Source organism: Mus caroli, unplaced genomic scaffold (genome assembly GCF_978045245.1).
Source record: "Mus caroli unplaced genomic scaffold, Mus_caroli_1 scaffold_16, whole genome shotgun sequence".
In the NCBI taxonomy this organism is placed as follows: Eukaryota; Metazoa; Chordata; class Mammalia; order Rodentia; family Muridae; genus Mus; species Mus caroli.
In genome coordinates, this window is record NW_028227271.1 from 25,825,670 (window position 1) to 25,883,558 (window position 57,889).

The 57,889-nt window shown below is 47.6% G+C and overlaps 1 protein-coding gene across 1 annotated transcript; it reads right to left on the minus strand.

Annotated features, from left to right (window-relative positions):
• Positions 1-15,471: 15,471 nt before the first annotated feature.
• On the minus strand, positions 15,472-38,819 carry LOC110310481 (cytokine receptor common subunit beta). The gene is made up of 14 exons (XM_021183474.3): positions 38,742-38,819; positions 30,190-30,426; positions 29,019-29,142; positions 27,311-27,498; positions 25,678-25,835; positions 25,431-25,599; positions 24,799-24,934; positions 24,519-24,676; positions 21,699-21,838; positions 20,766-20,925; positions 19,846-19,936; positions 19,585-19,642; positions 18,832-18,935; positions 15,472-18,235 (listed from the first exon to the last, which is right to left on the minus strand). Exons 2-14 carry the CDS (start codon positions 30,275-30,277, stop codon positions 17,119-17,121), a joined length of 2,691 nt encoding a protein of 896 aa, XP_021039133.2. The 5' UTR covers positions 30,278-30,426; positions 38,742-38,819; the 3' UTR covers positions 15,472-17,118.
• Between the last annotated feature and the right edge of the window lie 19,070 nt (positions 38,820-57,889).

The following is a 57,889-nucleotide window of genomic DNA, read 5'->3' on the forward strand; positions in this document are numbered from 1 at the left end:
TTTATGTGTGTGGGTGCTTCTCCTGCATGCGTGTCTGTGTGCTCTCAAGTGTTCTCTTTCCCTGTCTCTCCAAATGGCAGATCTGTTTCCTCCTGTCCCCTAGCTCACCACACCACCTCTAGCTTTGTGGGGCACCTAGAACCAATGGGTTTTACTGGGGGTCAGCCCTGGCTGTTCTTCTTTCTTGTTCTCTCTTGAAGGTAGCCAAGGGGGAAGAGCATTGGTGGGGGCAAGACTTGGTCTTGTGAGATATTGAGGGTTGCTATTTAATAATAATAAAAAATGTTTTCCTGTCTTAAATCTAAGTCAGTTTGCTGTGGTAGCTGACCTGGCTGTCTGTGTTCCTCTGAGGCCAGAAACCTGCCAGTCTCTGGCACTTAGTGCCTCACAGTGAAGCAGAAGGAGATTAAGTGAGGTAGCCGTGTTCTATCTCCACAGGAACTGTGAGGCTCTAATTCCCAGCCTACTACTTGAAGTCTCAAGAAGAAAAAGGGACACTTTGAGAAAGTGATTTTAATCCTTATTTCTAGAGACTATATGTGACAAGTTCTCCAAGGAAGTTCTCTAAGAAAAGATTCTCTCTTTAAAAAAAAAAAATCTCCCCTTTCTTTTCCCTCAGCACTTACAGGTCTTTCAGGAAACATGATCACATGGTAAAAAGCTACCACAAGTTTACATATAAAGTCAAATCATCGATTGAATAAGAAGTTTACAACAGGGAATGTTGACATGCATATCCATTTAGAGTAATTATCTGGCTGAACATTCATTATTTGTCACAAGCTCAACAGGTTTATGGAGCGTTAAAGACCAGAACTAAGTTATCATTGAAGTTTGTACAGATAAACTCAGTCAATATCTTATCATCTCTCCTTGCACCTATAGTAAATCATTAGTTCCCTTTTCATGACTTTTGGTGAATTGTTTTATAACCTCTTGGAACGTGCTCTGAGTTGTAGATGCTTGCTTGCTATCTCAGGGACAATAAACTCATGACACTAAAGACTGGCAGGGTTCTCAGTGTGGTTTTGACCTCATAAAGGGCATGATAGCAGTCCTATTATAAAAGATCTTAATAATTACTAATACAATTTTAGGAATTCTTATAGGATCATCATTAAGAATTAAGAAGCCATCAATTTGTCTATATGGCATCACTCCAAGACAGACATCTTTGTTGTTCAGCAAAGATCTGCTCAGAAGGGTGGGCTAATACCTAGTGACACACACACACACACACACACACACACACACCCCTTGCCTAGAGCAGCGAAACCATCAGAGATTTACAGTCCATGGCAGAACCATCTCAGGAAGATCACCTGCTCCTTTTCAGCTTCTCCCAGACGGCTCCTGGCAGGGTTTCATGGTCTGTTTCTGCTGATTGTCATGGCACAGTGTAGGCGACCACATCCCTCTGTATCCTGGTCTTGCCTCCTTGTTGGCCTCCTCCTCCTCCTCACTTGCTGTTTCTTTAATTCCTCTTCCTCTAGCACCTCCTAGGACTCTGTTCCCATGATGTCTAACAGACCTTGGTGGTGTGGTTGGGGCTGGAGAGCTCACCCCACACCACTATTGTGCGAGAAGTGGAGGGGTGACCAGCTCAGATACCTCTCAGGCCCAGATCCAAAGCTTTGACCTGGACAGTCCCTACATCTACCCCACTGGGGAACTGCAGGAGTGCATGAAGGGGCCAGTTCTGCAGATCCAAAACTACAGGATCTCCATGACACAGGCCAGCAACAGGATATCCAAGACGTGTCCCAGAGAGGTGCAGTATTGACAGTGTAGCAGGATCTGTTGCTGCCGGCCAGCAGCTCACATGTCTGGGTTCTAGTCTGGAAAGGCATCTTGGAATCTGGAAGAGAAGGGGGGTGGCTAGGTGGCACGATAAAGATGGAACCAAGACAACCAGTCTGATCAAGGTTCGATTTTACTATTTCTGATACTCGGTTATGAAGCAGGGGAAGGGGCCCTTTCCCACCAAATCATCCTGGAGTAAAGTTGCAGGTGACCACGTGTTTGACTCTGGGAAAAGCAAGGCGGCAGGCAGCGGCAGTGGGAGTAGCAGAACGATAGGGCGGCAAGCTCTACCCCATGCTCTCTTCTTGCTAACACTGAAACCTAAGCAAACTGGTTTCAGGCTGGGGAGGTTACAGAAGCCAGAGGCCTTGAACCAGATCAATGAGTCTTTGCGGTGAACATTTGTAAGGGAGGAAGGGTGGACAAAGGGATGACTGTGGGACACACGGACACGGTGAGACACACTGTGACACACTACAGATTCTTTTATGTGGTCTCTCTTTCTTATTTTCTTTTGGGGAGGAGGTGCAAGGGTAGAAGGTGGGTATGAGGGGATGGGAGATCAGTGGGATTGGGGTATATGATGTGAAATTCATAAAGAACACATACAAAGTAAAAAGAAAAAAGGTCAACTATGGTTCTCAGCTTCTTCCGTGGACAACTCAGCCATCTCTTAGCTTTGCTGTCCTGTAAGCAGAAAGCAAGTGTGAGACATCTGGTTAAACTGAGTTGCAGATGACGGACAGCCTTGAAGTACCAGTATGGTCCCTTTTTGGATGTTCTCAGAAGCTTGCCTGTTTCTCAACCTGTGGGCCATAGCCAGGCTCTCTCCACTGTACCCGGTTCCTATGCCACCCACGTTCACTGAAACTATCCCCTTATTAGCTACAGTATCTCAAAGACATAGAGACTTGGGATAAGGGAGGTACCCAAGCACCCATTGGGGTGTCCTTAGCTTTGATTCACAGCATTGGGAACATGGAGCCTGGGGAGGCTGCCTCCTGTAGCCAGGCAGGAACCCCAGTTGTGCAATAGGATCACCAACCCACCCACAAAATTTTCAACCCAAAATTTATCTTGTCTACAAGAAATGCAGGGATTGGGGATGGGGCAGAGACTGAGAGAATGACCAACCAGTAACTGGCCCAACTTGAGACCAACATGGGCAAGCACCAATCCCTGACACTATTAATGATATTCTGTTGTGTTTGTCCTTTGAGAGGCTCCACCTGCCAACTGACTTAGACAGATTCAGATACCTGGAGCCAAATAGTGGATGGAGCTTGAGGACTCTTATAGGAGAATGGGAGGAAGGATTGCAGCCCCTAGAGATAGGAAGACCAACGGACTCAACTAGCTGCAGGAACCTGGGAAAGGGCCACCTTTTTGAGAACAGATATCCTGGGTGGAAGAAAGGCACACAGGTGGTGCCTCCTGGCTCAGGCCATCAAGACTGGATGGTCATTTACAGAGTTATGCACACCTGGGCTTTTTGTGGTGTTTACCAAATCCTTCCTTATTCAGGTCTTCTTGATTGATCAGGTCCTGTTGATTGACAAGGAGGTAGGGCAAAGCCAGACTCACAAGTGGGTAGGCTGAGAAGAACAAGAAAAGATTTGTTCTGATCCCAGGAGCACCCAGAACCTTATCCTGGCCCCTTGTTGAGGGAGATCACTATCTGAGGCAGCTTGGAGAGCTTCCTCACTGGGGACAGTTCTGCTCTGTCCTGGCAGGAGCCAAGTGATCAGGATTAGATGCTTCTCAAGTCCCCTCCATCCCCACCTCCACTGCTGTGTGCATGGGGCAAGGAGAGTCGTCTGGTGTTACTGACATCTCAGTCACCTTGGCATGGACACCACTTCCCCAGAATGGAGCCTCAAGAGAGACTGCCATCTGCAAGAGCCAGACACACAGAACACTGACAGTCACTTTGGGGGGCTCTTTATGTTGCCATTACCCACAGCAGGGACATCATCTGATACCAGCAGAACTGAACCATTTTCAATGGACCCAGAGTTTGAAAGCTGAGTGGTTTTAGGCATCATGTGGCTGGGTAATGATCACCTGTCCAGGATGTGGACAGAGAGCTGGGCATCGCTCTGTGCCTTTAGAAGTGTTAGGAAGCACACAGGAGTGTGCTTAGAAGTGTGGCAACACACAGGAACCTGGAATAAGTGTCTGTGTTTCCAATACAAAAGTGATTATTCTATTTCAAAATACATTCTATTTTTTATTGTCCACTTCAGCTGCCATACGCCATCATGATTTCTTGATACATCATCTCATCGTACCATTTCCCCAGGTGACCAGAACCTGACTAAGTCACAATAATCCACCATTATTGTTTGTGTGCAGCACATCTCTGACTTCTTCCTGCAACAGAATGGCTCATTTCCATACTTCAGCCAACATCTCCCAATCATTTTTGCATCTCGATTTATGTTCCTCTATTCAATATTTCCCTCCTTTTGTGGCTCCCTTTGCTCAGCATATTACCTTCCCGTTTGACCCATCCTGACAGAAATGCAGGATCTCTTGCTTCATATCTGAATCACGCTGCCATTGTGAAGCACAGGTTGGCCAGCGGTAACTCACCATCTTTTCCTGCATCCTGGGTGCTGTGGTGACAGGTTTGCACCTCTTGCAATTTCTGGCCTAATTTCTAAAATTCCTCCTACACATGTGGGTGTCTTGAGCAGGCATTTCATGGATTTCAACCCTTATCATAAACACAGGCGTTGACTCCTTCATAAACATTTACCATGACTGGAGTTTTCCTCTTCTTGTTTTTTACATACTGGATGTCTTTAGTACCTTAAAGAGTTGATGGCTTGAATTACAAGTCAGGTATGGCCTTGGTAGCGGTGGAATGAGATGGTTCCTGCTGCTGAGGCAGGGCCAGCAGGCATGAGCCTCCCTGAGTGCCAATGCCTGCTGTGGGAATAAGGCTTGTTTGTATAATAATGTACATATTTTCATGCTCCTTCCTTGAGAAATGTCCCCCCTGTTAACTTCCGTGATAATCAGAGATAGCATGAGACTGAGAGATGAAGGTGTGGCTAATGTCTTAGGAAAATGATAAATTCTGGGACAGTCAGGATAGCCCACAAGGCTGTGAGAAACAACTCTGAAAACATGAGTTCAAAAATGTATAATATCTCAACTATGAAAAATATAAGGTTGTGATATGAATTACATGAGGGGGGCTTTATGAATCTAAAAAGATCAAAAGCAGGTGTGCTGTGAGCCCACTTGTCAGAAAAATATTAAGAAACGAAACAAAGAGATTTAGGGAGTGATGATTTCAGGAGATTCCACCCAGCTGAGACTTTATTTATTTATTTATTTATTTAACAAAGGCAGACGGATTCCGGAGTTCATGGACAGAGGGAATTTAGGTCTAGGCTCAGTTGAGGTAGAAATTGTAATTTTAAGGTAGGGTCCTACCCAGCTAGCTTATTGTCTGTGTTTGACAAAGGCAGATAGGTCTGTGGGTTCTTTTGTAATGGTCATGGGATGCTGATTCAAAAGGGATCCTTGAGTAAATGACTGGAGTGATATGGTGATATGTAAAATAAAAGACTGTGCTTATGATCTGCAAGAGATGAGCTATCCAGATTTTAGAATAGAAAAAGAGAACTACTTGGAGGAGGAGGGAGGGAGGGAGGGAGGTAGAGAGAGAGAGAGAGAGAGAGAGAGAGAGAGAGAGAGAGAAGAATGAGCTGTCTGGAGATCTCCAGAAAAAGCAAAACAGAAGAAAACAATCTGAAAAGCTGTCAAAGCAGAACATAGGTCCGTCAGCTTGGACCCATGATTTGATCTTGAGTAGTTTGTTTCTGCTCCTTCTACATACTCCTTCTCTCAGAACCCCTCTCCAAGTTGAGGCTGGTCCTTGCCACTTGAATGATGCAGTCTCTGTCTCATAACCCAGTTTATGTGTCTCCCTCTGGAACAATAGTCAGGGACTCTAGTGTGCACATCCCCCAGAGTGACCTCAACAAGCCTGACACTTTTATTCAGAGGTCCTTCTATATACTTCAGTTAAGGGTGTACAGCCTGGGGGTGGTGGATGGAATGTTAATTCGTTCATGAGATGACAGTGCTATGAAGGTCTTAGGTGAATATGGTTTGTTCATGCAGGGAATCTTTCCATGGCATGGACAAATAATTGTACATTCTAGACATAGGTTTAGATAGAAAAAAAACAAAGGCTGCAGGCAGAGAGGTGGACTACTGTTGTATGTGTGTGTGGAATATATGGTACAACAATAAACTGAAACTTTATTTGAACAGACAAACAGTCCCCATAGGGTCCTGGAAGGGGCTGCAGACAGAAGTGAGAGTCCTGTTTTCCTCCCATCAGGTCTTTTATATGCTGCATATGACAATGACCCTCGGTACCGAACCTTCCCTAAAGGGGAGAAATTTGAGCTCCCTGGATATTACTGTTGCCATATGACATCATTGATGCACTTGCATGTCCACCTTGACATAAGGCCTGACCTTTGGTCATGATGTAGTTGACACCCAGGTTACCAAACCTGTCCTTGGAGGGGGGCGGTGTGGGCCTTCTGGGTAATCATAAACAGTTGTAAATGTGATAGTGCCTCATAGGTAATGATGTGCCTTGGTCACGGCCTAAGATCCAGCCCCATGGTATTGTGCCTTCTCTGAGGTCAGTTAGGGAATAGGCTCTGGGTACATTTCCACCATGGAGGTACAATATGGTGGTCCCAGCTAGTGTTCCTTTCTGGAAGGTGTCGTTTCTTTGGTCCCCCTGGGTGCTGTCCTGTCATGATGACACTCTGCAGTCCCTACCCTTGAAGAACAGTGTGTGGCTGCTTGGGCATTAGCCCTGCCTCTTAATGAAAATGCACTGGGTCCCCAGGGCACTGAACTCTCAGAGGTCATTGTTTGCATGGTCTCCTGGCTACCGAGATTAAAAAGTGGTCAGTAATTGATCCCAGAGGACACTTGACCTGAGGCAATGTATGTCCTCTACCCTGTGAGTTTTGGCCCGGCAGTGGAAGATAGTATGCAAGTCGACCACCAGAGACTTGACTTGCTCTGAGGGCCAGCATGCATTTAAACTTTAAGATACCAAGCAGCTGTGTGTGTGGCATTTACTCAGCATTTACATGTTGGGACTGTCCTATGGTCTGCCTTCAGTGGTCTTCTGGATACTAGGCTTCCCCTAGTAGCAGCATGCAGGAAAACTGGGTCCTGAGACTACCCTGAAGCCAACTGGGTAGGGGCACTCAGATCTGGGCTTGTTTAAAGTCAGAAGGCAATCATTCTATGGTTCTGGGTTTGCCTGTGGAACTGTATGCAAGGTGTTCCCTTGTGTACTGGAGATCTCTCTCTGTTTGTGTTTACATTCTTTTGTTTTTTGTTGGTGTGTAATGTTTTTATTTCCTATGTTTCCTTGGGCTTAGTTAATCTGTTTGGACTGGAGTTTTCCTTTTTGTATCTTCTGTAGGGCTGGATTTGTGGATAGATATTGTTTAAATTTGTTTTTCCAAGAAATATCTTGTTTTTTCCATCTCTGGAGATTGAGAGTTTTGCTGGGTATAATAATCTGGCATGACATCTGCCATCTCTTGGGGTTTGCAAGATACCATTCCAGGTCTTTCTGGACTATCCATTGAGAATCCTGGTCTCAAAAACTACTTTCCCCTTTTCTTGTAGCTTTAAATAGTTTTCTTTCTTTTATCTATTTAGTGGTTTGATACTTATGTGGTGGGAGGTCTTTTCTGGCCCAATTTATTTGGCATTCTGTAAGCTTCCTGTACATTTATAGATATCTATTTAGGGGAATTTTCTTCTACAATTTCATTAAAAATATTTTCTGGTCCTTCAACCTGGGAATCTTTTCCTTAGTCCATTCCTATTATTCTTAGGCTTGGCCTTCTCATAGCATTCCAGACACCCTGTGTGTTTTGTGTGAGGAACTTTTTAGCATTAACACTTTCTCTGAATGATGTATCAACTTCTTTTCTTGTACCTTCTATGCCTGAGATTCTCTCTTCCATCTCATGTATTTTATTGATTATGCTTGTGCCTGTAGTTTCTGTTTGCTTACTTAGATTTTCTATCTTTTGGCTTCCCTTAGTTTCTGTTTTCTTTATTGCTTCTATGTCCATATTCAGGATCTGAACAGTTTATATTGATTTTCTTTACCTGTTTGTCTGTATTTTCCAGTATTTCTTTAAGGCATTTGATTGTTCAGGCCTTTGACAATATTGTGCTGTATTTCCCTGGCTGCTGTTGAGTTTGTCCTGGCTTCTAGTTATCAGGGTTAAGGGTTATTATGGGCTTAGGTGCTGACTTCTGAGTTTATCTTTGTTAGATCGCTGAGTCTTTTTGACTGATACTTCCTTGATTCTGTTTCTTCTCTGGTCTTCTGGCCTGGGTTGCCTGCAGTTCTGGTGACCAGCCAGAGTTCAGGTCCAGTAGGGCATCTCTACTGGGGTTTTTGTGACCTGGGTGACCTCTGGGATTTTGGGAACCAATATTGCCTCTGAGGTTCCTAGAACCAGCATGGCCTCTGAGAAAGCAGAGATCTACCAAAGCTGTGATGTCTAATATGATGTCTAATCTGGTGCCCAGGAAATGGGGTATAGTTTAAGGCTGTTGGGTATGTTTTAAAGGAGTTAGTGTGCAGATGACCATGTCTAACCTGGGGTCCCTAATGCCCACATGGCTTCTGGGAAAGCTGCTAGAGTGGTGGACAAGAATATAGAGAATTGGGGATGTAGGGTCCACTTTTAAGGGATGTTGTGGACAGGGGATAGGGTGTTACCTCAGGACCCTGGTGCTTGCATGGAGCAGTCAGGAACTCAGCAGGTCTTCTGAAGAAAAATATTTAATTGGTGTCAGCTTACAGTTCAGAGTTATAGTCCATTATCATGTTGGGAAGCATGGAATGCAGGCAGACATAGTGTTGGAGAGATAGCTAAGAGTTTTACATCTGAATTGATAGTCAGTAGGAAGAGAAAGGGACATTGGACCTGACCTGAGCATTTGAAACTCAAGGTTCATCCTCGCTGACACACTTTCTCCAAAAAAGCCACACCTATTCCAACAAAGCCATACATCCTAATAATGTCACTCCCTGTGACACTATCAGGGTCATTTTCACTCAAACGATTACATTCCACCCCACTCTGACCATAGTCTTGCAGTCATATCACAATGCAAAATCCATTGAGTCTTCCTTTGAAAGTTCCCATAGTTTATCACAGCACCAGCACTGTTTTAAAGCCTAAAGTTCAAAGTCTCTTCTGAGACTCACCCAGTCTCTTAACTGTAACCCCCCTGTAAAGTCGAAACAAAGAAGCAGGTCACATACTTCCAACAAATAATGGCACAGGATATATATTACCATTCCCAAAGGGTATACATAGAGCATAGTGAGAAAATGCTGGACCAAAGCAAGGCTGAAAGCCAGATGGACAAACTCTGAACTCTGCATCTTCATGTCAAAACACTCTTCAGATCTCCAGCTCCTTTCAGCCTTGTTGACTGTATCACACTTCTTTTTCTTGGGCTGATCCAACCCAGTGTTAGCAGGCTTCTTCAGCAGGTATGCTAAAGAGGCTTTGGCATCTTCAGGATCTCAGGGTCTCCAAGGCAATCCAGGCTTCATCTTCACAGATTCATGCAATGGCTTCTTTAGGCCTCCATTCAGGGACACCCCTAATGTAAGTCTGGCTTCAGGGACTTTTCTTTGACGTGGAGGGAGATTCCACAACTCCTTTCTTATATCCTTGTCTCTGAACTCATAACCACATAGCTGAAGCTGCCAAGTTCCATTACTCGCTGGGGTTGGAACATGGCCTCTTTATTAAAATACATTGCCTTCTCTTTCAAATACATTTTCACCAGCTTTCTGGTTTCAATGGTTTTCTTCACTGCCTAAGCTTGGATGTCCTGGAAATTGCTCTAAAAACCAGGGTGGTCTTGAACTTTGAGATCTGCTTGTCTCTGCCTCCCCACTTCAGGTATTAAGGCATGTGCCAGGCCCTAAGCTTTGCTTAAATTCCTTTCCATGAGTTGGAAGCTTGGCTGGGTGTCATCTTACCTTAACATCAACCATTCCCTATATTCCTTCTAGCATCAAGCATTTCTTTAATCTTTTTATGTCCTGAACACAGGATTGAACTCCATTGAACTTCCTGGTGCTCCCTTTCGCAAACTACATTTTGTATTTTTCCTAGTTCAGCGTGTTCCTTTTCATTATAGAACTGCGTAAGACAGGCCAGCAAGAGCCATATGACACAGCCCATGCTAGGCAGCTTCTCACTGTCCTCTGCCAAAGCTTTTAATGCACAACTCTTTAGTTTAGCCTCAGGTTGGCTTTTTACATAATGGCAGACGCAGCCATGTTCTTAGCCAAAACATCACAAGAATTGTTTCTGGGCCCCATACAAATATCTCCCTCTGAATCCTCCCGAACTGTGTCCTCACAGTTTAAATAACCCTTAGCACCGTTGTGTTCCACGTTCCTGCTAGTATGACCCAGTAAACCTTGCTTGAATTGCCCAATTGCTCTTCTAGTTCAAAGCCCCGAGGGGTTCCAAATTCCTCCAAAGGAAAGCATTGTCTGGCCTGCCATGGCAGTTCCCCCGGCCCCGCTACCAACTTCCATCTTAGAGTTTTATTGCTGTGAAGAGAAACCATGATCACAGACACTGGGCCTGGCTTGAGCATTGAAGCCTAAATGCCCACCCCCAGTGAAACAGGTCCTTCAATAGGTCCATGTCTGCTCCAGCAAAGCTACAGCACTTAATAATGCCACTCTTTATGAGCCTATGGGGGCCATTTGCATTTAATCCACCACAGTCCTATTTCAGAAAAGAGTGATGCTTCTCCTCTTCCTCCTCCTCCTCCCTGCCCTCCTCCTCCTCCTTGCCCTCCTCCTTCTTGCTCTCCTCCTCCCTGTCCTCCTTCTCCTTGTCCTCCTTCTCCTCTTCCTCCTTCTTCATGGTCTTTGTAGTCATCGGTCTTTGTCTTCTTCTACCTCCTCCTCTTCCTCTTCCTCCTCTTCCTCCTTCTATTTTTCCAGTGCCATCCAAAGATGACGACTGCATTTCTGCATTGCTGTACACTCTGGACTTTCTCACGTTCTATCTTGATCATTTGCACATTTTTCCTAAACATGGCTGCTTGGCAATGTCCATTACAACGGGAATGGCTTTCTTCCATCTTTGTCATTCAATCTTGTTTGCAGATCCTGAGGCTTCCAGCTAGCTTGTCTTGTTTCTCTTAAAGCACTTGAATAAAATTGTTCATGAGCTTCTTTCAAGAGTCTTACTAAATTATTCATCCATGAGATTAAAACCACAAGGGGAAAATAACCCCTGATATTCCTAGCAACACCATCAAAGCATGAGCCTGGCTGAGCCTTGATTTGTGCATCCTTGATTTCTATCAAAAGAATCCTTGAGATGTACTAAGCCTGAATCACACAGGTAAGCATTCCTTCCCCCACCCATCTTCCCTGCTTGCTGAGTCCTCTGGAGCAAACCAAGCTGCCCTGAGCAGCCTGCTATCCCAGCAGGACCTCCATTCTCACCCACATCTCCTTCCACTTTCATCTGACCTGTTGAGCCTGGACCATACAGTTGAGCTTCCCTTCCCCCTTGCCCCTGCTTGCTGAGTCTTCTGGGCATGACGAGCTGCCCTGAGCAGGAACTTCCTCTGTGCCCCTTAGAGTGTGCCATTGCGCCAGGGCAACTTCTTTCTCCTGTGTGAAATTCCTTCAGAATTGACATCATAGTCACGAGCTCCACAATAATTGATTACTGTTCTGTCATTTCAATCACAAATATACTTTCTTTACAAATACACTTATACAAGAATGCTATCTATCCTATTGATAAGCACAGCAACACCTGAAAGTCAAGTAGCATGGAGCAGAAACCGTTCGCACTCAGGTAGACCTGTGTTAAAATGTCTTCCTGAACTTTCATTTCCTAGTTGGCTTGTGACGGACGGCTATGAATGTGATCCGACTACATGGAGGTGGGAATGAAGGAAAGGGGACCTTTGACATATAATTGGCGAATCTCTTTTTACTATTTGTAGATTAGCTGAAAAGTAAATTATTTGTTAGAATTTTTATTGTTTTTGTTTATGAAATTAGTGAATCCAGGGCTGGAGAGATGGCTCAGCGGTTAAGAGCATCAACTGCACTCCAGAGGTCCTGAGTTCAATCCCTAGCAACCACATGGTAGCTCACAACCATCTGATGCCCTCTTCTGGCATGTCTGGAGACAGCAACTGTGTACTCACATACATAAAATAAATAAATCTTAAGAAAAGAAAAGGAAAGGAAAGGAAAGAAAAGAAAAGAAAAGAAAAGAAAAGAAGAGAAATTCGTGAATACAGTTGCTCAATATATGCTGATCTGATTACTAAAGTATCAGAAGAAGGAGAAGATTTTGTACAGAAATTTAATCAGGTGGGTACTCAGAAGGCTGAGCAGGTGTAGACACCTGCCACGAAGCCTGATGCTGTGAGTTCAGTCTCTGGAACACACTTGTTGGGAGGATGGAAGTGGCTCCTTCAAGTTGTCTTCTGACCACCACATGTGAACCGTGGCTGGTGTACACCCATAAACAAACATATATACACATTTAAATAAGGAGGGAATGAATAGGAAAATCTGATTAGGATAACCACTTCTCTTGCTTACTTCAATGCTACTGGCCTCTTTCTGAACCACTCAATGATGTAGTCACACAGAACAATAGAAATATCATTTATAGCCAGGCGTGGTGGCGCACGCCTTTAATCCCAGCACTTGGGAGGCAGAGGCAGGCGGATTTCTGAGTTCGAGGCCAGCCTGATCTACAAAGTGAGTTCCAGGACAGCCAGGGCTATACAGAGAAACCCTGTCTCGAAAAAACCTAAAAAAAAAAAAAAGAAATATCATTTATAATCTGAAAACGAAATCTGTAAACAAATAAGGCCAGGCAAGCCCCTCATTACAAACTGACAAGTGTTCAGTATGGTCTTATTGAAAGGGACCAATTAATCTAGCAATGCCTTCTACACAGAGAACCTGGTATCAAATTCCATCAAATTGAACTGATGGTCCTGTGATTTCTCCCACAGGAGAAGTCCCTGTGTGGCGTGCTGCCAAGTCCTGTGGCATGAAATAAAGCTAAGGAGGTGAACAGCAAGAGATGGAATGTTCTGGAAGAAGACCAAGCTCTTGAAGGTTCCCAGAGGGTTCCCAGGTTGGGGGACTTCATCTTGTGATTTATAGCCCCATATACATGTCTCAGCACAGTTGACATCTGCAGTAGTATTGATTAATACAGAGAAATGAGTGGGGAGGGGGGCTTCTGAGGCAAGGAGGTATGAGCCCACACGGGCCTTCTCTTACAGAGTCACACAGGATAGGAAGGTAGGAGTCCACACGATAAAAGACTGAATCTCCAACCATGGATACCATTGTCATAGGAACCACAGATGTAGCATGCTGCTTGTCCTGCTCTGTGCCAATTCCAGTCAAGGTTCCCTGTACTCTCGTGTCTACTGTAACAACAATCAATTCTATATAATTATATCTTCATTATTCTTTCATACGTGTATAAGATACAGATTGGTTGTCCCCCCCATTGTCTCTCATCACCCTTCCAATACCTGCTAAACCTCCAGTTCTTCTTGGTGAGTAGCCCTCCTGTTTTCAAATCTTTGCTTTGTGAGTTTGAGGAACCGTGTTTAAATAGGGCTGCTTATGTGAGTGTGAGTGGAATTTCTTTGTGGGAACGTGAAAACATCACTGCAGAAGAACATAGCATTCCTCCTCTTGGCAATCACTGAAAGTTAAAGATTTATAGAAACGTGACAAGGGACACATTATCCTTATAACCGGAGTGTAATATGAGTGTAATGGCCATGTTATATCAAGAAGTCAGTGCTTCACTGCTGTGAAGTTACTCCCATCACCCGGCCCTTGCACAAACTCTCCTTCTCTCTTCCATGGAGTTTCCTTAGCCTTGGAGGGTAGATATCCCTGCTCTGCTTAGGGCTGGGCACACATTGGTTGCTTGTTCCCAGCACTTTAATCAGGCATGAGTCTGTGCCTAAGTTTTTTCTGTTTGTCTCCTTTTTCCTTTCCCTGAAATTCAACAATCACCCATGTGAAGAGGAAAGGGAAGGCATGAGAAATGATCCTGCCCATCTCCAGGGTTCTCCTCACAGAGACATTTCAGAGCCTTTGGCATTGGTGGGACCACATGACCCAACATCAGATACCTCTCATGTGACCCAGCATGAGCTCTGTGAGAATCCCAGCAACCCTCTAAAGGAACTCCATTCTGACTTCAGCCCTTGCTTGATTTAGAACTCTCAAGTTGAGTGTTAGAATTGTGATGTTATTTCCTCTAAATCTAATTGGGGAACTCTGGGAGGGGATGGACCAGTCCTTCCTCTTAAAAACATGCTTGCCCAAATGAGCCTAGGCTTTTTATGAGTCTGAGCACTAGCACTCCCTTGGCTGATTCCTAGGCCTTACTAGATTCCTTTGTGCTCCTGAAGTCATTGTCCTGCCACACTGGGAGGGCAACTCTCCCAGGGATCAGTGGGTCTTCTGGGACCATGTGAGGTGGTCACCACTCCTAGAGTCTGGGAGTTTGACATTCTTGCAACAGAGAAGGTGAATCTCAACTATGAACCTCCCCCCAACCCCAAATTAGGTGAGATACTTTTAGAACCAGGACACCAAGGCTTTCAGCCAGAAAACAGTGTTTATCAATGCTAGCACTGACCAGCAGGTCCACACTGAAACTGCCCAAGGAGTTCTGGACTCAGAATGTCTTGTATTGCTACAGAAGCCCTTCCCCTTTGCCCCAGTGTTCCATAGCTTGGCCAAATCAAAGTCAGTTTCACTTTTCCTTGCACATCTGTTATCCTGTTCCCAAGTCTGAAGATTCCGTAAGCAATGCCAGTGGTGTGCAAATGATTTTGGTAAGAATTAAATTCTTCAAGACTGTCTGAGCCTCTTCTGCTTCAGATACCCAAATTTCATAATGCTCTCACCAGCTCTTCCCCAATGGTGCATTCCACAATGACACACACACACCATGCTAGGTGTTCTTAACCTTGAAGGATGGTGTAATATTTGTGTCTCCCCAAGTCATCATGATCCCAAATCAGATACAGCGAGGGTGGCGTTCATCAGCCCTCAGAATTGATATAATTAGAATTTATTGTGTATGAAGTGGAAGGTCTGAATTGAATTCCATCCTTCTGCATGAAGAGTGGTGTTGTGCTAGAACCATTAGTCTTTCTTCCAATGTAGACCTTTGCCTTTTCTGTAGGAAGCTAAGTGATTATTATTTCCTTTTTAAGCCTTCAATAGTATTTATATTTCTATTTTTCCATTAGTTAATTTATTTATGCACTTTACATTCTGATTGCTGTTCTCCCTCTGGTTCCTCCTCCACAAGTCCCCACCCCCACCCCATGTCCCATCCTATTCGCCTCTAAGAGGGTGCAGGGGTCTTGGGTATCAAGTGCCCTGTCTTATGGAACCCAGTTACTTGACAAGGCACTCATGGGTTGGAACTGTCCCCACCCCCAACCTTCCAACACACACATAAACACACACACACACACGCATACACACACAAACACACACAAACTGCCTTGTTTTGCTGTTTTATTGTATGTAAACATTTTTATTACAATATTTCCTCTTATGCAAGGCATTTTGGCATTCATATCTTAACATGGAGGCCACTCCTGTTTGTTTCTCTAGAGTGGTCACTTTGGAAAGTATTGAAAGGCTGATGTTGAACATTGCCACTGCAACACACTCAAGATGTTAGTGGTTTTCTTTGCTGCAATGAACAGAGACCAAGGGACATTTGAGCTGCCGCATTCTATGTCTGCCATCATGTGAGTGAGGCCAGGGGATAGGACAGACCAGATCCAGTTCATGACTTGGTGGATCATGGAGTGCCCGACAGAGCACAAATAGGTGAAGAAATGATACAATGTCCACTGACTCCAGGTCATAGAACACATAAAGACTGAACTCTGTAGAGTGAGCATGTGTTCTAGAAAAGTTCAAGTCTCCCACTCAAGGCTTTAGACACAGAAGGAACCGAAAGAACATAAACAAGGGCACATGTACACTTACAGCAAAGGCCACTGCAAACAGGGCCCCAAAGACAGGTGTGGCTCGGCAACCCATCTCACAGCAATGCAGACACGCAATGGCTGACAGAGCTGGTGTGCCTCCTGCACAAAATTAGGACACTGGGGAGACACATGTGGCCCACAAGAGGCCACGTGGAAAGAGCTATTCAGTTTCATCCAAAAAAGACACTCTGAAGCACAAAACTGTTCATGAGCTCTCCAACTCTACTTCCTGGCTGCCACCCAAAAAGCCTATGCTCGAGACACACACAAAGGCCACGTGCAAACGTGACCATGAACCAACAACTCCAGTGAGAACAGAATGAGGTAATGGCATTGTGCCTGGATTGTCAAGAGGGTGGTGATGGCCAAGGGCCACAGTCAAACAGCAGACCCTCATCTGAGGCCAGTGGGAGCACAGGTATCCGGGATTTGCTCTGGAGGGAGAACGAACGAACAGCTCAGCTGTCTAGACTTAGTCTCGGGGTGTGCTGTCCGGGATCCACAACTAAGCTCGTCTGCAGTTGACACCATGAGTTCTAGACGCCCAGCTCTCTCCATTGCTTCTCATCCCTCCAGCCTGGCCATAGCTGTGTCCAGCTTTGTCCACATTAGTGATTTCTGTATATAAGGAGGGTACCAAATACCCTCTACAAGGTTCCCCAGGTCTCCCCAGGAGCTTCAGACAACCATAGAGGATCATGTCTATTCTTGGAGTGACAAGAGCCTGCCCAATTTTACAGTCTGACCTCCCAAGGGGCTCACCTGAGCCTCCCACCTTTCACACAGAGGCAGAAATGTGCTGTGTTATCATCAATGACTGTGGTGGACAAGCCGACCTTAGCAGTTCTTCAACCCTAAACAGACCATGCAGAGCTCACCCTCACAGGCCTCATCCCCACTCCAACAGGTCAGAGGGACAGGAAGGAAGTTCCCATAGAAGGCAGAAAACTGGAGAGAGAGAGAGAGAGAGAGATTGGGGGGGTAGAGGGAGGGGAAGAGGGACAGAGGGGGAAGAGAAAAGCACAGGCGGGGTATTGCTGGGTCAGGGCTGGGAGCAAGAAGGAGTGTGAACTCAGTGAGGCTTCTGTGATGATGCTCAGGCTGAGGACCACAGGCTGAGGTGCCGGGCTGCTGGTGATTTTGGAGGGGACAGACTCAGCACACCTTCCCAGACTGGCTATTGTCCCAAGGGGGCAGAGACAGGTAGTCCTGATGCTTTAGGGACTTGAAAAACTGAATGGCTGGCGCCTGGGGCATGGGCTGATAGGGAAACTTTTTCACAGACAAGTCCTGGTCTAGGTCCTCAGTCTTAGAACACAGACCTGGAGAGGGTGGCTTGCTGTGTGGTGAGAGGGAGCCAGGTCCCAGACCAGGGAGGAAGCAGTAGTCCCCAACCTGCTGAAGAACAAGGAGGCCTTCGGGATGTGGGGATGCTGGGCCCACTTCCTCCCTGGGCTCTCCTGGGATCTCTGTGGGGCTGCTTGCCACAGAAGGAGCAGGATGGCCTGGAGGGGACTTGGCAGCCTGGCTCACACTTGGAGGCAGCTCCACATAGTCCTCAAACCCTGGTGGCCCTAGAGCAGGGCTTCCAGAGGGGACCCCGGGCAGCTTAAGACAGAGACTGGGACTTTGGGCTGAGGGCAACCCTAGAGAGGGGCCCAGAGAGGTAGACAGGGGCCCTGTGGGCAGAGTGAGCACCGGATCTCCAGGAGTGACATAATCAGAGGCCATCATACTGTCCTCAGGGCCCCCAGAGCTTATGGGCAGAGTCACTGGGTTGTCCCTTGCCTCCTGTTCCTCCACACTCAGCTCAACTGGAGGGTTCTCCTTTGGCTCCACAGAAGGGCTCCCTGAGGTCTCCAGGCTGGACCCACACTGCACATCCACAGCCTGTCCCTGCCCCATTACCTGGGACAATGGGACCAGTTGCACTTGACCTCCAGGGGGCAGACACATGTACTCCAAGGAGCCTGGCAGTGCTGGCTTCAGGCTCCCACCCACCTGGGGGGAACCCAGCTGGTCTGGGAGATCAGGCAGGGAGTGGGATTGGGGAGGCCCCAGGTAGGGCCCATTGAAGTCAAAGCTGGGTAATTGCTTCCTAGGTCTGCTAGAAGGAGTTGGTCCCTCTAGTTGAACATTGGGAAGTTGCTCTGTGGATTCAGATGAGGCAGCTGGGGTTGTATCAGGACCAGGTGGTGGATCTCGATTTATGTTAGGGTCCTCTATAGTGAGAGGTGACAGGTCGTTGTCTTCCAAATGTGCATATGACACCCTGTCGGGACAATAGAGGCAGAGATGTTGAACCTAGGCACTTAGTGTATAGAAAGAGCAGGTGAGCTCTAGGAAGGCCTGAATCCCCTCTGGGCCTCACAGTAAGCACTGAGGCATGAGGTCCTGTGACTGACATGGTGTATGTCCAGTGTCCCAAAGTATCACGTGCTCAGGGCTCAGTTCACACCACCATCCTAATGTTTGCTCTCTTCTGCTCCTTGTAGCAAGTGTGAACCTTCAGGGCTGGGTTCACACCTGCCCATATGGGGCTGCTGACTCCCTGACACGTGGGCTTAGCAGACTGAAGTCCCACAGTGTGCACTCTCAGTCACCCATGAGGCCATTGTAGTGCAGGGTTTACATAGGGCACCTGGCAAGGAGAGGCTTCCTGCTCCGGGATGCTGCCTCTGGTCCCTTGTCTGTTTCATGCCAACCTGGGAGTCAGAAAAAGTCTTCCTCATGCCTACCTGGAGTGCTGCTTGCTACAGTGGGCAGCCTCTCCTCTTGTCTATTCAGAGACTAACAGGCTACCGTGATATGCACCATGGACAGGTTCCCTCCCACAGGATCCCCAAGGGTCAGAGCCCAACCACTCACCCCTGTTGCTCAGCAAGAAGCCTGCTCTGTGGCCCCTGGGGAGGGGGGTTCTTAGTGGCGAAGGCTGCCATGCTGCCAGGAGCCCAGAGACCTTTACCTCCACCCTAGAAAGGAAAGGTCATTTGTGTCTGTGAAAGTGGTACCTCAAGAAGGAAGGAACAGTGAAGGAATCATGTGCATATGGTGTCTTCCATAAGCTCCAGACATGGGAAGAATGCCCCATGGTAGGGCCCATCTCAGGCCTCTGACTCCAAGAAATTAAGAGGCTTCCTAGGGGTTGTGTTTCCTTAGCCCTAAAGCTCCTGAGGTAAGCAGCCATGCTGTTCCCTATAGCTTTTCTCATGGCACTGGTGTCTCCCCATAACCATTGTTCTGTGAGACATGGACAGCCATGTCCTTTCATTTCCATTCCTGTCTCAGGAGCTGACCCCCTGGAGACACCCTGGCTGTAGTCAGCTCTCCTACCAGCTCTAAGGCATCTTGCTGTGCAGTGCTCAAGTCCTGTCCTGGAGACACTCAGCCCTGTCTCTACCTCCAGGAGCCGACTCTTCTGAGCCATTTTGGGCAGGAGAAGGCTCTGAGTTCTGTCTGTGGCTCCAGAGAGAACGCAGGCCAATTTGTGAGACTCCTCCTTCGAGCACCCAGGCAATACCAGCTACTCACCTCCTGCTGGCCTAGCCTTCCAACTTTCCCACACTTTCCCATGAGGACAAGAATGGAACCGGGAGCCAGCAGCAGGGCCTGCCTTCCTACCTGGAACAGGAGGCTCTTGCTGGGGTTGGGGATCTTCTCCTTCCACTTCCTGTACGTCCTGGAAGACAGCAGGAGGGTGGGGACATGTGTATGCGAGGTTCCATAGACCTCTGTGCCAGCTACTTCTGTGCCCATGTATAGAAGGAAAACTGAAACCAGGGGAGTGAATGGTAGGCTGGGAATGAGAGTGTGCCCAACTGTGTCATCTCTGTGACCCCGGAGCCCAGTTTCCACTTTCCTCTGCGCACAGAGTGCACTTACCTGTACCCATAGACACAGCCAAAGCGAAGGACCAGGAGCAAGATGAGGATGAGAAAGACGAGGATGAGGACTATCCACAGCGTGGGCATCACTTGGTCAACAAGGAGAAGCAGCATTAGATGGGAGGCACAAGCTGCAAGCTAATGGAGGAGGCTAGTGTCTCCCATACCTTCTGTGAGAAAGGCCAGGTACCTGGGAAGAAACCCTGGGTCCATACCCTGTCTTCAATATGGGAAGTTCTGCCCTAAGCAGCAGCAAGTACCCTGCGCGGGGGATGACTGAGCTTGGCAACTGGGGGGACTTCTTGAAATAAAGAGCATGGGCTATGGCTTTCTGATCCAGGGAGGGTCAAGGAGATGGGAAGGTTTCCAGCAGAAGGTCCCCTAGCCTTCTTGATTGGAGCTGTGTAAGTTCCCTCCCCATCTCCGGAGTTCATGGCTCTAGCCCTCTTTCTTCCAGAATGACTCTCACTCTGAGATCCCCCCTTCTGACAGGGCTGACTATGTGGAATGCTTCATTACAATCCCCCACCCCACATCCACCTTGCACACTGTGTGTCAGGCAGTCACTATGGGACGCACCAGCATTGAATGCAGGTTTCAAGGGAAGGGAAATCAGCAGGACGAATGGGTCCCACCAACCTTTCAACTTCTCTGTGTACATAGACTAGCTGGCAGCCATTGTAACAAGAAACCCACCTTGGCTCATCATGGCTGCCACAAAGGCTAAGAAAATTAAGAGCCCTATATAAATAGAGGCCTGGGCTCTAGCTCCTCTCTCTCCCTAAGTCCCCACTTACAGTGTGTGTAATATACCAAGTGCATTCTGCAGTGATGGACACAGGGTAGAGTGGCTCTCTGCCTCCCTTGCCCTATGCAGTGGGGCTGTCCCAGGAGTGTGGTGGTGGCTGAGGGACATACCCCAGTCAGTCGTCCAAGTGTACTCATTGCTCCACTCGCTCCAGATCCCATCGTAGTTAGAGATGGGCTTGACCCTCACCCTGGCACAGTATGTGGTGTCTGGCACCAGCTGGGGCAGGTCCATGCTATGGGCTCGATCTAGGTTCTCTGTCTTGCTGTCCTGCAGAGGCAGATGTGCTGAAGCTGAGCTATCAGCCAGGTACAGGGGCTCAGCTGCCTTCCTGGCAATTACCCCCAGATCCATTGTTTCTTTAGTCCAGCCCAGGATGCCATTCCAGAGCCTACTATAACCAGCCACTGTGGTGGCCCCAGATATCAGCCCTTCCAGCCCTGACAGCTGCATCCAGGCCCAAGACCAGGCTATCTCCACCTCCCAATTTGTTGCTGTGCCTTGGCCTTTTTGTCTGGTCCAGGAATACCATGCTAGTTTGCTGGGTCCTAGCTTAGGAGTTGGGGTTAGGACCACCTTTCTCCTGACTCTCTGCTTGCCTCAGTTTCCCACTTCCTGTCTGAAGTTAGAATCCTAGCTGAGTGGTCCTGCTTTAGTCTCTGTGGAGCCCCAGGGTCTGAATCTAGCTGGCAGGCCTTTGCATGTGTGGTGCATGCTGGCCAGGACTTGCCCTCAGCTTAACCCACAGCAGCTGTCCCACTGGTCAGATATGCTTCCATGGAGGAAATACACCCAGGCCTTGGTGATCTTTGAACCCTTCATTCCATTCCTCTGCCAGTCTGGCTCAAGGGCAGCACTGGTCATGTGACCGTGTCATGTCACCTCTCCGAGCCTGAATCGCTCATCAAGAAATTGGACTGTCTCCTGTTGACCATGTGGGTGCCAAGGTACAGGGGTCACCCCCTTTGCAAGTAGGGCTCCCTAGAATGTCCTTTCTTTCCTCTACTCCCTGTCTGTAACATCCCATGGGTCCTGGAACTTACCTCCCAGCTGTCCGATTTCTTCTTGTACTGGACCTGGAATGTGTGCTCAATGAATGAGTAAGCCATCTTCTGAGTTTCCCAATGCAGGCTGTAGCTGTCTCTGTTCTTGGTCAGGTTGAGGGTTGGAGGCTCCATCTGGACTGGAGGGAGGATCATTTCAGGGAATGTCATCATGCCCTTCCCCCAGCAGGATGTTCCCCATTATCCAAGCTTGTCTAATGAATTCTTCACGCTGGTCCCATATCCCTAACCCCAGCCATTCTGACTGTTTTGAACTCTATGGTTGTTTGAATGAGAATGGTCCCATAGGCTTATGTGTTTGAGTCCTTGGTCTGGTCCCCAGTTGGGACTGTTTGGGAAGGTTGAGGAGGTGTGGTCTTATTGGAGGAGATGTGTCAGTGGGTCATGGCGCTGGGGCTTTTATTTGTACTTTGTTTTTGGGTTGTGGTTCAAGATGTGAGCATGATGGACCATGACTTTAGTTCTAGCACTTAGGAGACAGTCAGGACGATGTACACGGGTGTGAGGTCAGCCTGGTCTGCAAGGTGAATTCCAGGACATCCAGACCTACAGAGAGAAACTCTGTCTTGAGAAATCAACTAGCCAACCAACCAACCAACTAACCAACCAACCAACCAACCAACCAACCAACAACCAAGCAGTCAATCAAGCAAGCAAGTAACGAAAGACATGAACTCTCAGCCCTTTCTCCAGCTTCCTGCCCCTGTTCCCTGCTTTGACTGCTCTGCACCATGAACTCTCACCCACTGGAATCGTAATCCCAAAGTAAACATTCTTCTATAAGTTACCTCGGTAATGATGTCATAGCAATAAAAAAGTAACCAAGGCAAATGCCCATCATTACTGCATCACAGTGTTACCCCATGTTGGGCCACGAGGGAGGGGAGCACCTGAGGTAAGTCAGGGTGGCCCAAAGCTTGTTGGTGCTTCCCTGCTAGTGTTTAAATACAAAAAAATAAAAACAGAAAGAACCCATGTCTTTCTACCTTGGTCCATTGACTATTCCACCCCTGGGCAACATACTCAGTTTGTGGGAACTCCTGCACTCTGTTCTCCCCTTCCCCCATGAGGTCCTTTCATTTCCCCATTTTACACAGGGAAAACTGAGTCTGGAGAAGATAAAACTGGGCAGTGGAGAGCCCTGTCTCTATTTTTCTGTGTTAGCTGGGGCCCTCTGCTGCTTCAGTGACCCTGGGAGTTGCCTGACATCAGTACGGGCTGGCAAGTCCTTGCTGTTCTGAAAGTGTCCCCTACATGGCTGTGTCACACACCCGAATCACCATCTCACCATCGCACTGTGGACAAACAGAAAACTGGGGACTTTGGGTGACAGCCCTGTCCAGTGAAAGAGTAGACAACAAAATGAGACTTGGGCACACATTCAGGCTTCCTCATGTTGCCTGTTGTGCCTTCTCAGAGAGGTGGGCACTTTAAAGTAAGGCACTCAGTCACCTTTTATCTCTCCATCAAAACAAAAGAGTCATAGCTTGTGACATCAGAGGGCTTTCACAAAAATAATTCAGATGGCTCTAAAACATGGAGGGGTCCCTTGAATCAAGGACCTCCTTTTCCTGGAGCAAGGCCCCCAGGAAGAAAATGATAGATATGAGCTCAGGTGACAAAAAGATTGCCTACCAAAGAGGACAAGCATTACTGGTTGGCTGGGAAGTCTCCCTTGTGTCAGGGTCCTTGCCCTGTGACAGGAAGGTGGCACATAGGTCTGTAGGGACACAATCTGTGGGCATCTACTCCTTCCAGGCAGGAAAGTAAAACAGAGAGCCAAATGGGAGAAATGGGAACATTAGCTGTAGGAGGAGTTGGAAATCTCAGAGGCAAAAGAGGTAGAGAAGGACGATGGTCCAGGCAAGAGGCAGGCATGAAACTGGGTGGAAGCTGTGGGGAAGGAGAGCAGAGACTCTTGAGGGCAGACAGTATGGTCTGCAGGAGGGCTTGCCTGTAGCTTCCCTGTCCTTGAAGACAGTAGAAACATATTAGAATAAATTTTCTTTCAATCTCTCTTTCCATCTCTCTGTCTCTATCTCTCACTCTGTTGCACATGCCTCCATGGGGGTATGGGAGACTGTGATGGTGTGTATATGCTTACACTAGGGAGTGGCACTATTAGGTGTGGCCTTGCTGGAGTAGTTGTGTCACTCTAGGTGTGGGCTTTCAGAACCTCATCCTAGCTGCCTGGAACTCAGTGTTCTGCTAGCAGCCTTTAGATGAATCTGTGGAACTCTAGGCTTTGCCTGAACCATGCCAGCCTGGATGCTGCCATGCTCCCACCTTGATGATAATAGACTGAACCTCTGAACCTGTAAGCCATCCCCAATTAAATGTTGTTTTTTTATAAGATTTGCCTTGGTCATGATGTCTGTTCGCAGCAGTAAAACCCTAAGACAGGATCTATATATAGGCATGCAGAAGCCAGAGAAGGATGGCTTTTGTCTTCTTTCTGTGTTCTTAAGACTGGATCTTGCACTGAACCCAGATCTGGTGAGCAGCCAGAAAGCCCCAACTATCCCCCTGTCTCTTGACAGGAGGATATGATCATGCTCAAATTTTTATGTGGGTGCTGGAATTTGAACACACGTCCTCAAGCCTGTTCATCAATTGCTTTCACCCATTGGGACATATGCTTAATCCAAAAATAGTTATTTTTTATCACTTTGAGTGAAAAATCTGCAATTGTCTGAAAGTGGCAAAAGCAAAGATGCCAAAGAAGCTCTTGTGTTTATTGGCATAACCTAATGGACCCCTATAGTACTGGGAACTCAGACAGAGGTAGGGCACACTCACTGTGGTCATAGCTCAGGATTAACTTCCCTTGTTCCAGGTGCTTAACAGAGACTGTGTACTGGCTGTGTGCCCTGGGCTCAGGCACAGGTAGACTGCAGCGGTAGCGGGTGTAGACGTTGGCCTGCAGCTCCTTCACCACCGGAGAGCATTTCTCCTCCCTGGGGGAAATACAGTTGAGCTGAGAGCAGGGTTGGGGGAATGTCAGATCCAGCTAAGACCTCAAAGAGGTATGGTCCTGGGGGTAAGAAGAAGCAAGGCAAGATGGACAGGGGACACTCACGGAGCTGCAGGGCTGGGGCGATAGAAGAGCCCAAAGGTAACAGAGCCAGTCGTCTGGGTCCACACCTCCCAGGAGCAGTGGAGGGACTGGATCCCATCAAAGAAGCATTGAAGGTTCTGTGGCTGGGCCTTGTCCCCTGTGGGAATATACCCTCATTCAGTCAGTCCACCCTCCCTCACTAATTGAGACCTGAGGTTAATCACACAGAGGAGATCCTTGAAATCAGCAGAACCTGGCTGTGAACATCAGCCCAACTCTGCTCTGAGCCTGTCTGCTGTGTGTCCCCAGCTAGGGAAGAATCCAGTACATCTGCTCCATCTTGTGAGAGGTGGCCCAGCTCTAAATATTGAGTGTTTAAATGAACTCAGGGACACAGGTGACCCTACACACAGCCCAGCACTTGTAAACACATGGGCCTATGCTGCTGCTATTGAGGTCATTAACAACATGTATGCTGCCATAGAGCCAAGAGTGTGTGACACAGAGTGGCCCAGAGAGACTACTGGGGACATAGGGCTGGTGGGAGGCTCCAATGATGAGGCGAGGTAGGGCAGATCCTGGAGCCTCACTCGGACCTAGACTGTCCCCACTTCTAGTCTCCTAAAAGGGGCACATCCTCCCAGCTCCATTACCTGGCTGGGAGTCCCATTGAACCTCTGGGCTCCATCTGCTGGGTCTCCCAGACAAGCTTGAACCCGGGGACAGCCAAGTGCGCACACGGGCAGCATAGATGCTGTTGGGTAGGAATAGCTTTGGCTCGAAATTCACCTGAAAGTTGGTAGTGTGGAGGCTGGAGGCATCCTGTGGAGATATGGGAGCTGAAGGAGGAACCTGACATGCTGTCACCCAAGGGAGGGCACAGACATCTCAGCATCCTACCTCCCAGGAGTCCTGAAGCCGCTTATAAGCCACTTCAAACTCTATGTCCTTTGATGAAAGCCAGGAGACCTGGGCATCCCCAAGGGACACACTCCACTCCAGCAGGAAACGATCCTCAGAGGAGCTGATGCTGACGTTCTTGGGAGGGGGTGGCTGCACTACAGGGAGGGAAGCAGAGGGTTAATCGGGTTGCACACCGAGGGAGCTGCGGGTAGCCTGGTGGTCTGGGTGCCAGTTTGGCTGACCCCCTTCAGCTTCAGGCCTGAAACCTGCAAACTGCAGATTTGACAGTAATTCTGCCCTACATCCTCTTCAGTGGGGCCTCCTCCTGCCCTGCTGTGCACTGATGCTTTCTGACCAGCAGACGGTGCTGTGAGCCAGGGAGCCTCCTCTCTTGCTACACAGCCTCCTCACAGTTCAAGTGTCTACCACTGACTGTCCTTGCCTTGCATAAGTGTAGGACTGCCCTGATGACTTTCTTGGACTCCTGTCCCCAGACAGAAGCCCTTTTCCCTCTTCTTGTCCCACTGCAGCTCATTGTAAGCCCCATGTCTGTCTTGTCAAACCAGGCTAAGGGTTTCTTTTCCCTGTCCCCCTTTCCCTAGTTCAAGGCTAGAGATGCAGCTGTCTGTACCCATGATTTCCCTGCCATTGTCCAGCCTTTGGAACTTGATGCTTCCTAGAACACAGTGCACATGCCTGGTGTACCCATCATGCCCCACTCCCTCAGATCTCCCCCTTGCAAGCCCCCTTTGCACATGTGGTTTCCTGGCTAAGAATTGCTTCTGGCTCTGTGATCCTCCCAGAGCAAGGACTTGGCTGCAGAGCTCCTTCCTTCCTTATGGGAAGCCCTTCCTGATTGCCAGAGCCCTTTGCTTTCCATCCCTGGATGTGGCAGCTGGCACCTAACCCTTCAGTCTGCACCTCTGAGCCCCAGGGGCAGGGACTCTTTCAGACACCAGCAGCAATGATGTGATGAGAGCATTCTACCTAGCATTGTTGGTGGGCAAAGAGGACTCACAGTGTCCCCCTGAGAGTCTGACATCTAAGCTGGGGCTTAGAAGAACAATACAAGCCAAGGTTTCCCCATTATTCTGCAGTGTGGGTGACATGTCGGCTACAGTCCCCAAGAGAACCACACAGATGATTTTTGGCCCCACTTAAGGTCATGCCGTGACAACGGGCCTTGTGGGCCTGCTGCCTGCACACTCTGTGGTCCAGAGAGGGTGGCGCAGACCCTGGCTCTGGGTCAGAAGCATGGAAAGAGCCTGACAATGTGACCTATCGTGGTCATCTCTGCTCCACAGTCTAATCGGAGAACCTCTGTGGATCTCAGAGCCTCTGCAATAGGGCAAGGTGTTGCAGCCATGGGCCAAAGCAACAGAGAGCAGAGTTCTGTCACCTGGAAAGTCCTATAGGAGGCACAGGCACAGCTCTTCCTGTGGAGGAAGCTTTGTGGCTTGATAGGTGGCAGAAGCAGCTGGAACAGGATTATCCTCGAGCAGAGGCCCCACATCATATCTCTTCCAACCCCAAGACATGGTCCCTAATTCTGGGAGACCCTCACTCTAGCCCATCCCAGTATCCTGCCCGTTCTTGCACCCACTGCCTAGGCAGGACCCCTGATCCTCACCATGCTGGGCAAGTGGGACCATGAGCTGGATGCCCAGATCACGATCTGGCTGGAAGGAGTAGTAGTCTTCGTTTGTGATGGAAAATCGTGTATAGGGGATGACACATCTTCTGGGCACACAGCGGTGGGATGACGGGCACTCTGACCACATGAGTTCCTCACTGAGCTCACAGGACACTGGCTGTTTCCTGTTAGGGAGCATTCATTAGTTTCTACTATATATGTCAGATAACCAGGTCAAGGTCATTCTCTAGGGGAAGTTTGTCTGCTCTCCTCCCCTCTTCTGTATCTTCACCTGTATCACGTTACCTGTATCAAGGTTACTACTATTCCTGAGAAAAGAAACTGAAGAGACAAGGTCATAAGGCTTGCAGATTAGTAATTTCTCTGTAGTTGTGTAGCACCTAGAACAGCCAGTGACCTTCATATAACCGTAGCACTGTGTCCCAGGTCACTCTGAACCTTAGGATCACTTGGTAACTGCCTCAAAGCCCTGAGACCAAAAGGACCCTCTCCTCAAGTCCCCACTGGATTCCTACACTTGTGACATCAGAGCATGGTGCTCTTGGGCAACTCCCTTGCTGGCATCTTCTTTAGTTTGTATGCTTGTCAGTCTGTCCTATCTGTGGCCCTAATGACTTGTCCCTCAGTACTGGCTTTCCTGCTGTAAGCAAAACAGTCATGGGTCTGGTGGCAAGGAAAGTAGGTTTCATGTGTTTGTTAGTAGCAAGCAGGCAGGGATTGAGAGTGATAAAGTGAGTGACATGTTTTGGTGCAGGGATTGATTGGTTAGGATGATGAACTAACAAGATAGTTCCATCCTGGTCATACTAAGGAGATTGGATGCTGGTGGTGGTTTCCAAGTTGGTCAGACTTGCATTTCATTGGGAGATAAACTTAGGAGTGTTAACTAAGGAGCAGAAAAGGATGTAGAAGACATTTAAAACCCTCATTCATAGTCATTTAGTCAAGCTGTCATCACTTCCCAGCTAATAAAGTGAGATGTGGAGACAGCAGAAGCAGGACAATCGCTGGATCAAGAGTGGAAATCAGTTTGTGGCATTTGGAGTCAGAGAAATGGATTCCTCAAGTAAAAGCATAGAGAGATGCTTTGTCATAGGCAGGGATGTCTGTGCTAGAGTTGGCCATCCTCCCCAGAGAGTCTCTGCCCATGAGCCCCCCACCCCCAAAGACTGCATGTAGAAAGGAAGCCAGGGCTTCATTTACAGATCTCACACTCTACAGTAGACAGGAGAGGAAAAGGAAGCAAATAGAACAGAAAGATTTGTCAGAGACATCAGGGGACCATGACAGTAGTAAAGGTAAGCTACAGGAGGTCATCCTGGTGGGTTGGGAGAACATGGATCAGGCCTGGCCATTTGGCTATGGGTATTTCTCAGTGGCAAGGGCAGTTTGGTTTCCTTGGAGATAGTCAAATCCTGGGGATGTGTGTTCAGGCAAGGAATACAGGAGAGACAGGAGGACTATGAGATCAGCAGCTCCTCTGGCCAGGTTGATGAGGAGTGGAGGAGAGAGACAGGATGCTCATGGCTGGAGAGGCCTATAGCTGCAGAAGCTGCAGGTATTGGGATGGCCGGGTAGCACACATGCGGGGTGACCGGAGATGATGGCCACAATCACTGACAACACAGTGGTGGGGAGAGAGGTGGTGGTGGCCAGCAGTACCAATGGGCTCAGTGGCACTCACTTCTCTAGATGGTGATAGAGGGTCATGTTGATTAGCCCCTGGGCATCCTCCGTGTCTGCCCAGCTGCAGATGATGTGGTTGGTGTAGTCATTGTAGCACTGCAGAGTCTTCAGAGGGACTGTTTCTGGCAAGGAGAAGCAGAGGATCAGGAGAGCCAGTCTCTCCCCTCCAGGTGTCCAGGTGTCCCCATCCCTTTCCCTCCTGTCCCACAGAAGTATATTTTCATTTGTTTGTTTGTTTTGAGACAGGGTCTTTCTATGTAACCCAGGCTGTCTGACACTTTCTTTGAAAACCATATAGCGACAAACTCACAGAGATCCTCTTGCCTCTGTTTCCTGGGGGCTCACATTAAAGACATGCACAGAAAGCCCTGGTCTCCCACTTCCTGCTGAAGCCCAGGTGACCAGGTAGAGGCCCTGAGCCTGGTGAGGCTGTGTGGTGGATCCTGTTGAGGACGCTCCTTTTCTGTCAGGAACATGAGATCCCAGTGGGTTCTCAGCCATGATATATGTTCTGTGCTGCACCTGCCCTCATGTAGTGCATTGCTCAGGCCTGACCCTGTTCTCTGAGGTGTCACTTGGTAGGACAGACACAGCAGTGCCTGAGAAGTAGCTGGTATATCCCTTTCTGGGTCCTTATCTGCTAAGCCTTGGCCTCTCTCTAAAGCTGGACGTGGTAAAGAGAAAGTGGCTCCTACATGGAGGAAATCCATGAGGCACTGTGACAGAATATCCCATAGGGCCTCTGGGTAGAGGAGAGGGCTAGAGATACTTCGGGAAAAGGTTTGTAGGTCAAGGCCCCCAAGAGCAATGGTTAAGGGAACAGGAAGTCCTTAGAGGAATAGGGGCTCTGAGGGAGAGGCAGAGAAGATGTTGGCTCCTTGGAGGTTGAAGTTTTAGGAGATACATTGAATAATATGGCTGGAGAGGGACACCATTGAGCTGGATGCTCCAGAGCCAGGCAAGGAGGAGCAGGGATATGAAGAACAGGGAAGAGAAGGGCCAGGGGCACCTCAAGGAGAGAAAGAATGCAGGAGAGACAGGAAAAACCAGAGCTGGATACAGTGGGTGGAGCTGCAGGGTTTCTGGGGGCTGTTGCGCTTCTGGTGGGTTCAGATCCTACCAGACTCAACACTGAAAAGGGAGATAAAGGGCAGGGTCTTCAGACTTACCTTCTACCTCTGTCACCCCGTGTCCCCAGCAGAGAGCCACCAGTGCCATGTAGCACAGCCCCCATGTGAGTGCCATTTGCTGGTCCATTTTGGCACTTTTGGTGACTGCACAGGAAGCTATGGGCAGGGGGGTGTCCTCATTGTCCTGGGGTTCTGTATTGGTGCTTGGCTGGGGGTTTGGCTCCACTCATCTTACAGGGCTTGTGATTCTTCCCTCCTAGACTGCATCCTTTTTGGCTGTAAGAAAATGTGTAAGGCTGAGAGCTGTCCAGTACACTGCGGATGCCAAGTGACCTGAACCCAGAGAAGAGGCCCTGATGCGTGCAACCCTGGAACTGTTCCCTTCTCTTAAGCCTCATTGTGCTAAAGCAGGAACATAGAAGAGATGAATTGATGGCCTCTGAGGCAGCAGATCCTTCCTCAGACCACACTGCAGTGTGGAGAGGTGAGAGTGAGGCTGCTGTTAAGCTTGCACCAGGCCACACAGAGGAGCTGAGACCCACACCTTTGATGGATGTGGCCATGGGGGCGGTGCAAGCCTAGGGGTGATTGATTCCTCTCTTGTTTCTGTCTCTGCACACACCCACCCAACCTTGTTCTGGAGCACAGGCAGAGCCTGGTGCTCTCCCTACCTCTGCTTAGTTTACCATCAGGTCTCCCACAGGCCCCTCTGCTTCCCAGTTCCCCTTTCTCTGAAGTCTGGGGATTTCCTTGTTTTCACTGAGTTCTTTTGGGAAGTACCAGAGTTGCAGAGCCATTGCTGTGACCCCTTACCCTATAGGCATTTGAAACTTGAGTCAAGATGCACACAGCCTACACCCATCTGTTCTTCTATCATCCATCTATCATTTCATCCATTTACCTATGTATTATTCATCTCTGTATGCGCACATCTGTTTATCCATTCTTGTATCCATCCATGTACCTGCATCATGTGCCTATTTATTCATGTATCAACTATCTGTCTGTCTGTCTGTCTATCTATTCATCTATTTATCTATTATCCATCTATCATCTATCTTTCAATCATCTATCATTATGTCTATAATTTATCTACCTATCATCTATCTTTTATCTATCTATGTATTTATGTATCTATCTATTAATCATCTATCTATCTATCTATCTATCTATCTATCTATCTATCTATCTATCTATCATCTATGTTTTTATCTTTATCTATCTCTTACCTATCAGCCATATACATCTCTACTCTTTGGACCCCTTGACTGCAATGAGTGTTATTTTACCTCCATAATGCTCAATATGAATGAAGGAGGAACCAGAAAAGAGCATAAAATGATGGAATATTCCATTGGAAAATGCTAAGATGATTGAATAACAAGACACACAAATCCCAAACCTCTGTCTCAGAAGCCTCCCTATATGTGAGGTTAATTAAAAAGTCCCATGCCAAGTCACATCAAACCTTTGCTGCTGGTGCCCTTGAGCTGTCAACCTTAAAGGTAAGCAAAAGATTCGTGACAACGAGGGATGAAAGGGTTTGCAGCCAACTGCCTGCTTTTCATAAAGCCAACAGAGTCACCAAGTAAGGGGGGGAAAACCAGATGTACCAATGACCAATGTCTTCATTGGGAGGAGACTGTCACAAAAGACCACGAATAGTTCATAAAACCACAGACATTTATTTCTTGAGTTTCTGGAAAGTGGCAAGGCCAAGGTCAAGGCACATGCAGGTTTGAGGTCAGATGAGACCTCTTCCTCACAGGTTTTTCTGGCTGCTACTGCCATAGTGGAGGCATCAAGGGATCGTCCTGGGATGTCTAATAGAAGGACACCAGTCTCCTGTACCCTCCCCCTGGGAAAGTAGTTTCCACATAAGGGTTTTGGGGTGCAGGAGTATTCAGTCCCTAACAACTGAAATCATGGAGAATAAGTTATCATCTACTGTAAAAGACAACAGGGCTGTGTCATCAAAAACCTACAGCACAGTATTTAAATACACACAGAGACTCCATGAGAGCAGGCACCTGAGGTTTAATGCCCACCATCAACCATCAACCATCAACCATCAACCATCAACCATCAACCATCAACCATCAACCATCAACCATCAACCAGGAAGTGTGCGAAGTGCTTTGGGGAAATCAATGCATCTTGGTCAAGGCAGCTGTTAGAATCCTTGCAGACAGGAAATGGTATAGGGATGTGGAGTGATGGGCCACAGTGCCACAGCTGTGTGAGGCAGGCTGGGACAGAGCCCAGGTGGGTTGACTGAGGACCCGCCCTCTCTCACCATGCTTCCCTGAGAGGTTGTGTTTCCTGATCATTGGTGTGCTATGTCTGCCCCAACTCAGACTGCTCTGTCATACTTATATTGACCAGACAGAGCCGAAGGAGAGAAAAGTTGAATCTATGAGCTTGTATCCCTTAGTTACTGCAGAGCCTAAAGCTATTTAAACACAGACTGCTGTTGTAAAAACAAAAACAAAAAATAAGAAGTCTTAAGATAGGAGACTCGGGATTTTAGAAAGATCAGTGCAATGATGAGTGACACCACAGAATAGACACCATAGAGAAGAACCCAACTGAGGGGGATGTGCAAAAATGGGGACAAGGACAAGGCAGGGGACACTCTCCAGAACACCGTGGAAGCACTGGAAAGGGGACCAAGCTGAGGATGAGGGATATGCATGGCCAGCAGTGGCCGCTTCCCTCACTGTCCCTTGCCTTTTGGGGATTATTTTTCACAAGAATAAAAGTAATAATACCCCTTACTCTCTCCTGCCACTAGGCAGGGTCACATGATTAAATGGTCACATGATTAAACGCCGTCCAAGGAGCCATGAGGGAAAGCCCTGTACGTATCTTTCCCACAGACTACTTAAAAGGCATGGGAAAAGTCCATTTGTTTTCACTTTTTTTTCTTTTCTTTCCTATATCTCAGAAAGGACGGTTGGCACTCCAGTCGCCATTTTGGATCACAAGGAAAGGACAGAAGCCACATGCAAAGCCTCATGTCCCTCTGAGGTAACCACCCCAGCCTAATGTCTGCTTTGGTTGCATGAAGGCAGAGAAGAAGTGTCCAGATGTTTCCTGAAAAGAAGTTATTCTATCATGTTTTTCAGGAAAGACAGATTTAAAGCAAGACAGGGTGCTGTATGGGAACAGAGAAAGCAACATGCCTTGCAGATATGTAGGGGAGATTTGCACTGCAGGAAGCAACAGTGAGGCAGCACACAGCAGGGGCAAGAGCCAGGCAAAACCTCAGATGACTAAGGTGGGAGGTGGCTCTGAGGTGGTGGAGGAGGACGGGGGTGGGGTTGGGGGGAGGAAAGAGGAGAACTGAAAATGGGCTGAGACCGGCCTGGCTTTACGAGGGCTCAAAAATGCTAATTAAACCCAAGTGCTGGTGTAGAATATAAGTAGGAGGGAGCATTGACCTTAAAGATTGAGGCAGGGCCTTGGGGGGCACACAATTCCAGCTGCTAGTGAGAAAGGATTATTCCAGACTAGGAATGTGGGGCTAGCCTGGGCAACACAGTGAGCACCAGTCTGAAAACAAAACAAGTTAGGCTTGATAGCCTTTGAAGATGAAGGGTAAGTATAGAGAGATGAGGACCTAGGGAAAAAGGGGCAGGGTGGAGGTGGCAGAGAGGGAGAAGTGCAGGAAACCAAAAGTGTTTGTACACCCTGATCCCTGAGTGTATGAAGAAATATGCTTAAGAGGAGGGCAGACAGAACCATTTCACAAACCAGTCAGATCCAAATTTCTTAAAGAAGTGTGTATGGTGGCCATGTTTGGAGCACTTCACCAGGGAAGGAGAGAAGCTCAAACGTCCACCCACAGTGCATCCACACCAAGAGGCTACAGGGCCAACTTACTTTCCAGGGCCATGGAAATGTTCAGTGTGCAAACCGTTCTGATGACCTGAGTTTGTCCCCCTGGTCCCCATGCCAGTGTCAGAGCCATAGAGGACTTGGGCTGCCCCAACCCCCGGCCAATGCTAGCACAGGAGAGAGTCCCAACTCTGTCTCCAGGGATCAGTGTGCTGAGAAGACTCCTGAGGCTTACAGGAGATGGTAACAAAGGATAGAGAAGGATGTGAATGCCCTGACTCAGCTGACTCTGAGTCCAAAACACAGAGCAGAAGAGGCGTGGGCATCTGCTACTAAACACCCATAGTCAGAGCAAAGATCAAAGCAATAGTGAATCTAACCAAGTGCATCAGAGCTCAGAAAGCTAGACTGCTGTCTCCAGCCACTGAGGCACAGAGGGACTGCACACTTGTGACTGGTGGCTTCTAATCAATGAGGGGACCACGCTTTTAAGTGAACTTATTTCTTTACATCCAGATCCAAGGTGAATTAAAGATCTGAAACCCAAAACTAAGCCATTAAGACCATTAAACTACGTCTTTAATTTTATATATATTCCATCACATGTAACCAAGTCTGAATGCATGGAATACTGGCTTGGCTAGAAATCATGTGGGTAAAGATGATGAAGTAGCAGGAGGGAAGCCTCATCCTGCTCACTAGGACTTTAGGCGGCTGTCACCTTCCTGTGCTTTTGCAGTGGGACCACTGGACAATTCCAACTGATATTTTAAAGACATCTCTGGGATCTGAGTGGAGTCAGCGATGCTGCAGTATTGGTGACCAGAGATGGAAGCTGCTCTGGTGTGCAGGGGAAGTGAAAAGGGCTCAGGGAGAGCATATGACCAAACCAGGACAGGAACAGAGCAGATAGCCATGAGAAAGGCATGGCGGGAGTGTTATGCATGGCCAAAGTGGGGAGGGGTTTGTGGAGTCAGTGAGACTGACAGATGCTCTGGGACCTGGAGAAAGGCAGCCAGTCTGCAGGGCGTCATCTCCTGGGTCTCAGAAGCCCTGGAAGGGAAACGTGACGCCAAGAGGAACGCTTTCCTCAGCTGGAGGAGAACAAAGGAAAGGAGGGGAGACATCAGTGATGAGCCAGGGGCTCTGCCAGAGCCATGGGTCCACTCGGCGGGGAGCAGCAACGCGTCTCACACATGGAAGGACTGCTGCAGTGAGTGAGGTGCTGGCTAAGAGGCAAGCATTGTCCATGAAATGAAGTGAACTTGGCACCCTGTCTGGGAGCTACAGACCAACACCCACTTGCATATATTCACAAGTGTAGAAAAATAACTATATTCTTCTGGGGACATTTTCTAACAGTCACTCTTCAGAACTGACTGGGTGACTTTAGTGGCCGCAGGGCTACTCTGGGTTCTTAGTTTTTGCTCTGTGGCGTGTACACACAGCGCAGTGTAAACAGTAGTTGCTTATAAACCTTCCTCAACTCCAAGCAGTGAGTGAAAAGCCCAGGGTTCTGGGCTCCTCCTATTCTGAATGATCTCAGAAATAAGCTCAGATGAGGTAGAATTTCCTCGATCCAGGACCTTTCAAATTCAGCAGAGGATGCTGCTCTGTGTCTTGGCCAGATTGGACTGGGTAAGTTAAAAGCCACGATTTCTGAATATATTCCTAGTCACAGAAATGCGTTTGCCACATCCATGATTCTGGTTTTTCTAACCACTAAAAAGTCAGGTGTCTGTGTCTTTTGTGTCATTCTTTGACATTAAATACTCATGAACTCATGACCTTTCCTACAGTCCTGGGTTATGAATAACTTCACACAATAAAAGCAAAACTGTTGAGTGGGGTTTCAGGGGAGAGGTACCAGGAGTGAGCACAAAAGTTTATTCACTCTGAAACTACAAGGAAACCAGATAGGAATTAATTAAGCTAGAATCTGAATATGCTAGTATGTTCTGGCAGGGCCTCTGAGGAGGGAAAACCCTACAACCAGGCCTAGAAGCTTGTATGGTGAGTCTACAAGCCAATCCTAGGTGCAGAAAGAGCCACAGGCACATACGCATGCGTGCGCGCGCACACACACACACACACACAAGCACACGCACACACATGCATATGTAAGACACACATCCATGCATACACTCCAGCAGCATGTACCTGACTACACTTAGGTACTCACCCCTGTAATGCTCTCTTATGGTGAGAATAGCTCAAGGCCTGATAGAGAAAGAATTGACCAGATCAAATTTGCTTTGAGAATTTAAGTAAGAGCAGTTGCTGTGGATAGAGGCACAGTGGGAAACTTCTTACAGAAAAATGAATGGTGCCCTGAGAGTGTATGGATCCTTTTATAATTTGGAATGGGGTCCCATGTTGACAGAAGGGGCAGCTATGGAAGACGAAGGATCCCCAAGTGTAAGGGGTCTCAGGTCACCTGCTTTGAATGTTGTGACATAATGTAGGAATGTTTAAATCGAAGAAGCTGTTTTTCCGGGCTGCTTGCTTTGTAGTCAGTGTTGCAAAAGAGGCTCAGCATTTGAGGAATTGCTAGAGAAAAGTTCAGGACACATGTAGAGGTCATATAGAGGTCATTAGAGGTCACACAGAAAGCAGCTGAGGAGAGGCCTTAGACAATGGAACTGAGCAATGCCATTATGAACCCTGGTCAAGAGGGTCTAGACCAGTGGCTCCCAACCTTCCTAATGCTGTGACCCCTTAAAACACTTCCTTATGTTGTGGTGACCTATAACCCTAAAATTATTTAATTGCTACTTCAATATTTTGATGTGGTTCTGAATCATGATGTAAATATCTGATCTGCTAGACATCTGACAGGAGACTGCCAAGGGGTCCCGACCCACAGGTTGAGAACCATCGTCTAGAGGACTGGTGGCAAGGGAGACAAGCACCCTGTGACACTCAGGTTCCTTCCTGAAGTGTGGCCAGACCAGAAGTAGTGAGGAGAGATGGTGAACAGGTATCTCTGTACTCAGCAGGTCTGGGTGAAGGGACAGTCCCAGGCCCATGCAACAAGTGACTTACTATGATTTCTGGTATAGACAGTCAGGAGATCCTAGAAGACTTCTCACTAGGGGAAGAGAGAGGTCTAGGGGCAGAGACAGCAGAGCAAGTGAGGGGGAGACTTACAGGACAACCTCATTGACAGCCTTGTGGTTCCAGTACGGACATTAGGTTCTAGCTAAAGGTTTCTTAGAGCCAATGGGGGGATACGGTCTGACGTGGCTTTTCAACCCATGCTGACAGAGAAGGAGTTTTCTTTTAAAGCTTTTTAAGAGGGCTGGCAAGATGGCTCAGCAGTTAAGAACACTGACTGCTTTCGTGAAGGTCTTGAGTTCAAAACTCACAACCATATGGTGGCTAACAACCATTTGTAATGAGATCTGACTCACGCTTCTGGAGTGTCTCAAAACAGCTCCAGTGTACTTACATATAATAAAATAAATAAATCTTTTTAAAAAAGAAGAGCTTTTGAAAAAGAGGTAGAGAGAGGGGAGATGCTGCACTACAAAGAAGTGAGTGAAGGTGCCTTTTCCTTCCATTGCCAGATTAGGTTCAAAGGCCCTGTGTACTGGGCGTGAGCAGAGGTAGAGGCCTGAATCTCAGGCAAATTCTTTGCTTAACATGATCACAGAGATTTCTGTCGAACAATGGCTAAAGAATGACCTCTGGAATACAGCATGTGGGATATATGGACAGGTTAGTTTATGATCTGTGAGACATGACAGTGGTCTCTGTCCGCAGAGGGGCTGTCTGTGCCCCTGTCTGGGAGGGACTGGTCCCTAGCTATGTGATGAGACACCTACCTGCTGGCACACTAGGTACAGAAGTGACATATCTGGACCCAAATCATCTGTGGTGATTTCAGAGCACAGTATGGTGTGTGTGTGTGTGTGTGTGTGTGTGTGTGTGTGTGTGTGTGTGTGTGTGTGTGTGTGTGTGTGACAGAGAGAAACAAAGAAAGAGAGAGAGAGACAGAGTCAGAGAGACAGAAACAGACACACAAATAGAGAGAGAGAGAGACAGAGAGAGAGACAGAGACAGAGACAGAGACAGAGACAGAGACAGAGACAGAGACAGAGACAGAGACAGAGACAGAGACAGAGAAAGACAGAGCTGGATGATCTGGTATGTCTCTGGGCACTTCCCAAGTAAGATTGTCAAATTATACCCAGTACCAAGGGATGTTCTACATCTCTGTCTCTGTCTCCAACACTTCTTCATCCTTGTAGGTAAATTTTCTCTACCCCCTCTCTTTCTCCTCTCTCTGTCCTTCATTTCTAGTTGAAACAGAGCAGACTATGTCTCCCACTCACCCTGTCCCACAGATGTGTGACCTGAAGCTCAGGACAGGGACTGAAGTAACATGTGGGTGGCAAAGTTAGAAGGAACACAGTGCTTAGCCCCATGTAGAGCTTTCAGGGTGTCTGTCCTTCCTGCCACCAGACCTCCAGTGATAAAGCTGTGTCCTCCCAGAGCCCCAGAGCCCCAGAGCACATCCTAACCATACCTCTTCCAGAGCCCTGACTTTGTTCCCTGCTCCAATGCTCCAGTGTGCCTCTCCTCTACTAACTGACTTGGAGTCTGAGACCTAGTCTTTCTAGAGAGTTCAAGGTTGAGGGATATGCTGCCCCAGCCCTGTCTTATCCTGTACTGTTCTACCCTGGAGACCCTCACAGCCCCTGCTTTGCGCCCATCCTCAGCTCCGCGTCAGGAAGCCAGACACTTACCTCTGTGCTTGGGCGACAGGCAGCCTCCTTCGGGAGCCTCCAAGTGCCAGTGAGCTGCAGGCTCTTCCTATTTATTTGTGCCCCATCTGGAGGAAACAGAGAGCAGATTGAGGAAGTTGCCAGTGCCCTTTCGCAAGCAGCTTCGCTTACTTCTCAGAATTGTGGACACTAGCCTCTGATAAGACTCACGACATTTAGTTCTGCCAGAGTAGCTCGCTCCCCACCATCTCCCCGTGAGCTCTCATGTGCCCTTCAGGTCTCAGCCTGGAATGGCCTCCTCCTCACCCGCCTCCCTGACTCCTCTGGAGGAAGCAGACAAAGAGAGCAATAACCACCTCCCTGCAAGTGTGTACCCAGAGCCAGGCAGAGCTGGGGAGGACCTGAAGGGCACCACTTCTTAGCATGTGGCCTTATGCAAATCAGCTACAGGTGGCCTCTTCAAGCCTTGAGACACCTTGGGGTATTTTTCTAGAAGGACATACAAACCAGAAAGGTTTTGAGGGTATGCCATTGACATGGAAAACCTAAGTTGACAACAGTCAGTAGGCAGTGGGAGCAGTCTTGATCCCTGGCTGTCAGCTTTGGCTTTCCTTTCTCTGTCCTGCCATAGAGTCCCTGTCATCTTCTCCCTTCTTGCTCTTCAGAGCAAGTGATGTTTTGTCTCCATTCCCCTCCCCCAGTGCCCAGCCACGGCCCAGAGGAGGAACTCATGACTGGGTATAAAGTGAATGAAAGAATGAATGAATGAACAATGAATAACTTGAGGCTGGTGGGGTTAAGAGGAGGGGAGTGAGTCACTCTCTCAGGGCAAAATTTAAAGAGCCACCAAAACCCTTTCATAGAAATGAGTGATATTTTAATATGGTAAATACATTCAAATAAGTGTAAAAATACAAGCATTGAAATGTCATATTTTTTTAAAGTAGCTTCAGTGATACACTGGTAATTTCTTATCTCCCAATACAGAGCTACAGAGATAGGAGACAAGACAGTAGGAGAGGGGCCCCTGGGCAGGGGGACAACAGTTAGTTTAGGATGAATAGAGTGGGGTCCCAAATGGTCAAAACCTCCCACCAACCTCTGGCCTGATTCTTTTGTCAGAGATCAGTGTGCCCGAATCTTACACTTCTAATCCACAACACTGCAGACCCTGATGTCCAGACACCAATGGGTTTGTTTTACTTCTTATTTTCTTTTATTCAACAGAAAACGAAAGTCAAGAAGTTCGCTGGCTGACTTGTCGTGAGAGATGCAATCCATGGGGCACACGGCAGGTGTCTTGGTTCACAATGGTGTTCACTAGGTACTTAGTCAAGCCTTTCTCCCCGTGCAGGAGCTATGTCATAGTCATGGCAGCAAACGACACAGAGTATGGATTGTGTGATACCTATGAGAGGCTCTCATGGAACATGGGATACCCACACAAGGCAGGTGGTCTCTGTCTGATAACTGGATTCACCGTCCTATGTGGCCTTGAAATTCAGAGAAATTAGTGTCTCCTCACACATTGCATAACTATTTCTCCATGTATCTTACTGTTTGAGGAAATTGACACATCATCCAGACAGCCATTGAAATCAATGCATAAATGGTCATGTCCACCATCCCCACCTAGACGGGACACCCGGACATGTAAAATTGACAAGAAATCCTTGATCGTTAGATCATACATCAGGGACAACATGTCTTGTTGGACAACCTACTACGTTTTGGGATCAGTGTCAGACTAGGACTCAATAGGGTCTTTGTCACCAACCTCCTGCTACTTCCTTTAAATACCCATTGCTTTCTTAATACAGACTGTCCCCAGGTAAACGTACCCTTGTCCTAAGAGATCCATTCTCACTCAATTTCAGATCTCAACTCAAAGTGAAAATGAACACAGGTAGTTAGCAGCCTCAAAGGCCATTAAGAAGGACTTCCCACAGAACAACATTGGTAAGGTATGACTAAGCTATCCAAATGTTTGCATGTCACCTTTTAAACTGAAAGTCCCTGGCATATTTATGCAGTGTATCCTACGGTTTGGAAATTAGAGCCTTGGAAACAGTACCTGTCTTAAAGCAATATATATATAAATCTACCATAATTTATACAAGTGAAGTGTTTTAAGTATGTTTCCATATATTCCCTCACATTTGGTTAACTTAACTAGCAACTTGATCAACCTAAACTTACCTAAGAAAGCAGTCTCAAGTGAGGACTTGTCCACATGAGATGGGGTTGTCTTGACTGTTTCTTGGCTTGAGACAGCATCTCCCTGTGCAGCCCTGGATGGCCTCAAACTCACAGAGATCAGCTTGCCTGTGGCTCCAAAAGGCATGAGCAACCACAGAAGTTGTCTTGAGTGCTTATTGATGTGGGAGGGCCCCGCCTAAAGTGGGCGGCACCATTCCCTAGGTGTGGGATCTTGAACTGTATAAGACAGTTACATAAGCATGAACCTATGAGCCAGCCAGCACACAGTGTCCTGCCACGGTTCATGGCTCACACTTCTGCTTGAGTTCCTGCTCTGACTTCCCCTCCATGGTGGGCTGTGACCTGAAATAGGTCTTTTCCTCACCTATGTTGCTTTGACCATGGTACTTGTCACAGCATGAATAAAATCACAATACGTCACATACACCGATATGCTCATTCATGACTCTTCAGAACCAGACACAGATGCTGCAGCCCTTCCCTAGCTCTTACCCCTCAGTATCTAGGACCCAGCTCTTCAAGTCTTAAGGGCAGGAAGGAACAAAGCTTACCACTGAAGACAAAGGGCAGGCCTGATGCTCCTTCTGTTCTGAGGAAAGCAAGTTTGCTGCAGCTCAGAGCTTGCTGCCAGGACCAAGCTTATTCCAGCTGTCACAGGTCTAAACACACACAGGACACAGGTACCACACACAGCACCGTGCTCACATGGGGCAGGGCAGATGCCTGTGGATCAACCAGAGCTCCCAGTGGCTTTGATGCTCCGGGCAGTCTTAGGTATGTGGCAGAAATGTCTCACTAACAGGGTTCCTGGGCTGGTCAACACACTGTTATAGAGTGATACAGTCCACAGTTGGTTGGCAAGTCTGGCTTTCCTAAGACCCCAGCTCTGAGTTTGGACCTCTAACTTCACTGTCCCTTGATACAACTCAAGCACCAGCTAGTTGTAGACTAGTGCAGAATCAATTCCCTGGACTCCACAATGGCAAAGACACCTAAGATGTTTTCATCTTTGCCAACTAAGTCCCCACATTTATGAACATTGTAAATGGAAAAACAAAACAAAGCCGTAACTCACACAGCTTGCTCTCAAGGAGGAGAGCATCCAGGGCCTTTCCAAACTTGCTCTGCTCCTCACTTTCAGTGGATGTGGTGGTGTGTTGGGTGACAAAAGATAGCTATGCCCAAACTGTTCTGTGACAGCTGGAGGCAGCCTGGGCTATCATTCAGACCTGGCCCCATGGACTTGGCCAACGAGCAACCAAAGGGTCAAGAGAGAAGTCCCTTAAACAAGGTACCAACTCATCCTCTGACAGTTAAGGATTCCGTCAAAAATGATGTGGAGGGTGTCTCTTAACGCTGTGCAGAGACAGGCACGATGACGTGCTTCTTTGTAGAGACATTTGTCAGCGAACAGCTGCTTACCCAATGTTTGCTCCTGGGATGTTCCCCGTTGCCTTTCATGCAGTTGACAGAGGGCCACCGCTCTCCGTCCCAGAAAAATCTAATTGTCAAACATACTCACTTTAAAGCCCTCCGAGGGAGCACCCATGGGAGATCTTATACTTGAGACCTCCCAGTCTCTGTCACGTCCACCAGGTTGGGAACTTCTCACACACCACATCAGAGCCTCTGCAGCTGAATGCTGAGCAGTTAGCAGGGAGAGATGGGAATCTGCTCTCCGGAACATCCCTGGGAAAAGAGCTCTCCAAAGGAAGGCCAAGGAGTTTTTCCTGATTCTCTACATCACAGAGGGGGAAACAGCAGGCAGGAGACATTGGATCCATGACAGCTGGGGAAGCCAAGCATAGCCTGATAGGGTCTTTTGTTGTTGTTGTTATCTTGTGTCTCTGTCTCTTTGTGTGTCTCTGTCTCTCTCCTGTCCTCTCCTGTCCTCTCCTGTCCTCTCCTGTCCTGTCCTGTCCTGTCCTCTCCTCCCCTCCTCTCTCTGTCTGTCTCTCTGTCTCTGTGTCTGTCTCTCTCTCCATCTTTTCACCCCCTCCTTCTCCCCCTGCAAGGAAGACCACAGCTGTCCAGGCAGAGCTTACAATACTCCACCCTGACAGGGAAGTCCCTGGGTGGATTTTCTGGAAAGAAGATTCTGACCCCGATTTCTCTCGGGTACTACATCCCAAGGTGATGTTTCTTTCTGCTGTGGCAAGGTCAGGAGGGGATTGCCTTGGGCTGGACAGGGCAGGCTTGAAGAATGTCTCTCTAGGCCTGCTTCCCTGAACTTCCCCTCTTGTCCTGGCAGGGGCTGAGAATTCAGGAAGGGGCTGCAATCAAGGGCTGGCCACTAGGTGGCCAGGTGGAGAAGAGCTCTCAGCAAGGAGATCAAAGTGAGCTGACCAGTACTTGCACTGTCAGCTTGGCACCTCTGTGGGTTTCCAGCTTAAGAGACCTGGAGGGTACAGATTTTTCTGCCTGGCAAGGACTTCTGTGACCAGAGAGTTTGAACCTTCAATTACTGCCCCAGGAAGAGCCTAACCACATTGCCCACCAAGGGACTATGCAGTTCCTAAGCCTAGGATTCTTTCCAAAGTTTGCCTGGTGGATGTATGCAGGGAGACTGACTTCCATTCCAGATCTACCCTTAAGTTTCTGAGGGGCACTGACATCAAGGACTGGGTACCCCAGACTGTCTTGGTTCTCCACATCTTCGTGTTCTTGGCCAACTGTCCTATGCCTAGATCCCTCTCTGACCACTTGAGCTGAGGTCTTCAAGGGAGCACCTCAGGTGAGGTTCCAAGGAGAAGGAGAAAGTCCTTGACAACACATATCCCTTTTCCAGTTGTAGCCTTCACCCCATGCGGTCCCCGTCCTTTCCAGAGCCTCCCCAGACTGCCACGACATTTGTTCTGGGTTCTCTCAACAATAGTCATGTATGCCATCTGACCCTCTGTCTACCTTCCTCAGGGGAAACAGTAGAGCAATGGCTGTGTCCTCTGGGCCGGGCTCCTGGTTTTTGGCACCCAGCAAGTGTTGCAGAAGAACGCCTTTGTCCTTTCCCATTTCCCTTAGACACTACAACCGTTGGGAGCTCAGCTCAGCTCCTTATAACTGGGACCCCCTTTCCTTGGGTAATGAAAGATGTGTCCCAAACTCAGGCCTTCCTGTGGGAACATCCAGGAAGTGAATAAGTAAAAAAAGTGAAATATTGTAAAAAATAAGTAATAAAAGTGAAATATTGGAACTGGAAAATCATCCCCCTGAAGATACAGAATTGTCGATGATATAAAACCATGAAGCCAGAACAGATAAAACAGATGAACCAAGAACAGCTTCCTTCTGGTCTCACAGGGACCTTCGATGTGGCCCAATGAAGTTGTTTTTTTTCTATTCAGGTAAACACTACAAGTGGGCAAGGCTCAGCACTCCTTAGCATATGCAGTCCTGAGCTCTGAATACTCTCAAAGTGGTTTATGGGCTGGGCTTGTAGCTCTAGGTTTTAACAAAAAGGAGACTTTGGCTCCAAGCATTTAAAGGCAGAATGGCTACAGCTCTAGGCTGCAGTTTGAGCAAGCTCTAAGCCTTCCTCAACTAGTAAGACATCTCTGGGCCCTGAGAACGAGGAACTTAGCAGAGTCTTGTGGGTTTTCAGGTCGGCTGCTTATTGCTTTGAGACTTGAAAACCAGCAGGCTTGAACTCAGAATCCAGCCCTGTCTCCACATGGAATATGCAAAAGTTAATGAGAGTATCCTGAAGCTGCCAGGCCTGGAGCAGGGCCTCCCAGGGCAGCAGTCATGGCTTCCCCAGCAGCCCTGCTTGCTTTCTGATTGAAGTGTTTCCTCCTAGTAGTAACAGAGTGTTTAAAACAGCTAGGATTAGTGACCCCTTCTGTGTTTTAAACACTCTCTGACCCCCTGTGCTTTTAAACAAACCAAAAGGTAGAAAATGGATTACTTTACTTACATCATGATGGGAAGCCATGTCCACTGGAATGTGAGGCAGTCTGCAGTCAGGGAGCAGAGAGCCTCAACCTCTGGGGCTCAGCCAGCTTTCTCCTTTTTATGAAGTCAGATACCCTAGCCAAAGGTATAGAGCCATGCACATTGACACTGGTCTCCCCACATCAGCTTAATCTAGAAATGCCTTCACATGCTCTCCATGATGATTCTAAATCTAGTCAAGGTGACAGGAAAATGAGCCATGAGCACACAGCTGTCATGACTGCCTGCAGGGACTGCTGAAGGAGGGGCCACTGGGCATCCAGCTCCTGATCAAAGCAGTCAAGCACAGTGTGACCACTGGACTAGACTTGCCTCATGGGCAGAAAGATGTGTTTATCCAGGATTGAATTGCCAAGACTATCTCTCAGGAGGCAGAGGGAGAAGCAATATGGGGTGGTGTGGAGCAAGCAGATTTTATGTGTCAACAGGGTAGAGTTCTTGAGCTGAGGCAGCTGACTGTACAGATTGACCCAGAAATATACATCTTTGCCTAAAGTAGTTGACGTTTGGGGTTGATTAAGGGAAGTTTCTCATAAAAAGAAACCTCCTTGTGATGGCTGCTTTTCCAGTAACAGAAATCTGTCTCTAGACTTGTTTATCCAGTAACATACTTTCGGACTACCCAGCCAAAACCCCTCTGTTTGGGACACTGTCACCAGCACTGTCATATTAAGGTGCTGCCTTGAAATTAAGGGGCACAAGGAGAGGTGTCTGTCCACTGTCATTTAAGGACAGGCACAGAAGGCATAGTAAGTTTACATTTCAAAGACGACCAACATTGCTTAGTCACAACCATGTACCGTTAGAGTGTTAAGCATCTCTGACTCACCTCAGATAGGGCTGTGAGGTCCCACTTTGGCCACTGGCAGATGTCACATGAGGAGTGGTCTGAGAAGCAGATGGGAAAGACATGGATCCATCTTAGTCTTGGGATCTTGCTTTGAATGTCATGGAAGTTGACTCCTCTCTGACGGGGACTTCAGTTTTTCTCCACAAAATGGAAGAGAATTCTATGCTGTGTTTACATTAAAGAACTTTAAACTTATTACACTCTATCAGTGTTTACATCTTACACGTGTGGCAAATATTTATAAACCTACACCCCTAGAAATCTACCATCAGATCAAGTACAACATCCTAATCCAAGGTGGCATTTGGGTCCCTGCCTAGCTGCTCTCTCAGTAATGGGTGACTGTTGGCAGCTATTGCTCAGGTGCCTCTTACTGTACACCAACTATGCCTGCTTCTGAAAAGACTATGATAAAATATACAAAAATTAATGCTCTTGGTCCTTACATGAACACAGTCACTGCCTATATACACTTAGGTGTCTGTCACTACTGTACATCTCCTGAGCGTTCCCGCCCCCTCGCCTGACACAGGCCAGCACATGCCATTCTCCTTTGTGTGTCCCAGACACCAGCATTCCACTTCCTGCCTCTGTAAATTTGACCAAGTAGGGACCCCGTCTGAGTCTCATTGCCCTGTCTGTTCTTCTGTGCCTGGCTTAGCTCAGTCTATTTTCCTCAGGATTTATCTGACTGTAGGCCAGGCCACAGCATTCTCCCTCTGTAAGACTGATTGATACAGAGACGATGGGGACAGTATGACAGTGGCTGTCAGGTCCAACAGAAACTCTGATTTCCTGAACTCCAAAAGGCCGTCCAGAGGTCCAGAAATGAGCTCACCCTGGACTGTAGGAGGATTTCCAGTAAGGAGACAAAAAGCAGCACTTCTCAGGAATTGTGAAGCCAACCCCCCTCTTCCTACAGGAAAGGAGACAATTCCCTTCCCGCTGACAGAAAGGACATATGGCTCCCTGGGACTCCAGGCTCCTTCAGTACCACAGTGCCTGTTACACATCTCAAAGTCCATGCTGGCACTCCAGCCCTTCTCCCCTCCTCCCCTTCCCTAAACTCATGATCTTCCCTCTTCCAAGCTATCCCTCTCCTAAGGACCATACTATCCTCAATGTGCTTCACCCCCTTCACTCTTGCTTTTCTGTCCCGCGCCCCCCTGTTTCGGCTTCTCTCACCATGTTTTCTCCAATCTCTATCCACTGCTATTCTCTCCTGCCTCACAGTAACCCTGGCCAGGTCAAGTATGCTTGCCTTGTCCAGTCTTCTTCCCCTCTCTCTGCTCTAGACTCTTCTAGATTCTTCTGGCTGCTCTCTCTCTCTCTCTCTCTCTCTCTCTCTCTCTCTCTCTCTCATGTCTGTCTGTCTGTCTCTCTCTGTCTTTCTGTGTCTGTCTGTCTGTCATACTGTCCTTCTCATTTACAATCCAAACCATCCCTCCGTGTCCACCACGGAGTGAGAATATCATCAGTTTATACAGTGTGGATGGTGATGATGATGATACTGACAACGGTGATGAGGATGGTGGTGATAATGATGCTGATGACAGTGATGTCATTGATAATGATGTTGGTGATGAAGGTGCAGATGATGATTGTAGTGATGATGGTGATGATTTCTAAAGGGAGATTTTCAAAATTACTTACGTAGAAGCTTATGTCATCTCAGGTTTGATCAATATGAGGCCAATATGATCTCATATAATCAGAGTGAGCTTTGTCGCCATCTCTTTCTGCACATCCTTGAAATCCTCTCAGGCACTGTGAGGGACCTTCGTCTCATCTTGTAGACTTTTGGCTCCAGCCTTGGGCTCACTCCAAGGTGTTCAGAGTCCTCATAGTGTAGAGCCAAGGATTCCTTGCACTCTCTGCTGGGAAATCCCTGTTCTTAGGCATCCTGGTGGACAGAGGCCCTGAATGAATGAATGAACATTTCTCATTAATCTTTCTCCCCATGAGTTCACTGTAACCTCAAAGCTATAATTCTTTTGTCAGTGATCAACAAATTCAAGCGAGCCAGTCTGTAGTAGCGACTTTTTCCTATGCTTAGCTGGTGACACTTGGTATTTACAAAGGTCCAGATTGCCATCCATCTTACTGCTAATATCTGAAGCCTTGTTCAGCTAAACTGGCTAATCAGCTATTCTCTATTCTTACAGAATTATAGAATTGTAATTATAGAATTATTACATTCTATATAGAAATGGTATATAATTATAATAACTCAAATAGAATTATATACTCTTTATTCATAGCCTTGCCCTTCTATGGTGCACACTGAACCCTGCAGACACATCCCTAGATCACAAGATCCAGGAAATCAGACCCAACCTAGAATGAATGTTTTCTTTGATCATTAACATCTCCCAAGCCTGTTTTCTCTTCCAAGTACAACTATGGGCATGGAAGGCTCACTGCGCTTCTGTTCTAACTTATGCAGCCCTCACTTCCGGGCATGGGGAGCACATTTTGCTCTTAATTCTAACATTATTATAACAAATGGTCTCTTTAAACTTTCTACCAATTACTCTAACTTTCTAAAATGATTTAAATCAAATTAGGAATTCTGCAAATCATTCATTTATCTAAACAATGTTATTTCATGTAAGTCCATATTCATTTTGAACTTCAGGAAAATTGCCCAATATAGCAGGCTGTCTCCAGGAAGGCCTTACACTCACTTTGGCTTTTCTTGCATGGATTGCAGAGGCTGCCAGTCCAGATATATCAGAGGACTCAGGCAGTTCATTCTAGTCTCTGGTCTTTACTTGTAGTTCTTGGTGACCCTCATATCACATACATGTCTCTGCAGCTTACAGTCATCCCCATGTCTTTCAGTGACTTCTCTCTGTTTTGTCATTGTGGCCAAATGTCCTCTATTGATAACCACACCAGTCTGCTGAACAGGTCTACCTTAAAGCCTCATTTGAACTTGTAAACACCATTTTTAAGGACAGTGTCTCACTGAGTAGCTTTGGCAGGCCTGGCACTTAGTCTGTAGACCAGAGTAGCCTCCAACTCTCAGAGATCCACCTGTCTCTGTCTCCTGAGTGCTGGGAACAAAGCATCTGTCACCATAGTATGCTCTGTAAACACCGAATTTGCCATTGGGGTGGCAGTAGGAGTTTTGACTTTATCTTGACTTTCTATGAATTAATCCTACCCTGGTGGATAGATAGGAGAGAGTAGGAGAGGAAGATAGCAGCCCAGCAGGTGTGTGTGTGTATGTGTGTAGGGTAGGGTAGAGGTAAGCATCTCAGATGACAGAAATGTTTCCTCATGGCCCCAGAAGAAAGTGATAGATCAAGACACAGAGGAAGCCACAGCGAGCCTGTGGCAGGAGTTGAAACTGGTAGGATCTGTGTGAGCCTTCTGTGATATTCACTCATTCATTCATTCATTCATTCTTCATTCATTTAGGGCCTCTGTCCACCAGGATGCCTAAGAACAGGGATTTCCCAGCAGAGAGTGCTAGAACTCCTTGGCTCTACACTATGAGGACTCTGAACACCTTGGAGTGAGCCCAAGGCTGGAGCCAAAAATCTACAAGATGAGACGAAGGTCCCTCACAGTGCCTGAGAGGATTTCAAGGATGTGTAGAAAGAGATGCAGACAGAGCTCACTCTGATCATATGAGATCATATTGGCCTTGTATTGATCAAACCTGAGATGACATAAGCTAATACGTAAGTAATTTTGAAAATCTCCCTTTAGAAATCATCACCATCATCACTACAATCATCATCTGCACATTCATCACAAATGTTATCATCATCAATGCAATCACCATGATCACCACAGTCATCATCTGCATCCTCATCACCGCCATTATCATCGTCAATGACATCACTGTCATCAGCATCATTATCACCACCATCCTCATCACCGTTGTCACTATCATCATCATCAACACTGTATAAATTGATGATATGATCACACCACTGTTATTAAAGGGATGGTTTTGATTGTAAATGAGAGAGAGAGAGAGAGAGAGAGAGAGAGAGAGAGAGAGAGAGAGAGAGAGAGAGAGAAAACAGCAAGAAAAATCCAGAAGAGTCTAGAGCAGAGAGAGAGGAAGAAGACTGAACAAGGCAAGCATACTTGACCTGGCCACAGCTACTGTGAAGGAGGAGAGAATAGCAGTGGATAGAGATTGGAGAAAACATGGTGAGAGAAACAGAAACAGGGATGCTGGACAGGAGAGCAAGAGAGTGAAGGGGGTGGGTCACATTGAGGATATCATGGTCCTTAGGAGAGGGGTAGCTTGGGAGAGGGAAGATCTTGAGTTTAGGGGAGAGGAAGAAGAAAGAAGGGCTGGAGTGCCAGCATGGACTTTGAGATGTGTAACAGGCGCTGTGGTACTGAAGGAGCCTGGAGTCCCAGGGAGCCATATGTCCTTTCTGTCAGAAGAAAGGGAATTGTCTCCTTTCCTGTAGGAAGAGGGGGGTTGGCTTCACAATTCCTGAGAAGTGCTGCTTTTTGTCTCCTTACTGGAAATCCTCCTACAGTCCAGGGTGAGCTCATTTCTGGACCTCTGGACGGCCTTTTGGAGTTCAGGGAATCTGAGTTTCTTTTGGACCTGACAGCCACTGTCATACTGTCCCCATCATCTCTGTATCAATCAGTCTTACAGAGGGAGAATGCTGTGGCCTGGCCTACAGTCAGATAAATCCTGAGGAAAATAGACTGAGCTAAGCCAGGCACAGAAGAACAGACAGGGCAATGAGACTCAGACGGGGTCCCTACTTGGTCAAATTTACAGAGGCAGGAAGTGGAATGCTGGTGTCTGGGACCCACAAAGGAGAAAGGCATGTACTGGCCTGTTCAGGTGAGGGGGCGGGAGCGCTCAGGAGATGTGCAGTAGTGACAGTCACCTAAGTGTATATAGGCAGTGACTGTGCTCATGTAAGGACCAAGAGCATTAATTTTTGTATATTTTATCATAGTCTTTTCAGAAGCAGGCATAGTTGGTGTACAGTAAGAGGCACCTGAGCAATAGCTGCCAACAGTCACTCATTACTGAGAGAGCAGCTAGGCAGGGACCCAAATGCCACCTTGGATTAGGATGTTGTACTTGATCTGATGGTAGATATCTAGGGGTGTAGGTTTATAAATATTTGCCACATGTGTAAGATGTATACACTGATAGAGTGTAATAAGTTTAAAGTTCTTTAATGTAAATACAGCATAGAATTCTCTTCCATTTTGTGGAGAAAAACTGAAGTCCCCGTCAGAGAGGAGTCAACTTCCATGACATTCAAAGCAAGATCCCAAGACTAAGATGGATCCATGTCTTTCCCATCTGCTTCTCAGACCACTCCTCATGTGACATCTGCCAGTGGCCAAAGTGGGACCTCACAGCCCTATCTGAGGTGAGTCAGAGATGCTTAACACTCTAACGGTACATGGTTGTGACTAAGCAATGTTGGTCGTCTTTGAAATGTAAACTTACTATGCATTCTGTGCCTGTCCTTAAATGACAGTGGACAGACACCTCTCCTTATGCCCCTTAGTTTCAGGCTGCACCCAAAATGACAGTGCTGGTGACAGTGTCCCAAACAGAAGGACTTTGCCTGGGTCATCAGAAAGAATGTTACTGGTTAGATATGTCTAGAGGCAGATTTCTGTTACTGGAAAAGCAGCCATCACAAGGAGGTTTCTTTTTATGAGAAACTTCCCTTTATCAGCCACAACAGTCAACCACTTTAGGCAAAGATATCCATTTCTGGGTTAATCTGTCCAGCCAGCTGTCTCAGCTCAAGGACTCTACCCTGTTGACACATAAAATCTGCTTGCTCCACACCACCCCATATTGCTTCTCCCTCTGCCTCCTGAGACATAGTCTTGGCAATTCAATCCTGGATAAACCCATCTTTCTGCCCATGAGGCAAGTCTAGTCCAGTGGTCACACTGAGCTTGACTGCTTTGATCAGGAGCTGGATGCCCAGTGGCCCCTCCTTCAGCAGTCCCTGCAGGCAGTCATGACAGCTGTGTGTTCATGGCTCATTTTCCTGTCACCTTGACTGGATTTAGAATCATCATGGAGAGCATGTGAAGGCATTTCTAGATTAAGCTGATGTGGGGAGACCAGTGTCAATGTGCATGGCTCTATACCTTTGGCTAGGGTATCTGACTTCATAAAAAGGAGAAAGCTGGCTGAGCCCCAGAGGTTGAGGCTCTCTCCTCCCTGACTGCAGACTGCCTCACATTCCAGTGGACATGGCTTCCCACCATGACATAAGTCTAAGTAATCCATTTTCTGCTTTGTTGATTGTTTAAAAGCACAGGGGGTCAGAGAGTGTTTAAAACACAGAAGGGGTCACTAATCCTAGCTGTTTTAAACACTCTGTTACTACTAGGAGGAAACACTTCAATCAGAAAGCAAGCAGGGCTGCTGGGGAAGCCATGACTGCTGCCCTGGGAGGCCATGCTCCAGGCCTGGCAGCTTCACGATATTCTCATTAACTTTTGCATATTCCATGTGGAGACAGGGCTGGATTCTGAGTTCAAGCCTGCTGGTTTTCAAGTCTCAAAGCAATAAGCAGCCGACCTGAAAACCCACAAGACTCTGCGAATTTCCTAGTTCTCAGGGCCCAGAGATGTCTTACTAGTTGAGGAAGGCTTAGAGCTTGCTCAAACTGCATCCTAGAGCTGTAGCCATTCTGCCTTTAAATGCTTGGAGCCAAAGTCTCCTTTTTGTTAAAACCTGGAGCTACAAGCCCAGCCCATAAACCACTTGTATTCAGAGCTCAGGACTGCAAATGCAAAGGAGGTTGATTGAGCTTTGCCCACTTGTAGTGTTTATCTGAATAGAAAAAAAACTTCATTGGGCCACATCGAAGGTCCCTGTGAGACCAGAAGGAAGCTGTTCCAGGTTCATCTGCTTTAGTTATTCTTGCTTCTTGGTTTTATATCATCTACAATTCTATATCTTCCGGGGAATGATTGTCCAGTTCTGACATTTCACTTTTATGTCTCTTCCTAAGTGTGAACTTGATGCCCACAGGAAGGCCCAAGTTTGAAATGTATCTCAGCTTACCCAAGGAAAGGGGTCCCTGTTGTAAGGAGCTCAGCTGAGCTCCCAGGGTTTGTGGTGACAAAGGGAAATGGGAAAGGACAAAAGTACTGGCCTGTGACACTTGCTTGGTGGCAAAAACCAGGAGCCCGGCCCAGAGGACACAGCCATTGCTCTACTATTTCCCCTGAGGAAGGTAGACAGAGGGTCAGATGGGTCAGCACATATATAACTGTCTTAATTTTTGAGAGAACCCAGAACAAAAGTTCTGGCAGTCTGGTGAGGCCTTGGAAAGGAAGTAGAAGTCATGCGGTGAAGCCTACAACTGGAAAGGGGATTTGTATTGTCACAGCCTTTCTCCTCCTCCTTGGGAACCCTCACCTGAGGTGTACCTTGAAAACCTCAGCCCAAGTGGTCAGAGAGGGATCCAGGCATAGGACAGTTGGCCAGGAACACAAAGATGTGGAGAACCAAGACAGTCTGGGGTACCCAGTCGTTGATGTCAGTGCCCCTCAGAAACCTCAGTGTAGATCTGGGCTGGAAGTCAGTCTTCCTGCATACACCCACCAGGCATATTTCGGGAAGTGCCTAGTGTTGGCATTTAGTCTGGGCTCCACCCCTCAGTTACCTGGCAACAGCCAGGTGTGCCTGACTCACTATAAAAGGTGCTGCTTGCCCCTCTTCTCTCCCTGTCTCTTGCTCCCTTCTCTTCTCCTCTTGCTCTTGCCCCTTCCCTCTCTCTCCCCATTCTCGTCCTCCCCTCTCTCTCCATGTTTTCAAGGGTGGCCTCTACTCCTCTACTCTGCCTTTCTGCCTTTCTCTATCTCTACTCCCTCAACTCCCTCCCCATTCCCTGAATAAATTGTTTTCTATAATATACCATTCATGTGGCTGGTCCCTCAGGGGGAAGGAATGCGTCAGCATGGGCCCATGGAGGCACCCCTTGCCCCACACCTAACCTTGCCTCCACCAAACATATCCCAAGTTTTTCTATCTTTTAATAAAACACACCACTTAGGCCTAGGAATTACATAGATTTTAACCATAACCCAGCTCCTTACCAAGGTGAGTCTCTTGATGGGCAATGTGCTTAGGCTTTTCCTGGGGCAGTAATTGAAAATTCAAACTCCCTGGTGACAGAAATCCTTACCAGGCGAAAGACCTCTTGAGCTCAAGACCCACAGAGGAGCCAAGCTGATACTGAAAAAGCACTGGCCAGTCTGCCTTGATCTCCATGCTGAGAGCTCTAATCTACATGGGTAGCTAATGGCCAGAGCTTGATTGCAGCCCCTTCCTGAATTCTCAGCCCCTGCCAAGGACAAGAGGTGGAGGGAGTTCAGGGAAGGAAGCCCAGAGAGACATTCTCTAAGCCTGTGACCTCCAGCCCAAGGCAATCTCCTCCTGACCTTGCCACAGCAGAAAGAGTTAGCACCTTGGAATGTAGCACCCAAGGGAAATCGGGGTCAGAACAGAAGCTTCTCTCCAGCAAATTCAGCCAGGGACTTCCCTGTCAGGGTGGAGTATTGTAAGCTCTGCCTGGACAGCTGTTGTCTTCCCAGCAGGGAGAGAAGGAGGGGGTGAAAAGAGGGAGAGGGAGGGGGAGGGGGAGGGGGAGGGGGAGGGGGAGGGGGAGGGGGAAGAAGAAGAAGAAGAAGAAGAAGAAGAAGAAGAAGAAGAAGAAGAAGAAGAAGAAGAAGAAGAAGAAGAAGAAGAAGAAGAAGAAGAAGAAGAAGAAGGGGAAGGGGAAGGGGAAGAAGGGGAAGGGGAAGAAGGGGAAGGGGAAGGGGAAGGGGAAGGGGAAGGGGAAGGGGAAGGGGAAGGGGAAGGGGAAGGGGAAGGGGAAGGGGAAGGGGAAGGGGAAGGGGAAGGGGAAGGGGAAGGGGAAGGGGAAGGGGAAGGGGAAGGGGAAGGGGAAGGGGAAGGGGAAGGGGAAGGGGAAGGGGAAGGGGAAGGGGAAGGGGAAGGGGAAGGGGAAGGGGAAGGGGAGAGAGACAGAAACACACAGAGACAGAGTCAGAGACACACAGAGAGAACAACAACAACAAAAAAGACCCTAGCAGGCTAGGCTTAGCTTCCCCAGCTGTCATGGATTGAATGTCTCCAGTCTGCTGTATTCTCCTCTGTGCCTTACTAAACGAATCAGAATATAATATCTTTGGCCTTCCTTTGGAGAGCTCTTTTCCCAGGGATGTTCCGGAGAGCAGATTCCCATCTCTCCCTGCTAACTGCTCAGCATTCAGCTGCAGAGGCTCTGATGTGGTGTGTGAGAAGTTCCCAACCTGGTGGACGTGACAGAGACTGGGAGGTCTCAAGTATAAGATCTCCCATGGGTGCTCCCTCGGAGGGCTTTAAAGTGAGTATGTTTGACAATTAGATTTTTCTGGGACGGAGAGCGGTGGCCCTCTGTCAACTGCATGAAAGGCAACGGGGAACATCCCAGGAGCAAACATTGGGTCAGCAGCTGTTCACTGACAAATGTCTCTACAAAGAAGCACGTCATCGTGCCTGTCTCTGCACAGCGTTAAGAGACACCCTCCACATCATTTTTGATGGAATCCTTAACTGTCAGAGGATGAGTTGGTACCTTGTTTAAGGGACTTGTCTCTTGACCCTTTGGTTGCTCGTTGGTCAAGTCCATGGGGCCAGGTCTGAATGACAGCCCAGGCTGCCTCCAGCTGTCACAGAACAGTTTGGGCATAGCTATCTTTTGTCACCCACCACACCACCACATCCACTGAAAGTGAGGAGCAGAGCAGGTTTGGAAAGGCCCTGGATGCTCTCCTCCTTGAGAGCAAGCTGTGTGAGTTACGGCTTTGTTTTGTTTTTCTATTTACAATGTTCATAAATGTGGGGACTTAGTTGGCAAAGATGAAAACATCTTAGGTGTCTTTACCATTGTGGAGTCCAGGGAATTGATTCTGCACTAGTCTACAACTAGCTGGTGCTTGAGTCGTATCAAGGGACAGTGAAGTTAGAGGTCCAAATTCAGAGCTTGGGTCTTAGGAAAGCCAGACTTGCCAACCAACTGTGGACTGTATCACTCTATAACAGTGTGTTGACCAGCCCAGGAACCCTGTTAGTGAGACATTTCTGCCACATACCTAAGACTGCCCGGAGCATCAAAGCCACTGGGAGCTTTGGTTGATCCACAGGCATCTGCCCTGCCCCATGTGAGCACGGTGCTGTGTGTGGTACCTGTGTCCTGTGTGTGTTTAGACCTGTGACAGCTGGAATAAGCTTGGTCCTGGCAGCAAGCTCTGAGCTGCAGCAAACTTGCTTTCCTCAGAACAGAAGGAGCATCAGGCCTGCCCTTTGTCTTCAGTGGTAAGCTTTGTTCCTTCCTGCCCTTAAGACTTGAAGAGCTGGGTCCTAGATACTGAGGGGTAAGAGCTAGGGAAGGGCTGCAGCATCTGTGTCTGGTTCTGAAGAGTCATGAATGAGCATATCGGTGTATGTGACGTATTGTGATTTTATTCATGCTGTGACAAGTACCATGGTCAAAGCAACATAGGTGAGGAAAAGACCTATTTCAGGTCACAGCCCACCATGGAGGGGAAGTCAGAGCAGGAACTCAAGTAGAAGTGTGAGCCATGAACCGTGGCAGGACACTGTGTGCTGGCTGGCTCATAGGTTCATGCTTATGTAACTGCCTTATACAGTTCAAGATCCCACACCTAGGGAATGGTGCCGCCCACTTTAGGCGGGGCCCTCCCACATCAATAAGCAATCAAGACAACTTCTGTGGTTGCTCATGCCTTTTGGAGCCACAGGCAAGCTGATCTCTGTGAGTTTGAGGCCATCCAGGGCTGCATAGGGAGATGCTGTCTCAAGCCAAGAAACAGTCAAGACAACCCCATCTGATCTGGGCAAGTCCTCACTTGAGACTGCTTTCTTAGGAGACCCTAGGTTGGTCAAGTTGTCAGAAAAACTGATGAAGACGTGAGGGAATATATGGTAGGGGTGTTATGTGTATCTATTGCTTTAAGACAGGTACTGTTTCCAAGGCTCTAATATGCAAATCACAGGACACACTACATAAATAAGCCAGGAATATCTAATTTAAAAGGTGACATGCAAACATTTGGATAGCTTAGTCATACCATACCAATGTCATTCTGAGGGAAGTCCTTCTTAATGGCCTTCTGGGCTGCTAACTACCTGTGTTCATTTTCACTTTGAGTTGAGATCTGAAATTGAGTGAGAATGGATCTCTTAGGACAAGGGTACATTTACCTGGGGACAGTCTGTATTAAGAAAGCAATGGGTATTTAAAGGAAGTAGCAGGAGGTTGGTGACAAGGACCCTATTGAGCCCTAGTGTGACACTGATCCCAAAGAGTAGTAGGTTGTCCAACAAGACATTTTGTCCCTGACATATGATCTGAGGATTAAGGATTTCTTGTCAATTTTACATGTCCGGGGTGTCCCGTGTAGGTGGGGATGGTGGACATGACCATTTATGCATTGATTTCAAGGGCTGTCTGGATGATGTGTCAATTTCCTCAAACAGTAAGATATATGGAGAAATAGTTATGCAATGTGTGAGGAGATACTAATTTCGCTAAATTTCAAGGCCACATAGGACAGTGGATCCAGTTATCAGACAGAGACCACCTGCCTTGTGTGGGTATCCCGTGTTCCATGAGAGCCTCTCATAGGTACCACACAATCCATACTCTGTGTCGTTTGCTGCCATGACTATGACATAGCTCCTGCACGGGGAGAAAGGCTTGACTAAGTACCTAGTGAACACCATTGTGAACCAAGACACCTGCCGTGTGCCCCATGGATTGCATCTCTCACGACAAGTCAGCCAGTGAACTTCTTGACTTTCGTTTTCTGTTGAATAAAAGAAAATAAGAAGTAAAACAAACCCATTGGTGTCTGGACATCAGGGTCTGCAGTGTTGTGGATTAGAAGTGTAAGATTCGGGCACACTGATCTCTGACAAAAGAATCAGGCCAGAGGTTGGTGGGAGGTTTTGACCATTTGGGACCCCACTCTATTCATCCTGAACTGACTGCTGTCCCCCTGCCCAGGGGCCCCTCTCCTACTGTCTTGTCTCCTGCCTCTGTAGCTCTGTATTGGTAGATAAGAAATGTCTCATGCATAAATAAAGCTACCTTTTTAA

What these genes read in the sequence shown, in the direction of transcription:
- LOC110310481 (XM_021183474.3), bottom strand. Translation starts at nt 30,277, where the DNA reads ATGGACCAGCAAATGGCACTCACATGGGGGCTGTGCTACATGGCACTG. An exon ending in CTCTATCACCATCTAGAGAA is followed by an intron (nt 27,499 to 29,018) that starts GTGAGTGCCACT and finishes GCTCCCTAACAG; the next exon opens with GAAACAGCCAGTGTCCTGTG. An exon ending in GGTCCCACTTGCCCAGCATG is followed by an intron (nt 25,836 to 27,310) that starts GTGAGGATCAGG and finishes CCCTCCCTGTAG; the next exon opens with TGCAGCCACCCCCTCCCAAG.